This window comes from Cajanus cajan, chromosome 6 (genome assembly GCF_000230855.2).
Source record: "Cajanus cajan strain Asha chromosome 6, NIPB_CcT2T_4, whole genome shotgun sequence".
Lineage (NCBI taxonomy): Eukaryota > Viridiplantae > Streptophyta > Magnoliopsida > Fabales > Fabaceae > Cajanus > Cajanus cajan.
This window is the reverse complement of record NC_138522.1, coordinates 48,314,722-48,366,634: the sequence shown is the minus strand read 5'-3', so window position 1 is coordinate 48,366,634 and position 51,913 is coordinate 48,314,722. Positions and strand designations below refer to the sequence as shown.

General features: G+C 30.6%; 6 protein-coding genes, 1 long non-coding RNA gene and 1 other non-coding gene across 11 annotated transcripts; 5 read left to right on the top strand and 3 right to left on the bottom strand.

The window, feature by feature from the left end:
* The first annotated feature begins 5,809 nt into the window (after positions 1-5,809).
* Positions 5,810-8,170, top strand: LOC145958734 (uncharacterized). The gene is made up of 4 exons (XM_083076254.1): positions 5,810-5,999; positions 6,105-6,512; positions 6,590-7,207; positions 7,338-8,170. The coding sequence occupies exons 1-4, from the start codon at positions 5,810-5,812 to the stop codon at positions 8,168-8,170; spliced, it is 2,049 nt and encodes a 682-aa protein (XP_082932380.1).
* Positions 8,171-21,989: 13,819 nt separating this feature from the next.
* LOC109797873 (heptahelical transmembrane protein 4) lies at positions 21,990-25,054 on the bottom strand. 2 transcript variants are annotated; one of them, XM_020358025.3, is made up of 4 exons: positions 24,879-25,054; positions 24,253-24,523; positions 23,876-24,167; positions 21,990-23,046 (listed from the first exon to the last, which is right to left on the bottom strand). In XM_020358025.3, the coding sequence occupies exons 1-4, from the start codon at positions 24,985-24,987 to the stop codon at positions 22,399-22,401; spliced, it is 1,320 nt and encodes a 439-aa protein (XP_020213614.2). In that variant the 5' UTR covers positions 24,988-25,054; the 3' UTR covers positions 21,990-22,398. The 2 variants fall into 2 exon arrangements, with proteins under 2 accessions (XP_020213614.2, XP_020213615.1); XM_020358026.3 differs by lacking the exon at positions 24,879-25,054 and having other exon boundaries at positions 23,876-24,120; positions 24,253-24,394.
* A 292-nt stretch (positions 25,055-25,346) lies between these two features.
* On the bottom strand, positions 25,347-29,423 carry LOC109797672 (putative nucleobase-ascorbate transporter 10). The gene is made up of 13 exons (XM_020357781.3): positions 29,021-29,423; positions 28,763-28,939; positions 28,563-28,663; positions 28,383-28,458; positions 28,175-28,234; positions 27,756-27,940; positions 27,472-27,571; positions 27,222-27,308; positions 27,064-27,122; positions 26,502-26,593; positions 26,320-26,397; positions 26,094-26,236; positions 25,347-25,681 (listed from the first exon to the last, which is right to left on the bottom strand). The coding sequence occupies exons 1-13, from the start codon at positions 29,201-29,203 to the stop codon at positions 25,463-25,465; spliced, it is 1,560 nt and encodes a 519-aa protein (XP_020213370.2). The 5' UTR covers positions 29,204-29,423; the 3' UTR covers positions 25,347-25,462.
* Positions 29,424-35,398: 5,975 nt separating this feature from the next.
* LOC109797929 (uncharacterized) lies at positions 35,399-36,328 on the top strand. The gene is made up of 3 exons (XR_014434852.1): positions 35,399-35,555; positions 35,694-35,835; positions 36,079-36,328. It is a non-coding gene; the product is annotated as an uncharacterized LOC109797929 (long non-coding RNA).
* Positions 36,329-37,954: 1,626 nt separating this feature from the next.
* Positions 37,955-40,254, bottom strand: LOC109797722 (LIM domain-containing protein WLIM1). The gene is made up of 5 exons (XM_020357841.2): positions 39,945-40,254; positions 39,305-39,401; positions 39,167-39,210; positions 38,832-38,921; positions 37,955-38,639 (listed from the first exon to the last, which is right to left on the bottom strand). Exons 1-5 carry the CDS (start codon positions 40,077-40,079, stop codon positions 38,412-38,414), a joined length of 594 nt encoding a protein of 197 aa, XP_020213430.1. The 5' UTR covers positions 40,080-40,254; the 3' UTR covers positions 37,955-38,411.
* A 1,017-nt stretch (positions 40,255-41,271) lies between these two features.
* Positions 41,272-41,343, top strand: TRNAP-UGG (transfer RNA proline (anticodon UGG)). Its single transcript has one exon. It is a non-coding gene; the product is annotated as a tRNA-Pro (tRNA).
* Positions 41,344-41,363: 20 nt separating this feature from the next.
* On the top strand, positions 41,364-45,742 carry QQT1 (P-loop containing nucleoside triphosphate hydrolases superfamily protein). 3 transcript variants are annotated; one of them, XM_083077414.1, is made up of 12 exons: positions 41,364-41,522; positions 42,252-42,372; positions 42,491-42,535; positions 42,635-42,714; positions 43,009-43,083; positions 43,213-43,316; positions 43,396-43,552; positions 43,658-43,745; positions 44,581-44,653; positions 44,733-44,864; positions 45,180-45,249; positions 45,383-45,742. In XM_083077414.1, exons 2-11 carry the CDS (start codon positions 42,281-42,283, stop codon positions 45,237-45,239), a joined length of 906 nt encoding a protein of 301 aa, XP_082933540.1. In that variant the 5' UTR covers positions 41,364-41,522; positions 42,252-42,280; the 3' UTR covers positions 45,240-45,249; positions 45,383-45,742. The 3 variants fall into 3 exon arrangements, with proteins under 3 accessions (XP_082933540.1, XP_082933538.1, XP_082933539.1); XM_083077412.1 differs by having other exon boundaries at positions 45,180-45,278; XM_083077413.1 differs by having other exon boundaries at positions 41,374-41,525; positions 45,180-45,278.
* Positions 45,743-48,591: 2,849 nt separating this feature from the next.
* On the top strand, positions 48,592-49,774 carry LOC109797747 (uncharacterized). Its single transcript, XM_029270932.2, has one exon. It carries the CDS (start codon positions 48,741-48,743, stop codon positions 49,500-49,502), a length of 762 nt encoding a protein of 253 aa, XP_029126765.1. The 5' UTR covers positions 48,592-48,740; the 3' UTR covers positions 49,503-49,774.
* The last annotated feature ends 2,139 nt before the right edge of the window (positions 49,775-51,913 follow it).

Sequence of the window (51,913 nt, the reverse complement as noted above, 5' to 3'; positions counted from 1 at the left end):
AGAAGCTACTGAATCTCTATTTATTTTATAATAATAAAATATATGTGTTGAGCATGTGGACAATGAAATGTGACTTTATGCAAAGATGTCCCTCTCTTTTAATAGATTGTGTCCTTATGCTACTCTGTTAAGCACTGGGATTATCAAACCGAAATATCTACACGTAGTCAACTAAAGCCTAAACCATCTTAATAAATAAACAACAAACGCATGCAAATTAGCTTTTAGAATTTGGGGTTCCAAGGGTTTAAAGAATCGGAACGAGACAATGAGACAGACTTACTTTATATCACATCCCCTTTTGCAACCTTATTCCTTTTCTGTTTTGATTTTTTTTTTTTTTTTATATGCCCCGTGGTGTTTGTTGTTGTTCATAAGCCTTGATTTTAATCTAGAAATTGTAAGTAAATGTAATTTTTGTGATCCACTTTACAAAACTCTGCCATTAATTTGTAACTTCTATTCACTCTAGTTTTTAATCAGTTGTACAATAATAACTCAAATTTCCTATATTTTTTTTAGTTTAATTATCTTTTTAATCTTCATAGTTTCATCAATTTTATTTTTAATTATATGATTAAAAGTATTTCATTTTAGTCTTTCTTTATACATATCATTTTATTCCTTTCTAATTTTTATATTATCATAAATCTTACTTTTTAGTCTTATAAAATTATTCAATAGAGGTTTAAAAGAAAAAAATGGTATGTATAAAAATTAAAATGAGATGTTTTTATATATAAGGGCGAATAAAGTTAAAGTTGATGTAATTATAAAAATTTTAAAAAATTAAATATTTCTTATAAATCATAAATATCTTATTGAAAGTAATTATATTTGAGTCAAATAAGTTAAATATTTTAAAAAAACTAATATCTAGATTTTAGAAATTCAAACATGGAGTCCACTGATTAAGAAGGAAGAATCATATACTAGTATATTAGTTGATTGAAGTGTTTATCGGTATTTTACTTTTATATACCATATTTTTGCAACTATTATATACATTTTATTTGTCACATCTCTTATTGAGTCTATCTTATCTATGTCTCTTTTCTTTCTTGTTATTTTTATTTCCCTACCCTTATTATGCAAGTATAGTAAAGTGTTACTGTATCTGTAACGGCTAGCATGGCTCTTCCGACCGCACGAGCTTTGCTATAATAGTGACTTTTTTATTCCAAAGTCAAAGATTGCCGATTGCGACGGTGCAAAGCACCGAAATATTTGCTTAAACTCAAAGTCTTTCAAGAGATTCCCTTCCGTTTTCTACCATCAACTTTCTTTACCTTTCACACCCGAGAATTAATGACTATTATTTAGTCCACGTCGTCTCCAGCTTCAATCTCTCTCTACCCGAAAAAATAAATGTGATAAGCATTGATGAATATTCGATTAGAATTATTTATGGCTTCAAAAGTAAAAAAAAATATTAAAAAACCTGCACACACATGACATGATGGTCTCAATTATTTTGTGGATTGACGTTAAAGATTATTGAAAGGAGGCATGAAAATCTAGTGTTGTTCCGTTCACGAGTGATGATATTGGCAATGTGGCATGCGCATATATCTACGAGCGACCTCAAGTGTGACAGAAACACTGCTTCTTCGCCCTCCCGAGAGACGAAAATTAAGCCACGAATGACAAAGTGCCAACTACCCTACCTAGCTATGACCCTAATGAAGCACGTGATTAAGTGTCATGGTTTTGGTTCTATTCCTCCTCTCTCATCACTATTTTTTTTTTCCCTCCACGAATCTCGATCTTTTTTTTATTTTTTTGTTTTTTTTCTGAGAGAATAATGGGTTGGTTTATTTAAGGTTGTGTTTGAAGAAAAATTATCAACGTCAAATGCGGTGTATTGGGACGGAGGGAGAGCAAAAAAAGAAGGTACAGAGAGAAAGTAATCGATGTCATATGTGATATTATTCAAAATACAAAAAGAGATTAAGAGAAAAAATGGGTTACAATGTGAGTTAAAATAAAATGTATAATAAAAATTACTCGTGTTTGAATAGTTGTTTGCGCATCGATCATAAGAGAATTAATAGATTGACCATGAAGACCATTTGTAAAATTCAAACATAAAGTAAGCAATAACTAACAAAACACATTAAATGAGATCAATGATGATCTATAAACACTATACTCTCTTAATTAGTCCATCAAAACACATTTTTATAACAAAATCGTGATAATGCATAGTAAAGTATAGTGATTTTAAGGATATTAGTAGACATGAAATAGAAGGAGCATCTAATTATTCTTAATTTGATATACTATAAAATTTATATTGCTTAAGATTGGAGTCAATGATTGTTTATAAATATTTTCATTTTTTTTTAATGAAAATTGGACCCTTACACTATTTGACATAGTTCAATAAATGGAGGAAAAAAAGATTTATATGCAACTCCCGTTGAAATATAAATTTAAAAGAAAAGGAGAGAATTGAAAGTTGTTAAGACAAATGTTGGCATGAAGTCCTTATGGTTTATTTTTAAAATGAATTGATTTGATAAAAAAATGTTATATGAATAAAAAAATAGAAGAAAATATTTATTTATTTATTTTATATTCAAAGGCAAAAATATTATTATTAATTTATATTACAAATAGTTTCTTGTTTAAGGTACTTATGTTATTTTAGATAAAAAAAAATTCCATTTCTTTTGGTTACATTTAAATTTTATTTTATATTATGTTATGTTAACAAATAGTGAGATTCATAAAACTCAAAATATGTTATGTAAAATGTTTTTGTAATTATAAAAAATGATTAGTTGAGTGAATTTTCTGGGGTAGAATACAAATTGGATGTGTTGATATGAACTGAATCTCTAATGGTGTGACGTGAATAAAAAGATACCGGAAGAGACATGGCAATCTTTAAAGTTTGAAATAGGTTAACATAGGGGAATATCCTCAGGGGGAAAGCAAAAAATATTGGAAATTGTCTTTTATGCAATAATTGTTTAGATTTTTAATTATAAGAAAGTTGAAGCAGAAGCACGTTCGAATTAGAGCTGAAAATTAAAAGAAAAGAGAGGCAATGTAATTGGAGAGATAGGAGCGTGTTAGTGCCTGAAAACGGCGATCCAATTACAGCTGACCATGTTTTCCGGATGAAACACCCGTGTGGATGCTGTTTCTTATTTTATCCACACACTTGATGAGAAGCCACCATGACCCATGTGATAACCCTATCTCTCATTTTTCATCTTCTTACGACCCTTCTCCATCATTGCAATTTGCAAAACACCTGTAATAGGTAATAGGCATTAGGCATTAGGCATTAGCCACTAGCCACTAGCCACTAGCCACTAGCCACTAGCCACTGCCTCCTAATACTATCCACATTTCTGCACCTTTGCATTATTGTACTTACTACTACTTACTACGTTTCAGATCATAACGGAGTACTCACACTACGATACAAGTACCATAGCCCATCATCAATTTCTAACTTTCTTTTGCATCGTTCAACAATTTTCATGATATCGTCAGTTTCCAAAGCAAATCAGATGTACAAATTAGCATAAGACAAATGTGTGTTAGTGTCATATATGATGCCTTTAAATTAAACACAAAATTAACAGTCACTCGTAATAATAAGTTCTTAATTATCTTTTTACGTGTAAATCAATTGATGTAAAATTGTTATAGTTTAATAAACTAATATAGAGTTATATCAAATATTAGGACAAAAAGTTTTATTAGCTATTATATAGTTTTTGGTGTTGGCACTCGACTCATTGCAGCCTAGTCTGCCGCGAGTCACAATAGTTTAGGTTAAAAACGTTTGAATTTGATTCAATTTTTTAAATGACTTTTGATAAGTACACCTCGATTAGTGGCTAAACGACCATTGTGGGGCAGCTTTAGAAACTTATTACCAAAATGGGGCTGTTTTGAAACATTTTACACCTTTGGGGTAGTTTTCATGAGTGTCGCTATAACGACACTCATGACACGTGACTTCTTTTTTTTTTTTTTGCTTGGTTGGGCTAGACAACTGTCGCTATAGGCTGAAGCACCACACCTGATGGGCTAAAAAAAATTATATAGCCCATAGCGACACTAAGCAAAGAAAAAAAAAATACGAAATTAATAATAATGTAGAATAAATATAATAAACTGAAAGTTATTATTATATAATTATAAAAAGAAAACAAATTTTTATAAAAAAAGTAATTTTAAATAAATAATATGTATTTTTTTTAAACTGACGTTGTGGCCCATAGCGCCCTAAAGGAGCTATGGGCCATAGCGCCCCAATTTTTTTTATTTATTCGTTTTTAAATAATTTTTTTACATTATATTTACTTCTTTTTTCAAATTTACATTATTTATTATTTGAATTATTTTATTCCCTTTTATCTGTTAATTTTTTATAAATTTGTAAATAATTTTTGTATTTATAAAATAATATATATATTTTCCTTAACTGGCGCTATGGGCTACAGCGCCTGAGTGGAGTTGTGGCCCATAGCGCCCCAAATTTTAATTTTTTTTTTTTCGTTTTTGAATTATTTTTTTACATTATATTACTTATTTTTTCAAATTTACATTTTATATTATATGAATTAATTTTTTCCCTTTTATCTGTTGATTTTTGATAAATTTGTAAACAATTTTTGTATTTATAAAATAATATATATATTTTCCTTAACTGGCGCTATGGGTTATAGCGCCTGAGTGGAGCTGTGGCCCATAGCGCCCCAAATTTTAATTTTTTTATTCGTTTAGGAATTATTTTTTTACATTATATTACTTTTTTTTTTTAAATTTACATTTTATAATAAATGAATTTTTATTTTCCCTTTTATCTGTTAATTTTTGATAAATTTGTAAACAATTTTTGTATTTATAAAATAATATATATATTTTCCTTAATTGGCGCTGTGGGCTACAGCGCCTGAGTGGAGCTGTGGCCCATAGCGCCCCAAATTTTAATTTTTTTTTTGTTTATGAATTATTTTTTTACATTATATTACTTATTTTTTGAAATTTACATTTTATATTATATGAATTTTTATTTTCCCTTTTATCTGTTAATTTTTTATAAATTTGTAAACAATTTTTGTATTTATAAAATAATATATATATTTTTTAACTGGAGCTATGGCCCATAGCGACTTGAAATTTTTTAAATTTTTATTAAAAAATTTATGCAGATGTCGCTATAGGTGATGGAGACTCTTGTAGTATATATACCCCCCTTTCGTTCTATTTAATCACATCGAAATCTCTACTTCATTTGTTGTTTTTGTTACTGTATTTGTTATTTATCCACTAAATCAGTCTGGTTGGTTCTTTGCTCCTGTTAAGTTGAGTTTTAAAATGTTATTTATGATTGAAATATTTTGTAGTTTAAATAAGTTGTATGTATTTGTACTAATATTTTAATTTTTCTGCAGATATTATGGATCAAATTATCGCTTATATTTACACTGGAAGGATGTATGAAAGTCCAAAATGTGGTGTAACATTTGAGGGACCAAAAAAAGGGATGTATATTAAACGAGGTTTAACTTTGGATATATTAAAGAGAAGGATTCACAACAAATTTCATCTTAAGTCAAATCAAGTTATATTATCTGTAACTTACAGATTTGTTGTTTCACAGCATGGTGAGAGCAGATATTCTTCATTGGAATTGAGTGACGATGATGATGTACAATGCATGATAGAAGCTTTTGTGAGTCAGAATGTGATGCCAATAATGGAATTACATGCTGAAATAGGTAACTTAGAATCTTCAACAATTTCGTTAGAAAATTTGTCAATTCAATGATCACCGGTGATGACAAGAGACGAAGATGAAGATGACGAAGATGATGAAGACTATCATGTTTCATTGTCATATGAAAGCAATGATGAATCAAATGAAGATGAAATCGATAATTGTGAAGTATCTGATAGTGACGTGGAGTCAGATGCTATTGTTGAAAGTCCAATGGTTGAACCAATTTCAATGTATCCATCTACTGAAGGTAACATTTGAAAATTAAATTTGTCAACAATTTGTGTTATTTGTTTAAAAAAATTTGTTTAAATTTACATTATTGAATTTAAAATATTTACTATGATTAAATTAGGTGGAAGTCAATTTTGGGGTAATTTACCTCACTATACTAATATCAATTGGAGTCATCCCGATGAAGAAGAAATCCCAGGGATGGATGTGGCTAATAATTGGTCTATTGGAGAAGATTTATATGTTGGATTGGAGTTTGAGAATAAAGATGCAGTAAAAAATGCAGTAAAGCAAAATGCAATGAGAATGCATCAGAGTTTTTATGTAGTTGAATCGAAAACGACAAAGTGGGTTGTTAGATGTCCAAATGCGCATGATGGATGTCCATGGTACATGAGAGCTATTGAGTCAAAGAAATCTGACAAGTGGAAAGTGACTCAATGGGGTGGACGTCGTACATGTTTGAACATGTCTTTGTCACAAGATCATAATAAGTTGGATTCTGAGCTAATTGCATCATTTATACAAGGTAAGTTCTGCAACTGCAACTTATAATATTATATTAATAATAATATATATCACTGATTTTGAATATTTAATATGTAGGAATGGTTAACCAAGATCCAGCAATCAAGATTAGCCTTATCCAAGAAAGAATAACATCTCAAACTGGGTTTAAGATATCATATAGGAAGGCTTGGATGGCTAAACAAAAAGCAATTGTTAAAATATTTGGTGATTGGGAAGAATCTTATGCTTTTTTACCCCGGTGGCTTAAATACATGAAGGAAATTGCGCCTGGATCTTTTTATGATCTGTGTCATGATGAGTTTTTCATTGGTAATCGTTGTCACCGTGGTTATCGTCAGTTTCACAGGTTATTTTGGACATTTAAGCCGTGTTGTGATGCATTTGATTATTGTAAACCCCTGATACAAGTTGATGGCACTCATCTGTATGGGAAGTATCGAGGCACACTGCTTATTGCCACAACACAGGATGATAATAACAATGTTCTTCCTCTGGCATTTGCTGTGGTGGAAGGAGAAACATTACTTGCGTGGTCGTGGTTTTTGGCTCATTTGCGGCTACATGTTACAAATAAACAAGGAATATGCTTAATTTCTGATCGACATCGTAGCATTAAATCGGCCATTGACAACGAGGCACTTGGTTGGAGACCGCCAAATGCATATCACAAGTACTGCATTAGGCACATTGCAAGTAATTTTAATACTCAATTCAAGGATGGCAAGCTAAAACAAAAACTTGTGAAGTTAGGTAAGGAAAATTATTTTAAAATTATTCGTAATTTCATTATTCTAATTGTGCATCATTCATAATTTGTATGCAGGGTATACACCATGTAAACACATTTTTGATCGTAATCTGGAAAAGTTTTGTCAATCTAGCCCTGATGTTCAAAGGTGGATAGGAGGAGTATCAAAAGAAAAATGGAGCATGGCATACGATGCAGATGGTCGGAGATACGGTCACATGACAACAAATTTGTCTGAATGTGTTAATAAAGTTTTAAAGGACTGTAGAAATCTGCCTATCACTGCATTAGTGCGATCGACTTATACGAGGTGCGCTGAGTATTTCAGTACTCGTGGTAGTCGTGCTTTATCTGAAGTTTCATCAAGGAAAGTTTTCGTTTCTAAATTGGTTGAGGCTTTGCAAAAAAATCAAGAAGAGGCTTGTTCCCACCAAGTTTGTAGATATGACATTCAAGCTTCAAAATTTGAGGTTGAAGAGGCATTTGATCCAGTAAGACAAACAGGGGGAAAGAAATGGGTAGTTAATCTAAACGAACGATACTGTCAATGCGGAAAGTTTACAGCATTTCACTATCCTTGTTCTCATGTTATAGCTGCATGTGGTGTCGTTAGCATTGATTACTACCAGTTTATAGATCCAGTTTATACAACTGATTATGTTTTAAGAGCCTATTCTGGTCTTTGGGAACCAATCGGAAATGAAGACTTAATCCCTCCAAGTGATGAGGACTGGATACTTGTCCCAGATCCAACATCTGTGCGTGGGAAAGGCCGACCAAAATCAACCAGAATTAAAAACGAAATGGACTGGGTTGAAAGCTCAACGCGACGACAAAAATGTGGTATATGTAAACAAGAAGGTCACAACAGGCGCAATTGTTCGAGAATATGTAACTGTGATGAATAGTGTATAATTTTTTTTCGATGATTACAATTTTTTAAAGTTAATAAAATAGTTCATAAATATACAATGTCTAATCATCATCCTCCTCATCCTCCTCATCTTCCTCCTCATGATGACCAACACCTCTAACAGTACCAGGAGTGAGAATGCATCGTCGTCGTCTTTCTCTTGCCGCCCTTTGAGGATTTCTACGAACATGTCGCTCCGATGGTGGATGACTAGTCTCAGCTGAAAACTGTGGTCGCAAATCAACCCCTGTAACATCAAATTTAAAATACAAATTTACATTATTAATAATAAATAAAAGAATAAAATAATAGACAAATTAATTAAATTTTATATTACCTGATGTATAAGCATGAGTGATATAAGCATCATCATACGGAATATGATATGGGGCTTGCTGACTATGCTGCGTGTCATCCTGTGGCCCACTTGGTTGTGGAGTTGCAAAAGGAGATTGCCCAAATATGGCCATCATTTCTGACGAAATGAAGGGCTCGGGTGATGCTGCGGGCCTGTGCTAAGGTGATCCTGTGGGCGACTCTTCTAAACCAAGTGTTTGACAAATATCTGTCGTCATCGGAACCGATGTCTCAAAACCTGGTGGGCGCGGTGGATGGTACCAATATGTGTTCTGGGAGACGGAAGGATAAGTGAAATCCTGTGAAGGAACATAATAAATCCCTTCCGGTCTGTCTGGCACGGCAGGGTATATCTGGTCGACAGCCTCAATTGGTGTTCTTCGTCGTCCTAATCCTGCTGCCTCCTTAGAGGATGGAGGAACATTGAATGTCCCCATCTCATATGTCCCAATTTATATATATTTTTTCCCTTTTTAATTTTATTTCACATTATATTACCTCTTTTTAAAAATTAAAATTTTGAAAAATTTTAATTCTTTTTTACTTTTTTATCAGACATTTTTTAAAATTTTTTTTTCATATTTTATATTTACAAAATATTATACTTTCAAAAAACGCCATGTGAGGCGCTATGAGCCCTAACGCCTTAAAGGCCCCGTAGGCCATAGTGCCCCAAAAATATTATACTCTTCAGAGGTCTCCACCAGCTGTAGCGACTCATGTAATATGGCGTTCATGGCTTATATTCAAACCCAAAAAAGCTACGTGTCATGGGTGTCGCTATGGGCCATAGCGACACCCAGTAAAAGAGCCCCAAAGGTGTAAAATGTTTCAAAACAGCCCCATTTTGGTATTTTGTTTGTAAAACTACACTATAATGGTCGTTTAGCCTCGATTAGTTAATAATATACTTTTTACCCTTCTCTTATGTAATTATTTCCTAAAAGGTTTTTTTTTGGAAAATATTTTTCAAAAGAGAAAGAATATATTTCTAGAAAGTATTTATTTGGAAAAATATCTTTCTTATTCAAGAAAATACTTTTTCATGAGAGAAATAAATTTATACCAATTTATATTTTAAATATATTTATTTACGAAAAAAATTTAAATTAAACAGAAATAAATCAAAGCAATTTCAAATATAAACAAAATATTTTTTTAATTAACATAAATAACACAGAATTAAATTAAATCAATTTTAAATTTATATATATTTAATTATTTAATAAATATAAATTACACAGAAATGAATTAAATCAATTTAAGATTTAAATATAATTATGTTTTAAATAAATATAAATTACACACAAATAAATTAAATCAATTTAAAAGTTAAATATACTTATTTATGAAATAAATATAAGTTACACAGCAATTAATTATATCATTTTATAATTTAATTATAATTATGTTTTAAATAAATAAAAATTACACAGAAATCATTTTATCAATTTAAAATTAAAATATATTAATTATCTCAAATGCAGAAACTTACGAGCACCAGCAATCCAGCAATCCAAATAAATAATTACCTAATTCAAATATATAACTTATTATTAACCAAAACGTAATATAAATACAACAAATTTAATAAAACAAATTTTTAAAAGCTAAAGTAAAAAAAAAAACAAACAAACTTACCCGGAGAAGCAGCAGAAAACGCAAGTGAAAGTGGGGGAGGGGGGGGACCATCAGTATTTTTATAAGTGTAAAAAATGAATTTTTTAACCGCAATGCCACGTGTCAGCCTCTAATTGGGCAAGCTTGCGGTGAATCAAAGAGGCGCTATGAACCCCAACGCTTCAAACGCGCCCATGGCCACGTGTCACTATGTGATTGGTCAAACCTGCGGTCAGTTTATGACGCGCCAAAGGAGGCGTTATGAGCCCTAGTGCCTCCGAGGCGCCCTGGGCCATAGCGCCCCCAATTTATATATATTTTTTTCCCTTTTTAATTTTATTTCACATTATATTACCTCTTTTTAAAAATTAAAATTTTGAAAAATTTTAATTCTTTTTTACTTTTTTATCAGACATTTTTAAAATTTTTTTTTTCATATTTTATATTTACAAAATATTATACTTTCAAAAATCGCCATGTGAGGCGCTATGAGCCCTAAAGCCTTAAAGGCGCCGTAGGCCATAGCGCCCCAATTTATATATATTTTTTTCCCTTTTTAATTTTATTTCACATTATATTACCTCTTTTTAAAAATTAAAATTTTGAAAAATTTCAATTCTTTTTTGCTTTTTTATCAGACATTTTTTTAAATTTTTTTTCTTCATATTTTATATTTACAAAATATTATACTTTCAAAAAACGCCATGTGAGGCGCTATGAGCCCTAACGCCTTAAAGGCCCCGTAGGCCATAGTGCCCCAAAAATATTATACTCTTCAGAGGTCTCCACCAGCTGTAGCGACTCATGTAATATGGCGGTGAAGCCACAGCTATGGCTGTGAGTCTCTGGAGCTTTTATTGGGTCCTGGGTGCTTCTACGGCTTTAGCTGTGAGTCCACAGCTTTAGCTTCAACTCTCTGGAGCTTCAAAGTACATTTCAGATTTCCACAGCTATAGCTGCAGATCCACAGCTATAGCTCCAACTTTCTGAACCTTTATATTCTTCCCAGACTTCCACAGCTCGAGCTCCAGATCCACAGCTATGGCTGTGGATCTCTGCCTTCCTAAAAAAACTGCAAAAATTGAGAAAATTCCTTAAGATTTTGCTACTACTCCTCTACTCTTTTAGTATAACTTGATTCTTTAAATAAAGGGGGTAAAATAACATATATAATATCTATAATTACCAAAAAGAGTACCAAAAGTTGAGTGTAAATCATACATAAAAGACACTCAACAGCGTTCATGGCTTATATTCAAACCCAAAAAAGCTACGTGTCATGGGTGTCGCTATGGGCCATAGCGACACCCAGTAAAAGAGCCCCAAAGGTGTAAAATGTTTCAAAACAGCCCCATTTTGGTATTTTGTTTGTAAAACTACACTATAATGGTCGTTTAGCCTCGATTAGTTAATAATATACTTTTTACCCTTCTCTTATGTAATTATTTCCTAAAAGGTTTTTTTTTGGAAAATATTTTTCAAAAGAGAAAGAATATATTTCTAGAAAGTATTTATTTGGAAAAATATCTTTCTTATTCAAGAAAATACTTTTTCATGAGAGAAATAAATTTATACCAATTTATATTTTAAATATATTTATTTACGAAAAAAATTTAAATTAAACAGAAATAAATTAAAGCAATTTCAAATATAAACAAAATATTTTTTTAATTAACATAAATAACACAGAATTAAATTAAATCAATTTTAAATTTATATATATTTAATTATTTAATAAATATAAATTACACAGAAATGAATTAAATCAATTTAAGATTTAAATATAATTATGTTTTAAATAAATATAAATTACACACAAATAAATTAAATCAATTTAAAAGTTAAATATACTTATTTATGAAATAAATATAAGTTACACAGCAATTAATTATATCATTTTATAATTTAATTATAATTATGTTTTAAATAAATAAAAATTACACAGAAATCATTTTATCAATTTAAAATTAAAATATATTAATTATCTCAAATGCAGAAACTTACGAGCACCAGCAATCCAGCAATCCAAATAAATAATTACCTAATTCAAATATATAACTTATTATTAACCAAAACGTAATATAAATACAACAAATTTAATAAAACAAATTTTTAAAAGCTAAAGTAAAAAAAAAAACAAACAAACTTACCCGGAGAAGCAGCAGAAAACGCAAGTGAAAGTGGGGGAGGGGGGGACCATCAGTATTTTTATAAGTGTAAAAAATGAATTTTTTAACCGCAATGCCACGTGTCAGCCTCTAATTGGGCAAGCTTGCGGTGAATCAAAGAGGCGCTATGAACCCCAACGCTTCAAACGCGCCCATGGCCACGTGTCACTATGTGATTGGTCAAACCTGCGGTCAGTTTATGACGCGCCAAAGGAGGCGCTATGAGCCCTAGTGCCTCCGAGGCGCCCTGGGCCATAGCGCCCCCAATTTATATATATTTTTTTCCCTTTTTAATTTTATTTCACATTATATTACCTCTTTTTAAAAATTAAAATTTTGAAAAATTTTAATTCTTTTTTACTTTTTTATCAGACATTTTTAAAATTTTTTTTTTCATATTTTATATTTACAAAATATTATACTTTCAAAAATCGCCATGTGAGGCGCTATGAGCCCTAAAGCCTTAAAGGCGCCGTAGGCCATAGCGCCCCAATTTATATATATTTTTTTCCCTTTTTAATTTTATTTCACATTATATTACCTCTTTTTAAAAATTAAAATTTTGAAAAATTTCAATTCTTTTTTGCTTTTTTATCAGACATTTTTTTAAATTTTTTTTCTTCATATTTTATATTTACAAAATATTATACTTTCAAAAAACGCCATGTGAGGCGCTATGAGCCCTAACGCCTTAAAGGCGCCGTAGGCCATAGCGCCCCAATTTATATATATTTTTTTCCCTTTTTAATTTTATTTCACATTATATTACCTCTTTTTAAAAATTAAAATTTTGAAAAATTTTAATTCTTTTTTTCTTTTTTATCAGACATTTTTTTAAATTTTTTTTTTCATATTTTATATTTACAAAATATTATATACTTTAAAAAAACGCCATGTGAGGCGCTATGAGCCCTAACGCCTTAAAGGCGCCGTAGGCCATAGCGCCTCAATTTATTAATTTTTTTTTCATTTTTAAATTTATTTCTCATTATATTAGTTCATTTTTTAAGTTTATATTTTTAAAAATTTCATTTGTTTTTTTTCTTTTTTATCAGACATTTTTAAATTTTTTTTTCATTTTTTATATTTATAATAATTTATTTTTTATATTTATAATATTTCATTTTTTAAGCCGAGTTCAGTCGCTATAGGCTATAGCGACTCTTCAGAGGTCTCCACCAGCTGTAGCGACTCATATAATATGGCGTTCATGGCTTATATTCAAACCCAAAAAAGCCACGTGTCATGGGTGTCGCTATGGGCCATAGCGACACCCAGTAAAAAGCCCCAAAGGTGTAAAATGTTTCAAAACAGCCCCCATTTTGGTATTTTGTTTGTAAAACTACACTATAATGGTCGTTTAGCCTCGATTAGTTAATAATATACTTTTTACCCTTCTCTTATGTAATTATTTCCTAAAAGGTTTTTTTTTTTAAAAATATTTTTCAGAAGAGAAAGAATATATTTCTAGAAAGTATTTATTTGGAAAAATATCTTTCTTATTCAAGAAAATACTTTTTCATGAGAGAAATAAATTTATACCAATTTATATTTTCAATATATTTATTTACGAAAAAAATTTAAATTAAACAGAAATAAATTAAAGCAATTTCAAATATAAACAAAATATTTTTTTAATTAACATAAATAACACAGAATTAAATTAAATCAATTTTAAATTTATATATATTTAATTATTTAATAAATATAAATTACACAGAAATGAATTAAATCAATTTAAGATTAAAATATAATTATGTTTTAAATAAATATAAATTACACACAAATAAATTAAATCAATTTAAAAGTTAAATATACTTATTTTTGAAATAAATATAAATTACACAGCAATTAATTATATCATTTTATAATTTAATTATAATTATGTTTTAAATAAATAAAAATTACACAGAAATCATTTTATCAATTTAAAATTAAAATATATTAATTATCTCAAATGCAGAAACTTACGAGCACCAGCAATCCAGCAATCCAAATAAATAATTACCTAATTCAAATATATAAATTATTATTAACCAAAACGTAATATAAATACAACAAATTTAATAAAAGAAATTTTTAAAAGCTAAAGTAAAAAAAAAACAAACAAACTTACCCGGAGAAGCAGCAGAAAACGCAAGTGAAAGTGGGGGAGGGGGGGACCATCAATATTTTTATAAGTGTAAAAAATGAATTTTTTAACCGCAGTGCCACGTGTCAGCCTCTGATTGGGCAAGCCTGCAGTGAATCAATGAGGCGCTATGAACCCCAACGCTTCAAACGCGCCCATGGCCACGTGTCACTATGTGATTGGTCAAACCTGCGGTCAATTTATGACGCGCTAGAGGAGGCGCTATGAGCCCTAGTGCCTCCGAGGCGCCCTGGGCCATAGCGCCCCCAATTTATATATATTTTTTTCCCTTTTTAATTTTATTTCACATTATATTACCTCTTTTTAAAAATGAAAATTTTGAAAAATTTTAATTCTTTTTTACTTTTTTATCAGACATTTTTTTTAAATTTTTTTTTCATATTTTATATTTACAAAATATTATACTTTCAAAAACTGCCATGTGAGGCGCTATGAGCCCTAACGCCTTAAAGGCGCCGTAGGCCATAGCGCCCCAATTTATATATATTTTTTTCCCTTTTTAATTTTATTTCACATTATATTTTCTCTTTTTAAAAATTAAAATTTTGAAAAATTTCAATTCTTTTTTGCTTTTTTATCAGACATTTTTTTTAATTTTTTTTCTTCATATTTTATATTTACAAAATATTATACTTTCAAAAAACGCCATGTGAGGCGCTATGAGCCCTAACGCCTTAAAGGCGCCGTAGGCCATAGCGCCTCAATTTATTAATTTTTTTTTCGATTTTAAATTTATTTCTCATTATATTAGTTCATTTTTTAAGTTTATATTTTTAAAAATTTCGTTTGTTTTTTTTCTTTTTTATCAGACATTTTTAATTTTGTTTTTTCATTTTTTATATTTATAATAATGTATTTTTTATATTTATAATATTTCATTTTTTAAGCCGAGTTCAGTCGCTATAGGCTATAGTGACTCTTCAGAGGTCTCCACCAGCTGTAGCGACTCATATAATGGCGTTCATGGCTTATATTCAAACCCAAAAAAGCCACGTGTCATGGGTGTCGCTATGGGCCATAGCGACACCCAGTAAAAGAGCCCCAAAGGTGTAAAATGTTTCAAAACAGCCCCATTTTGGTATTTTGTTTGTAAGACTACACTATAATGGTCGTTTAGTCTCGATTAGTTAATGATATACTTTTTACCCTTCTCTTATGTAATTATTTCCTAAAAGGATTTTTTTTGGAAAATATTTTTCAGAAGAGAAAGAATATATTTCTAGAAAGTATTTATTTGGAAAAGTATCTTTCTTATTCAAGAAAATACTTTTTCATGAGAGAAATAAATTTATACCAATTTATATTTTAAATATATTTATTTACGAAAAAAATTTAAATTAAACAGAAATAAATTAAAGCAATTTCAAATATAAACCAAATATTTTTTTAATTAACATAAATAACACAGAATTAAATTAAATCAATTTTAAATTTATATATATTTAATTATTTAATAAATATAAATTACACAGAAATGAATTAAATCAATTTAAGATTTAAATATAATTATGTTTTAAATAAATATAAATTACACACAAATAAATTAAATCAATTTAAAAGTTAAATATACTTATTTTTGAAATAAATATAAATTACACAGCAATTAATTATATCATTTTATAATTTAATTATAATTATGTTTTAAATAAATAAAAATTACACAGAAATCATTTTATCAATTTAAAATTAAAATATATTAATTATCTCAAATGCAGAAACTTACGAGCACCAGCAATCCAGCAATCCAAATAAATAATTACCTAATTCAAATATATAAATTATTATTAACCAAAACGTAATATAAATACAACAAATTTAATAAAACAAATTTTTAAAAGCTAAAGTAAAAAAAAAACAAACAAACTTACCCGGAGAAGCAGCAGAAAACGCAAGTGAAAGTGGGGGAGGGGGGGACCATCAATATTTTTATAAGTGTAAAAAATGAATTTTTTAACCGCAGTGCCACGTGTCAGCCTCTGATTGGGCAAGCCTGCGGTGAATCAATGAGGCGCTATGAACCCCAACGCTTCAAACGCGCCCATGGCCACGTGTCACTATGTGATTGGTCAAACCTGCGGTCAATTTATGACGCGCTAGAGGAGGCGCTATGAGCCCTAGTGCCTCCGAGGCTCTCTGGGCCATAGCACCCCCAATTTATATATATTTTTTTCCCCTTTTAATTTTATTTCACATTATATTACCTCTTTTTAAAAATTAAAATTTTGAAAAATTTTAATTCTTTTTTACTTTTTTATCAGACATTTTTTAAATTTTTTTTTTTCATATTTTATATTTACAAAATATTATACTTTCAAAATCTGCCATGTGAGGCGCTATGAGCCCTAACGCCTTAAAGGCGCCGTAGGCCATAGCGCCCCAATTTATATATATTTTTTTCCCTTTTTAATTTTATTTCACATTATATTTTCTCTTTTTAAAAATTAAAATTTTGTAAAATTTCAATTCTTTTTTGTTTTTTTATAAGACATTTTTTTTAATTTTTTTTCTTCATATTTTATATTTACAAAATATTATACTTTCAAAAAACGCCATGTGAGGCGCTATGAGCCCTAACGCCTTAAAGGCGCCGTAGGCCATAGCGCCCCAATTTATATATTTTTTTTCCCTTTTTAATTTTATTTCACATTATATTACCTCTTTTTAAAAATTAAAATTTTGAAAATTTTAATTCTTTTTTGCTTTTTTATCAGACATTTTTTTAAATTTTTTTTTTCATATTTTATATTTACAAAATATTATATACTTTAGAAAAACTCCATGTGAGGCGCTATGAGCCCTAACGCCTTAAAGGCGCCGTAGGCCATAGCGCCTCAATTTATTAATTTTTTTTCGATTTTAAATTTATTTCTCATTATATTAGTTCATTTTTTAAGTTTATATTTTTAAAAATTTCGTTTGTTTTTTTTCTTTTTTATCAGACATTTTTAATTTTGTTTTTTCATTTTTTATATTTATAATAATGTATTTTTTATATTTATAATATTTCATTTTTTAAGCCGAGTTCAGTCGCTATAGGCTATAGTGACTCTTCAGAGGTCTCCACCAGCTGTAGCGACTCATATAATGGCGTTCATGGCTTATATTCAAACCCAAAAAAGCCACGTGTCATGGGTGTCGCTATGGGCCATAGCGACACCCAGTAAAAGAGCCCCAAAGGTGTAAAATGTTTCAAAACAGCCCCATTTTGGTATTTTGTTTGTAAAACTACACTATAATGGTCGTTTAGTCTCGATTAGTTAATAATATACTTTTTACCCTTCTCTTATGTAATTATTTCCTAAAAGGTTTTTTTTTGGAAAATATTTTTCAGAAGAGAAAGAATATATTTCTAGAAAGTATTTATTTGGAAAAATATCTTTCTTATTCAAGAAAATACTTTTTCATGAGAGAAATAAATTTACTTTTTCAAAAAGTATTTTTTAGAGATATATTTTTATAGATCTTTTGAATTTTTTTTTGAAGGTATCGCAAACAATCAGGTTTTCATGTAACAAATAAAAAAAATGAGAGTAAAAAAGAAAGAGAGCTGTCGTTAAGATTCATTTTATTTGAAAACTATTAGAATAAACATTTTTGATAATCAAATTAAACAAGCGCACAAAACAAACATACAATTGATGATTTGATTAAAAAAAATTACTATATAAAATTTTAAGACTTAAAAGTATCAATAAATAAGGCTGTCAATCAACAGCAAAAGTATAAATCATAAAAAAAAAAAAAAATAGGTTTTTTAAGTGTAATTGTTTGACCAAAATTTGAATTTTACACTGGTAATCCTCGCTGATACTAAGTTACTAACCTTTATTGCGCGAGTATCAAGGTGATATTGTAATTTTAATTAAAAAAAAATTAAAGAACACTATATGGGTGATGTTACACTTTAGATTTGTCGATGGTAACCAAGTTCATGTATTATTTGAAAAGAAAATGTTTTACCTTTCATTTGTATATATATTTAAAAAATTAATTAGTTATACGTAAAAAAAGAAGAAAAAAAAGGAATTTATCTCGAATACTGTATTTTATTAAGTATAATTTAAATTTAATTATTTTAACACCTACATTTAACACATTTATATCATTTTATAATGGATAAAGTTTATTTTGACAATTAACTTTTTAAAATAAATTACAGAATTAGTAATTGAAGCTAGGACAATAATATTTGACACATTAACTTCTTAATTTCAATCAAAATGTATTGCAAACATTATTATTGTATGTAATATGAGCATAGATTTACGTTGATACCACTTTAAGGACAAATAACCCTCTCAAACACTAGATAATGAAAAATACATTGAAATGACATTGTTTCATATAACATAATAAGGTAAAATTTTATGGAGGGTTATTTCTTTTTTTAAGTGTGTCCAAAGCTTTGAATGTGATTTTCTAGACGAAAACATAAGTATGAATGGTGGTGATAGTAATGACAATGAAGATGGTGTGAGGATGTGAGTGGTGACTACAATATCAAAGATCTTTCTAATCCAAAAGAGGAGTCGGAGTAGGAGGTGAAGAGTGATGATGGTGTGGCACATGAGTTGGTGGGTGAATATGATGATGCACAGGAGCAGGAGCCGGAGAGTGGCGGTGGTGTTGATCATGGTAATGATGACGATGATGGAGATGGTGAGAAGAGTGAGTTGGTGGATGAATGTGATCTTCAACTATAACCCTCCCAACAGGGGTAGGAGTAGGGGAAAGGTGATGATGGTGATGATGATGGTAGTGGTGTATAGGGTGTGCTGATGGGTGAGTATGATCTTCATGAACTAGAGTTTTCTTATTAGGAGGAAGAGAAGGAGTCAAAGAGTGGTGGTGATGGTGGTGGTGATTATGATGTGGAGCGTGGGCTGGTTGGTGGGGAAGTGTCTTTGTTGAAGGAATAAGATCATGATGAACTGGAGAATGATTAATGTGATGTGGAGGCTGAACTGGTTTATGGGTGGGAAGGTGGAATGGTGCCCTTGTTAAAGGAATAGGAGCATGAGATGGAGAATGGTGACGATGATGATTATGTGTTAGAGGCTCAATTGGGGAAACATTAGTAGTGTGTAGAAAAGTTTCAGACTCTTGGGCAAATACAACAAAAGAGCTCACAAAAAGAAAGAATAATATCAGGACTTTGACCATTACTCTATTCAAGTGTTTTCGAGATAGAGTTAAAAATGTTGGTATAATGTTTGAACTTTGTTTATGACTCTAATTTATAGGATCGAAAATAAGCCTTTAATTTAAGTGTATTTTTTGGTCAATTGAGATTATAAAAAAAATTATATCCGCTTTTTTTTTAAATGAAAAAATCAATAGTAATTAAAAAATGACTGTTTGAGATTATTGAAATTTAAAAAAGATGAATTAGGAAAAAGAAATAAATATACTATAATAACAAGTGATGTCAATTAATTTGGTAAAAGAAACAAAATAAATTTTTTTGAATACCTTAATATGCTAACAAAGTAGATTTTTGGTTGACGGATTGATTAGTTTGGTAAGAAAATCTCTTACAAATCCTCCAAAATTTATATTTGAATCTCAAATTTTGACCATGGAAAAGAAGTCAAAAATAAAGTTTAATGAAATAATTTTATTTTTTTAAATCAACCTTTATATATTAAATAAGAATTACTGTTTTACACGAAAATATTTTTAAAATTATTTTTTGATAAAAATGTGTGTAGGAATTTTTATAACTTTTTTATCTAATTCAAATTTTTTATCTATCATATTTATTTATAAGTTAAATTTTAATATTTTAAATAAATCATTGATGATTAAAAATAATTTGCACCACATTATAAATTATTCATCTTAAATCTATAATATAATATATATTTAAAAATATTTTTATATAAAATTTAAATATAATTTAATATTCAAATATAATATTTATTTGTTTTTACATTTTTATAAGTATCTAGCCTGTGAAATGTTTTTTTTCTTCATGTGTAAAGATTGAGGTCTGATAGCATGAATAATTAACGTATGCGTGAGTGATAGAGTAATTGGAAATGGTGGAAGTGGTTATCCATTAGCATCCCACACAATGTATTGGATTTGGTGGTCTGATAGTATCTTGTTTCACGCCTATGGTGAGCGAGTTCTTGGCTTCTTGCGACTTATATTTATCAATGAAAGGGAAGAAGGTAAGGGCTATGGAAAATAAGCCTATTGATAGGATCTCTACGTTCTTCTTTGCAAGGTTTCCGAAGGTATACAAAGAACTGGATCTGTGGGTAAGGTATGGGAGGTCTTCATTGTGAATACAAGGAATAAATGGGGTCAAAGATACGAATTTGTTAAGTTATTTAACATACAGGATGACTAGGCTTTGGAGCAACACCTTGACAAAATACACTTTGGCACAATTAAGATGCATGTCAATATTTCCAAGTATAAGAGGAATTAATGTATGGAAACTTGTGCTAAAAGATTGAAAAACGTAAATGTCCTTTACACAATGTTGACCCCTTTCCTGAGAAGTTGAGAGAATATGTAATTCTATAAGACTATGAAATTGTAAAGTAAAAAATATGTAAAATTTAATAAAAAATAATATAGGTAAAATTGATATAAAAAAAAATACACGTTACGTCACAATTAATTGTAACAAAGTGACATTTAAAATTAAGGTGTATGAGGCAGTACATAATAACAATAAGAATGTAACATCCGCATGAATTTCTAATAAATGACAACTCAATTCATAGTAGTTAACTTCCAAGCTTAATTTTGAACTGACCAATAACTTATGATGTCTATTTTTACTTTGTATTTAGAATTCAAATGTATCGTATTGCAAAGATCTTTATTATAGTACATGTACTTTTTGCGTCGGAGAGTTGCAAGTTAAATGACTTGCAAGACTTAGTTTATTACGGCTCGAACTTATCAGAAAAATAATAATTGTAGCAAGCTTATTAATACCAAAGACTCAATAACAAATTGTCTAAGATCAATAATTTAATTTTAATTTTTTTTTAGTTTATCACGTAATTAAAATTTCCTAAGAATTTTAAGGACTTCATGATATATTTAACTTTTTTATTTATTATTATTGTCGTAATATATTTTGAACAAAACATTTTTTATTTATTATGATACATAAGTTTTGAACTCCACCTTCTTTTAGTTGTCAAGTATGAGATTTTTGTTTTTTAATAGTCTAATGTGAGGTGTTTTATTTCTCATCTCAAGGATTCATATAACGCACTGATAAGCATAGTAAGCACAAATGACACAACAAAGGACATATATAAATTAATTTCTTTCCTAAAGACGTGTCAGCGCTCAACGCGATTGCTATATTATATACATCAACACGCAATAGTTGTTCATCATGCAAACCCGACACTAATTAGTTAACAACATTAATCAGTTAATCTAGTTCGAACCCATCGCGCGATCCAACGAAATACAAAGTGAATCTCTGTTGAAAAAAATGAGAAGTGGCTAGATCAAACACATGCATCATGAAAGGAGAAAGATCATCAAAAAATCAACTAACCTGATTATGGGAAAATTTAGTGTGTGATTGGATCAGTAGTGAATTAAACTCACCACAATTTTGGAAGCAACAAATACTTGGTGGTTTTGTACCACCAAACCAAACACACTGATATTCTGCGAGTTCCACCAATATTAATAACATGCATGAATGGGTATACGTAAAATGTCACAAACTTGGGCTTCCATAATGACATAAACGTGACACCACCCCTTGGCTGTACCTTGGCTTGTATGTTCAAACATCCAACACAACAAAAAACAATGTAGTAGGGTATCATTTGCTTGAGTTGATTCATTTTTCATCCATTTGACGCCTAAGTTAATATTGATGGCCAACAGAAAGAAAGACTAGAAGCTTAGCTATGCAGAAGATTCAGTAGTATCAACCTAACAACCTTGAGAATCTCTCCATCTTAAGTAGATTAACCCATCACGATAGTGTGTGTATGCTCCTGCCACAACCAAGACATGAAAAAGTTGGTGACTGTGGCCAGCAATATCAAACTTCCCAGGCATCCACCTCTCTGGTATCCTTGTAACATAGATTATAGCTCCCAAAGCATAAAGAACTCCCATTAATATCTCATACCCTGTAGTCTGCAATGCCTCAGGTTGATTCTTGTGCAGTATCAGCTTATGTATTATGGGTGCCACGCCCGAAAATCCCATTAAAAAGAAGAGGGAAGCACGGTACTTCCTGAACTCAGACTTTTGGAAGAATGGGAGAAGGGAGAAAATAATAGTGGCTATCCCCATTAGTGTTATGAAGCCTAAGTAGAGGAAGCAGAAAAAAGGGTTGCACATGAATGAGTAATACACAGGAGGGTAAAATGAAGTTGCAATCAATGCAGCGATTCCAGCATAGTCAATTCTGAGCATGATGTAGGAAAGGCGTTGTGAGTGGCATGCGAGTAGGTGGCATGTGCTGCTGGCTAGCAAGCAGAACATGGCTCCACCTAAGAAGGCATAGAAAGGCCACCTTGTAATCGGTTGTACTACTAAGGGGGATACCATGGTGACATCTTTCAGACCATTCTGTAACAAAGTAACAACTGTCATAAGTTAAATTGTCCCAACCTACATACATGAATATATCAATATTGAGGTATTGTAACACGTGTTTACTCTTAAACTTTCTTAAATACAACGTATTTAACTTGGGTTATTAATTATAAGAGTTAGTCATCTATACACTGCCAGTATAAAGTTTTTTTTACATTAGTAACTAATTAGATCTTTTAATTGTGCCATGTCATTATAAACACATTTACTTTTAACAGTGACATGCCACAATTAAAAGATCTAATTGGTTGCTAGTGTAAATTTTTTTTACACTAGCAGTGTATAAGTGATTAACTCTAATTATAATATGTTTGTCTCTTTATGATTCATTGTGATTTTTATGAATAAATAGTTGGTGTACAAATGTGAAATCTCCAACATCTTAACATTAAGAATTGGTCATTTGCAGATGATTCAATAACGGTAATATAATAGGTTCAACAACAATCGATAATAACTAATATAAACTCTAATATCATCTTAAAATATATGTTTGAATCTAATTCAAACTTACAAGACTGATTTGTAAAATGAAAATAGTTACTTATTTATATATTACTTATCACTAGTTGATGTGATGTAAGGATTTCCAATTGATTATATAAAAAGTTTTTATACTCTAATTCAATCACAAATTGTGGAAACACCATAAGTTTATTGAATTTTAGGTCAACTATATATCTTAAAAGTTATACCTTCAATACTTTATTGCCATTTTCAAAAATTACTTAAATGTGATGTTTTAAAATGCATCAGCTTAAGAAGAGATGAAAGGAATCCATGAAGAGGAAGAGGGACTTACCAGGGAAAACTGCTCAGGCAAGCAATTGGTGAGAAGTTCCACAAAAGTCCAACCTGATAATGAGGAGAAATCCAAAGAATGAAGAGATGTAGTCAAGTCATTTAGTTTGAGAAGATCATGCATGTTGGGCAGTGAAGGCACGCATTTCAAGAGCTCTAAACGAATCTTATTCAAATCAGCTTTCCCTATCATTTCTGACAAATGTTGAACGGAATTGAAATCCGCGACCATTGGAGCTCTCATAGCTGTGTATATGGTGAGAAAGAGAAAAAGGAAGAACCCAATCAAATGCCTGAAATAATGGCATTAGCGTTAACTCACTCTTACAATTCCATAACTAAAAAAGGCACATCAAGTGGAAAAAAACAGGTACTTACGTCCAGACATTAAGTGTCTCATTATGAATTGAGAAAATGCTAAGGAAGATCTGCTTCAATGGCCACTCTGATCGATAATAACCCAATATGAATTCATTGTCTTTCAAGTACGCTGGCAGTGAATTGTACTCTACAAGCTGATATTTTAATTTTCTCCATAGTCTCACTCCCTTCCTTAACTTTGAACTTACTCTTTCATCTTCACCATCGATGAAATCGTTAAACTTTTCGGGTGTAGCAATCAACCCTTCATATGCACCACGAATCATCTCTGCAATGTGGGTACAAGGGAACATTTCGAAATGCCAACTTGATATCAATAAACCGGATCAGATTTAGAAACCAATGTTATATCAAAAGAAACAATGCCTTGGCCAATGATGAAACACAAGTGATGGTGAAGTTAGTATTAATTAAATTAGTAGATAAAGATACGATTCGGGTGAAGTTATTAGTATATAAAGGTTCAAGAAATTCTTGCTTAGTAACAAGAAATTAAAACACGGGCCTTCTTGCATCATATGCATATGGTAAGAGATTGCTGACATTGATCAAAGTCCTCGCGTAAATAAAATATGCATCTAATTAAAATCAGAAGAAACAAATTGTATGAAACTTGAACTTGCCTAAAATTTGAGTATTAGCCGAGGGAAAAAGAAAGAGACAAAATTGGAGGGAAGAATCTCTGAAGAAGATGATAAGGTGGTACCGGAAGATGGTGTCCCTGTCCGGCATGGGACATTACAGCATAACATCGGGTATTAAGAATGACATTACAGAAAGCTCAGTGTGACACATCATACCTATTTCTTAGTTTCGCCAAGTTGCAACCTCAAATAGAGACAACTCAGAACCCCTTAAAAAACAATGCGGTATTTGCCATTCATTACATACGTGATCCCATATTCTCTGACAGAAAAGGTCAATCCTTTTTCTCTCTCTTGGATTCATCTATTCTCTCCCATTTTTAATTTTCCATCATCTAAAATCAGCACTTGCCTCTGATCCATGCGATCTGATGCGACCACTTTCTTTTCTTCTTTAATTAAATTACCTTTCTTCAACAAATACTACTACTACTACTAAGGATATAGTAACAAACAAATTATTCACATTGTCCATCATTATTCCAATTAATACAATTAATGTCATGGGAAACTACAAATAAATTTTGTGGAAATAAACAAACGTATATAACTAAAGAAACCGCTTAAAGGGCGGGGAAGAGCTCATTCAATTTGCATGGTAATTTATAGAACTCATCGTTCCGATGATCAGCACTATATACACTGAACTTCTCCCACCATGGCAAACCACAGTCCTTGCGAGCTTCTTCATCATCACGTGAGAGTGTGATGTCCAAAACGAATGCAACAAATGCTGCCACCGTCGTGTGCGACATGAAGATCACACAAATCATATCATTGAGCTGCAAATTCATTGAAATGACAATCACTCACAGAGTCATGTGTGCCACAATTAAATTTCAACAAAACCTGTACAATTCTTTTCTGGACGAAACTTATATTGTTGGTGATGGAGTTCCACCTCGGTAATATGTATATAATAAAAGATTCTATTAAATATCAATATGTATTATCAAACTAAAACTCTAATTCTTATAGGAAAATAACATCAATAACTCCTATTATACTTCTTTATATGCTTTTGACTCTAGCTTTTAATCAAAATTAGAGTTTTGACTTACTCATAATTGACTTTAAAAGTCGATCTACCTTTGGAATTCTAATTTTAATGAGTGAACAACAATAAAACTACCTAAGCAACTGCCTCATTGTGAATTAAATTTTCAATGATTGGTTTACGTTCAGAGATCTCACCCATCCAACTTGATGCTTTACATGATAGTATTCTGTGAAATATTGTGGAATGGAGATGCCAAGGAAGAATGAGAAGCCCAACACGAATTTGGTTCTGAAACTGTTGAGGTTACAGAACTGGAGAAAATCAAGACCCGCAGAAACTGCATATCCCAAGTTATAGCAAACTCTTGTCAAGTTCTATGATTGGCATAGCTACAAAGAGATGTGGTTAGAGAGAACTTACTGACATATCCGAAGAATACACAGTTTAGTGCTGCTATGATTGGCAAAGGTATGGAAGCAAAAATTGCTCCAAATTTTCCTGGTTTAAGGGAAAGTAAGTGTGCATCATGAGATATCATATCACTAAAGAGAATAACTACATTACGTAGGCCACAGATTACCAAAGATGTTAGTCTATCATACCAAATACAGAGAAGAAAATCATAAAGCCAGCTGATATTTGGATGATTCTTCGGCTTCCCGCTCTTGTCAATGCCATTAATCCAGCGTTTTCTCTGAAACAAGAGCAATGCATATGCAGAAGATGCAGATGTCTTTAGTTCACGATATCATGTCTAAGTACTAACAGGAATTAGGAGAAATTATTATGTAGTACAGAACAAACAAGTGGCAATAATCACAATCAATCTCCATATAACACGGTCGAAGTTCTTAGTTTACAAGAAAGTAGAGATTGATCAGGACTATGGTAGTCCGAGACCATATAATAATTTCTCCAAGAACTATACACACATAGAAAACTCTCTTACTTCTTATTATTTTCTACCAACATATTTTACTTTCTATTTTAAATATTTGTGAAATAAATGTTTATAACAACTGCACAAATTTTAAAAAGCTAAGAAATGAATCTTCAAACCAAACAAGCATGCCCTTAGATTGGTTGAACTTGAAATCATGAGTGATTTGTAAAGGTTCATCTACAAATACAATTCAAGGGGGTTTAAAGTTGAGCTAAACTTACACTGATGCCGTACACCCAGTTACAGAACCAGTAATGCCACTGAGAAAAGTAGCCACTCCCTAAAAGAACAACAAGAATGACACGAACAACATCAACTTTAAGTTTCCTGTTTATGATTCCGTAAATAATTGCAAAATATTTTGCTTTGTAAATCTTACCACCCAGCCAGTTCCACGGCTGATAACATGTGGTGGCACTGGTGTTCCACTTGCATATCTTGCCGCAGCATAAAATGTACCAGTGGACTGCATGTAAACATGAAAAATGTTGAAATTCGAAGCAAACATAAGATGGAAACTGGATGCATTTTTAAGTGCTTTTTCAGTTTTGAGTTTTCCATTTATGAAAGGCTAGTGAAGCTGCATAATGATTAAAACATTTGTAGCTATTAAGGGACCTAGTGCCTACCTCAAAAAGAGAAACAAAGGAAGCGGCTATCATAGCTAAAGCTTCTCCGAGGTCGAAGGTAGGCCTCCCCCATTGAAAGGGCATAAAAGGTAGATATATCCTGTATAAATGTAGACAATTTTTTTTAATCAATTTGTGAACATATATGAAAAACCCCAAAGTGATATAGCTTTTTTACTCACAGTAGTTCTCTAGTATAAACACTAAAACTTAAAATGAAGACTACTATAAAAATTAAACGAATAGTTTAACTTGGGAAAAACTTAATGTGTCCACAATCTTACCACGGGGAACCACTAATAAGACCTGAGCGATCAGTGCGGCAACTATTCTGAGTACTTTCTGACTTGTTATTATATACACCGGTTGAAGTCAGAAGCTGTGCAAATAACCATACAATTGCAGTGGTAAACAGAACCGCAAATCGGTCATATATTGGCCTCTTGGGGCTAATAATGGGATTAAGATACTGCACGAGCATACAAGTTAATTAACACATTATGGACCCAAAATAAAATATATAAAAAACAGTGGATTTAAAATTTTGCCTTTTCATATTTTACACATTATAACTCTACCTTTCATACTTTATATTACTATCACATAAATATTGATATCTAGCCTACTTTATTCAAAGTTTAATTGTTCATAATAATTTATGTTATCACATATTCTACAGACATGAACATGATTAACCACTTGCCTGTGAGATGAAAACCATAACAATTAGTGCTGGAAGCCCCACTTCAACACAGTTCGTCAGCTGCAACAGTATGGGCAATGTCAGTCATATAATCCTATTATCAAGTCATGGACTTATAGAAAGCTAAAGTGCATAAAACTTGAGAATTAAGATTCAAGCGCGTAACCTAATCACTGAAAATTTGTGAGACTAGAATAGAAATTCTTACCATTGGGAATCCAAGATGATAGAGACCGATGCCAGTGTAAGTTACATAAGGGACTACAGAAAGTGGGCTAAGGAACCTAAAGCAGCATAATAAGAAGCAATTAACTAGAAGTGATTAAAGGATTTTATAAGCTCTAACAAGCCAAAATAAGTTGCATGCCATGCCATGCACTTTACTAACCTGACAGCACCCCTCCAAAGTCCCAAGAATCCCATAACTACATGGAAACATCCACTTGCGATCAAGGCACCTTGTATCCCTCTAATTGTGTGAGTGAACCTCTGTTATCAGCAACATAATAACAAGGAATGAACATCCCCAACCCAAGTAGAACCAAAGCGAATGAACATAATAAAAGCATAAAAGATATTCCCCTAGACCTCATAAGGATCAGTATATGTTCTGTATCTCTTGGCATGCACAATTGACATGATGGGTATTATGTAACTGAATGAACCAACAACTACTGTTGGCAATCGTGTTCCGAACCAGGTTTGCAGAAATGTACTTGCTCCAGAAACAAACAATAGACACTGTATCACCTTGGCCTTCTCAGCCTGCGTTTCAGTTGATTCATACCATTGTAAGATTTGGAAAAGAAAAGAGAAAAAAAATAATAAAATGGAAAAAGTGCCAACATCGCCTCCACCCATTTCAGGAACAAGCACAGTTGGAATCAGAACGGTCATGCCAAGAGTCATAATATAATGCTGGAATCCTAGTACCACTGATTCACCTGCATGCATGGCGATAACAAATCCATTTATAAAGGTGAAACAAACAAGGTAAATTTGATGAATATTTTGGTTAATGAAAAGCATATTTTTATGTTTCAATCAAAATATTTCAAAGGAAACACCGTTAGTTATGTGTTTCCAGTTAGATTTTGCCATAAAAAGAAGTTCTTGCTAACTAGTATTCTTATGGAATTTTCTTTAAAATCTACAATAACATTATAGGAAAGAATGTACATATACATTTTTTAATAATATTTTTTATTCCTTAGCCAATTTCTAAAGACTCTAGTTAGTATTTTCCTAAAAGGAATGTCTACAAGTAATGAACAGAATATACTCACGCCAAGGTGGAGGACATCTCATGCAATAATCAACGTTTAATTGCTCTTTTACTGGATGTGGTTGAATCTGACCCTCTTGAGACTGCTTTGTCTTTTTGTTGGCACCACCACACTCAGCCATGTTACATGTACAGAAAATTACAAGCAAGTAAGCATAAAGAAAACTACACGTAAGTGAAACAAGACAATAGTTGAATATATTTTTGTATTTGAAAGAAACTTATTGCAAATGACAGTTACAAGGTCATAATGAGCACATAATACTAATTATGTAGAAATTTTCCGTTACATAATTTGAGATTATAGACTATCAATATTTTGAAACAGTTATTTATCATTATTTTTTTATCAAAGCAAAAAATTATATATATATATATATATATATATAATTGTAATAGGTTATATTTAATAAAAACTATGTTTTTTAATTATATATATATATATATATATATATTATAACAATGACGTGTTAATAAGGGGAGAGGATTCAAATTTGAATATAATTTAAAATCCTATAACTGACAAAAACCAAAATAATTTAATTATTTGACCAAAATAAAAGGTCTTAAGCAAGGTCAGGGGTTCGAATCCTGCCTTGTGTATGCAGCCGCGTTAAATCTTGGGGCCAGCTATCCTACCCTTTGAGGTGCCTCCAACGTAGCGAGGAGACTAGTCACTACTGTCGGCGGTGGATACTCCAGGAACGAACCTAAAAAAAACTATAAAACATTAATTACAACACCAAAAAAAAAAAACTAAAACATTAATTAGTTAAAATCTACATAAATTAACTGAAACTTTTTCTAATCATATATAATGCTAAAATGAAAAAAAAATAACGATATTTGTTATAAAAAAAGGTTTAAGGAATTAAAAAGAAAAAATAAATGGTATCACTAAACTTTCACTCACTTGCCAATAATTCCAATGAGATATTAAATCTTTCTATAATATCTTGAAACTTGTATTTCACAAGAAAAAAGTTATTAGATAACTCAGAAATTAGTATTACAAACATTATATAACATATTTTAAAGACTAAATAAGATATGGTGACATTTTCTTACCAATGACATGATATGGTAAGAGTCTTTAGAACTTATATATTAATTAGGGGTGGATATATAAATTGGTCCATTTAAGTTTTAGCCTATAAAATTCATATTTTATATGGATTGGACAAATTTAATCTACAAAACAAATGGATTTATTTTTCAAATTTGTATTTGTCCCGTCAAAATCTACAAATAAATAGACTAATCAATGGGTTTAAATAATAATTAAAAAATATATTCTTAAAAAATAAAAATACATAAAATTAGAAGAAGAAAAATATTTTCTATTTATAAGCTTAAATAATAAATATTAAAATATTAAAATATTAAAATAAAAAATATTATCAATACTTATATATATAGTAGTATTAAACTTTTAATAATAAAAACATCAAAATATCATAAAAATAATTCAAATGATAAATACATATCAATTAAACATAATTTTTAATGTCATAATAATTTAAAAGATTAAATACACAACTAAATATTAAGTTCACCAAGTTCGAGAATTTCACGGATCAGACTCAAAAATTAAACATAATTATACATATTTTTTTTAAAAAATGGGTTCATTATTCATGAAGTTCACAGGCTTACAAACCGATCTATGAATTTGAATCCATCTATCCACCCCTAAAGACAATCAATACATTGAGAAGAAAAGAATGAGGTACTTGTGTAGAGATCTTAAATTCGGTTTATATGAACCCTAGTCGATTTACTCGTGTAATATATAGAGTCTCAGATAATTTATTTTTATCAACAATAAGTTAATTTCTATCTAACAAACTAAATTTATTTTATATTTCATATCATTTTAAAAGATGATGCAATTATAAAAAAAAATATATAAAACATTGTACCTTTGTTTTATATCTAAACTAGACATGGCAATCTAACCTGTTCCGTGGGTACTCGCCCCGATTTGGACGGGAAAAACCTGTGTTTATTGAGTTCGGGTTCGGGTTCGATTTTTCCCTGATTGATAAAATCGGGGACGGGGCAGGGGACGGGGATGTTAATACCCACCCTGCCCCCGCCCCCATACCTGCCCCCGCCCCTGTCCCGCTTAATAATATAATTAAAAAATTATTTTTTATATATATATAAACCAAAATTAAAAATATTTATATGTAAAAATTTATATTATTAAACTTTTCTTTTATTTTTTTTAAATTGTTCATATTTATTTAAAAGAAAAAAAAAGAAGAAGAAAAATAGGAACGGGAACGGGGGCGGGGCGGGGAAACCCGACAGGGACCAAGATTTTATCCTCAGTGGGTATTAGGGGCGGGGGCGATTTAAATTTGTAAGGGCGGGAGCGGGAAACGGAAAACCTGCCCGTTGTCATGCCTAATCTAAACCACAAGCAAAGAGTTTGTTTCAAAATTGTCAAATAAATAACAAAAAAAAAGTATATTAGGTTTGATGTTTTTATTATAATAATAATAATAATAATAAAGTATGAAAAAATTATCATATAGTTATTTTTAAAAAATTGAATTTATAACAATGAGAAAGCATTTAAAAAAAATGTACACATGTTCCAACAGAGGTAAAAAAAAACGAAAAATGAAAAAGCTTTCATTCCTAAATAAAAAACATATTTTGTGCGAAAATATGTTGATTAAATTAATAATAAGAATTTTTTTAGGATAAGTGTAAAATTTTTAAGTTTTATGTTTTAAAATTAATAAAATGTTTATATTTGAGTTTTTCTCATTATTAATATTATATTGTATAATTTTTAAAATAATTATAAAATATAAGTATCATTCAATTAGTCTAATTTTAAATATTATTATTTTATATAGTCAAAAAATATTGTTATTTTCTTTTGACAACAATCTTAATTATTAATTTAACTTTAAGAAATTTATCCTTTAAAATGTATATTTGTAATTTTATAATATATACTAGTATATTTACTTTTATGATGCACGATATTTGATTTAATATATATTTATATTTTTGTCTAATTTACTACTATCTCTGACAATTAATATATTTATCAAATTTGTATTAGTTAGCAACTTTTGGTATATATATATACTTTTGATAATAAATATATTAAAAAATAAATTATTTTTATTAATTTTATATTTTAAAGTATATTTTATTCATATTTTAAAATTATTATTATCTTTATTTTATAAGAATAAAGGTTTATTATATAACAATCTCTATTTAACTTTGTTTTCTTCTCCTTCACCAACTATTTATATATATTATTAAAAGTGGAATAGTCCTAACGAAAAACTACATTACCCTAGATTCAATTATTTTCTAATTTTTTTTCTTTTATAATTCAAATAGTTCCTATTAGTTATAAAATTAAATTATTTGATTTTATTAAAATTTAATGATGCCAATTAAAAATGCTACATTTTTAATATGAGATATGAATTTTTTTAATGATTTTTAATTGATTTTTTTTTTATGGATTTTATGAGTCGGTTGTTAATTCACAAGTAATTTCTATTTAACTTTGTGTTTTCCTCATTCATCTATTACTTCCATAAATAGTTTCCTTGAAAATTATTCTATTCAAACCTACATTGTCCTGGACCCACTTATATTTTAAAACTTATGATTTTTAGAGTTCAAACTTATTTTCTGAAACTCTCATGTCATTTAGAGTTCAAACATTTTCTATTAGTTATAAAACTAAATTATTAGCTTTTAATAATTTAATGACATGAATTAAAGATATTACTTAATGAATTTTAATGTCAATTATATGTTTTTAATGACTTTTTATGAATTTTATGACATTTTTGTTTGTTTACGAGTAATTTTTATTTTACATGCTCTCATCCTTCACCTAGTACTATTCTATAGTATGTTCTTTGTTAATTTTTTTATTTTTATTTTTTCTTTTGTAGTATCAAATTTTTTATTTAATTTTTTTGTGTGTTATTTATAGATGGTGGATTGATAATGATGAAGCTTAGTAGTGACTTTAAATGACGTGTATGAATGAAAAGATTTGAGTATTCTCTTTTTTTACATCTTTTATCTTTCCATAAAAGTTTATGAAGACTATTTTATTACTCTCATAATTCAATATATTTATCATATATTATCATCCTATACATTGGATTCGTTGTCAAAAAGAAGATGGAATGTACATTTTCTCCTTTAATTTACATTCTTCTCATTATTTTCTCACACATGTTTTAAAATTTAATAATTTCTTTTACATGAGAAGGATAATTGAAGTATGAGAAGTTGATAAAAATTATATAAAACGATATAAAGGTAATTATTATTTATCATTCAATGTGTTGAATATAAATTATAATCTATACGTCTATATATTATTAAAGGTATAATACTCTCTTTAAAAATTATATTGTCATGGATTCACTTATTTTCTAAATATCTTTTATCTTTTAGAATTCAAACATTTCCTATTATAAAACTAAATTATTAACTTTTAATAAATTTAATGATGCAATTAAGAACATAAGATTTTAAATAATTTTTAATGTCAATTATATGTTTTCAATAATTTTTTTATGGGTTTTATGAATCTTTCTTTTGTTAGTCTATAATGATTTCTATTTTACTTTGTATTTTCCTCCTTCACCTATTACTTTAGTTTTGTATGTTCTTTTAGTTTTTTTTTTTTTTTTTATTTTTGTATCTGTACTCTGTAGTATCAAATTTTTTGAAAACTTAAGATGCTTAATTCTTATTTAGATACAAATTATAAGTATTTTTGAAAATTTTTCTATTAAAAATAAAAAGTATTTCAATGGTCTCTCTTAATATATAAATTATTCCTAATGGATAATCTATTGTTCAGAATTGTATATATATTAAAGATTCGATTACTTGAGCGCGTTGATTTTTGTCAACCCCTTTACTTACTACCTTACAACTTGAAGCAATATATTGAGTAAAAGCAGTCTGGTATTGATATGTGAATTGAACCTCAAATTCAATAAGAATCATTTCCTTTAAGGATGAATTTATACAATTAATCAATGCACTTCAGGACCATGAAATAAGTGTATTTCAGAGGGTTATGTTTCAAAAGTTCTAAAAGCAGATAATGACTTGTAACTTTTAAAAAGAAAAAAAAAACAAATTAGGTTGGAAATTATTTTGTTTAGAAACTAAATCAAGCCATTTCTATTCCTAAAAACAACTGGATATTCCCCTTAAACGAAGGAATTTAAAAAAATGTTTCTAATTCTATCATAGAAAATTGAAATTATAAAATGTTATTAAAATTCTTAACATGTATCTACAAGTCGTTGATTCAAGTAAAAATTACCTTAATATTTTGAAATACGGTCTCAAGTTTAGTAAAGTTGATAAATTTTTTGTACTGATTATACAAAATGATTAAAGTGTTTTACAAAAATATTCGGTAACTTTGAAAGAAGAAAAAAATTGGCTGACTGATTTCCTCGATGAATAATTTAAGTCTTTACTAAAAAAATTATAAAACTTTTTCCAAACACAGTAAAAAAGAAAGAAAAAAATCCGATTCATTTGTCGTATTAAGGAAACCACAAATACGCGTAGACACGTTTTTGACTGTGCACTAATCAAAAGATTATTACATCTAAACTCATGAATTCCATATAGATCGTATACCAAAAAAGATGAATTCCATATATTCAAAACTCCTTAAGCATACCAGAGATTCCTTTTTCGCTGATTGGTCACAAAATCTGATTTCAAATTTTCTTTTCCTGTTTTGGCCACAGTGTCAAGTCCACTGCTGGTGATCGAACAAACACCGTACGATCACATATATTAACAACAACCAACGGGTGTGATTAAAACTTCTTAGACCATTACAAGGTAAGTAAATTAAATGAAAGCGTGTTTCCCATAAAGCACAATTTGCTTCATTTGAATCAACTTTGACACATCAATCCACCAACAAAAATATATATACACCATAACATAGTAGGAGACAATGCAATTTATTCCGAAATCCAAAGGGTGAAGAAAGTGAAAGTGAGATGAGTTACTACAATCAAAACGCTCCTATGTCCGGGCCTCCTCCTCCTCAAGGTTCTCAAACAAATACATCAAAACATTGTTAAATTGTTTATTTATTTATTTTTTTAATCTATAGATTTTAATTTACTGTGACATGTCTCAATGTTGATTATGTTATTAATTTGCTATTGTTGGGTCCAAATACTATAGGGTATCCTCAACCAGGTTATCAAGGTCCTCCTCCTCCATACCAAGGAGCTCCTCAACCCCCACCTCAAGTTTTTGTCTCTCAAGCTCCACCTGTGGCACAAGGACAAGGTTCAGCAGCTGCCGCCGGTGGAATGGCCGGATGGTACATACTCTTTTCAAACTTCAAACTTTATACATATATATATTACTCTCATTTCATCATCACACTTGTTTTAGTGATTGATGTGCTAGTTTAATTTATTTATCAACATTGATTCAATTTAAAATCTTCATAATGTTATAGACTTGGAAAAAAGTAAAATTGAAGTTTGATAATATTGTATTACTTTTTTCATGTCATGAGAAATTAAAAAATGTTTAATTATTTGTTATTTTTGTGTTGTAGTCTTGGTGCAATGGGATGCCTCTGCTGCCTAGAGCTGTGCTGTTGTCTCGAAATATGTTGTTGACCTTGATCAGATTAGACAAAAAAAATTGGCATGTCTTACTACGGCAACCACCACCGAACGATATGTGAAAATTTATTTCATGATTGCATAAATTTTAGAGAGCTATTAGTATTATTATTTAGAAGTGGTCGATGTTCAATGACGAATTATTAAACAAATAAAGTATTATATATTATATATATTAAATATGTCCAGTAAATTTACGTAAATTCAATATGAGCCTCTATGTGGATTTAAATTCAATATCGCGTAATCTTGATTGAATTTTGTAGCAAGATTACAAGAAGAGATGAATACCATGTAAAAAAAAACACTAATTTTATGTCAGTAAAAATTTAACCAAAATAACGGTATGTAATAGATGTTCATCTAATTATATTTATACTTGGTTGAGATGATCTAGATTTCATGACAAAAGGCTTAAAATTTCCTATTGGGTAGACTATTTTCTCTAGGGGTAGGAACAAAGTAACTTAACTCTAAACAAGACATTACATGTAGTTATGGACTGAACCAACACTAAGAATAAAAAAAAAATCTATTATACATATTAAACTTCGAGCCTAGTCCAAATCAGCACCTTTAGTGATGAATTTTACAATTACAGTCAATGTCAATACATACAAAGGACGATGAAATAAGTGTGTTTTAGAGGAGTTATGGTCTGAAAATTCCAAAATCGATTCATGACGAAATTTGTAACTTTTTAAAAAACAAACCAGGTTGGATGTTTTTTTTTAAGAACTATATTGGGTCCTTTTTTTGTAAATGAAAGAGATTTTAAAAAACATCTTGTATGGTAAAAAACCTAAAATATTGTTATCTCAAATTGTTAATGTGTGACGTTGCCACTTTCATTAGTTTAACAAAACTCTATCGACATAATTATTAATGCGCTTCATTAAAAAAAAAAACTTAAGAGAATATTTGGTAACTTTTTTTTTATTAAGTTCAAATCTAGGTGAGTGATTTTCTTAATGAGTAATTTAAATATTTGCCCAACAAATTATAAAACCTTTTCTAAACACCATAGAAAAGAAGAAAAAAAAACATTTAATTTATCCAATTAAAAAAACGACTACGCATAGGCACTTTTTTGGTACACTAATCAAATGATTATTACATCTAATATTTTTTGAGAAATTATTACGTATAATCTAATGAAATGTGTATTCAAAATGCATCGGTAGACTTTGGGCTTTTGCCCTCTTTAATGTCAAAAAAAATAAAACATCGGGTAATAGCGTGTTTGAGATATTAAAGTGTCCATATAATTACAATTTTTTCCAACGTTATTGTAATCTACAACCACGAGTCATGAGTGTAAAAAATGATTTTATAGACCATTATTTTGTAAATCTTGTCCCTATATTTTTTTTCTTCAGTTTTTGTCACTAAGTTAAATTTTATTATTTTGTTAGTTGACTATTCATGGCCGTTACTGTTGATAATAACTGAAGATAATTCACCTTATTGCCGCCATTAAACAAACCAAGAAACTTATAACTGAAGTTTAGTAAAGAACTCAATTTAACACGAGGCTGAATATTTAGAATAAATTAGAGAAAGAATGCGAATAAGCAAGAATCTAGAACAAAATAAGCGAAACACGATAATATGACATGTAAGTTGAAAAGCTGGTCCAAGTTTTACCAATACCATCTAGAATCCACCGGATTTTGCATATTTTCAACAGAGTTGAATTGAAATAGAAAGTTGGTTGCACTTGCATTCATATTTCATTGTATATTATTTGGGTGATCAAATTAGTAAGTGGGAAACGAAATTTGGAGATTACGATGTAGGTATATGTAGCAATATGAATACAAAAGAGACTTTTAAGAAATTCAGTAGCACTGTCTTGTGAATCACATATTCAGAATCGAATGCCATTGAGTCTCACTTAAGTATCAACAACCTCACAACAACGGAAAACAAATGATGGATTTCCACATTACAGAAAAAGAGAAAAATACAGTTTCTCTGGTGTTTTGGTGTTCTTATCTGATCAGAATTTGAAGTTTCACTTTAGAAACTTATGTTGACATTTAATAAAATCATTTATTATGTGGATTGTGGAGGTGAAACTTCCATTCTAAATAGAAAACAACACATAAAACACCGTAGGAATTGCATCTATGTTTTGTTAAAAAGAAAAAGGCAATACCATATTTTTCAAGACTGTAATGGTAAAGCAGGAGAGATAGCAAAAACACATGATACAAAAATATGGAACATTCTGAGACTCTTATGTCATAACTCATGCTTTTCATGTCTCAGCTGCAACTACTTCACCGTTGATTTTCTCATGCATTGCAGTCTTCTCATGGTCACCTTCAAGTTGGCTTAAATTTCCCTTCTCCTTGATCAGTTGGATGTGGTGGTGTTTGCAGTAGAGTTTGCCATCGTGTGCAATGTAATTAGAAGGACTAATAACACACCCTCCATGAGTGCATTTGAAACAACTCTTGTGATAAGGTGTTCCATTCACACTAACCTACACCATTTCAAAATACTCATTTCATTCATGTAGCATATAAAACTTAATACCCCTTTATGCAGCAGAATGAAAATTTTAGCACTTAGCATCAAGGTTTTAGATTAGAGAGGAGGGTGAGATGGATGCTTAGCAATTGTGAATGGTGACACTAAAATGCATTAATGGATGAAATTATGGTTGTGTTGTTACCTTTTCAGTAGGATACACTGTTTTCTGACAACCGGCACATTTATCTCTGGTTCCACCAAACATACTTAAAACTTTGGTTGCTGCAGGTCTCTGATTAAAAACAGCTCAAAAATTAGATAAATGCAGCAAAACTCTCTCAACACTCTTTTTAAAGCATTCTCTGTAATTAGCTAAAATTTATTTTTGGTTACAAAGTAATGAATAAAACTCATTAATAAAAAAAATAAAATTTTGTAATTTTCAACAAATTTGAATCGATGATGAAATGTGTCACTGACATCTCCCCTAACTTGCTTTGTCGCACATTAACAAGTATCTAGGTTAGTAGATAATACCTCATTATCACCTGTTTTTTCTGGTTTGGCAATTTTTGGTGTCCCTGATCAGCCAAAAGGAAATAACATTTAGTGACCCAGAAGAAAAATATAGTGAAGCTTAATTTGAATTATTGGATTTTTTGGATCCTTCGTTACCTTCGAAGCTTTTGTCAAGGCTACCAGTTCTTTTGAAAAGTTGGTCAAAGTGTGGCTTGCAGTATAGAACTCCCTCAAAAGAGTTATAGTTGCTAAGCTGCAAATACATTACTCTGTCACTAAACTTTATAAAAATTAAATCCAGTTGCACACCTTAAAACACTAGAAGGCAAAGAGGATCCAATATTTTTTGCCATTGCCAGCTGTTGAACATTAAAAGAAACATCTAGGGAATCATATAGACCATAAACAAGAGATTGCCAAATCAATTTCAGTTTAAGTGGAAAAACAGTGAAAGGGAGGAAGCAGAATTAGATCCATCCACCACACCTTAAATTTGGATGGATTCTTGTGTATATTATGAGGTTTGATACATTTTTTTTCTTTCCCTTTTGAATGTTACAAGCAGGCTTACAAGTAAGCAACAGGAAATCCTGGTAAGGTTTTGGAAAGAAAATTAAGAGAAATGCGAAAACTAAGGAAGTTATAATTTCACTTTTAGTGACACTAGTTTGTTCTGATGATCAACAACAGACACCAGATCTAGGGACATAAAGACCTCAACTAGAGTGAAACCCTACATGACCATGAAGAATTGTTATCCGTAGATACAAATCCAAAGAGGTTAGAAGAGAAAGACCTTGAGTGTTCCTTTGCAGTGGTGGCATCTGAAGCAAGCCTTATGGTACACTCGGTTATCCGCAGTCAACTTATCAACGAGATAAACCGTTTTGTCACAAGCCATGCACTTCTGGGTTGTTCCTGCAAATGCCATAATTTTCTTATTCTCTCACCTTACCAAGGTGTGCGTGTTTTTTTGAAGAGCAAAACGATGAAGAAGAGGAGATAAGGATAAAGGGGTGGTGAAATGTGAGAGGCAGCAGACAAAAGCAGACGCCTCAACAAATATACTGTCATTGACAATGATTTTGTCCAAGATTTTAACCACCAAACTAACGTGTTCTCCTACTACATAATTTTAATGTCTTCAACTGTGTTGTTAAATGCGTACAAACTAAAAGACATGAAACAAACACAATAACATGTAGTACGCAACAAAAATATCAAGTTTAACTTTTGAGCCAAGTAGGAGTACAGTAACTTCCAATTACGGTGGCATAGCGAAAACTAAAAAAAAAAAAAACATTACAAGCCCTTTGTTTTTTTCTAACTGCCTTGTACCATCATTATTAAATTTGTATTTATTAGGATGGGAAGATGAAGAATCATAATGTCACATATACTGTAAGATGGGTGGATACCATGACCCTACACAGTACAGACCATAACTCACTGGCGTTTGACCTAAATCTTTAGCAATTCCTTAGTGTTACTTGAATTAAATTATAGAATCACGAAAGTCTCCAACTAAGTCCTTAATTAATTAATACTAATATAAAATACAGTCACTTTGTAACGTGGGCTTCCATGGCACTGCATCGTTCAACATCCAGTTGTCGAATCTCACTTTTCAAATAGTATCTCTCATATTTTTCTTGAGTTACAAGGGATGGATTGCAAATTTGCAAGGTTACCAATAACTGTATAGAGATCTGAATTTTGATATGTGGCACTACTTTTACGTTTTCCATTTTGAGTCGAACGTAGAAAGAGGAGATAAAATATCATATAATATTTTTGTATATGGAAAAGTTTAGAGATCAACGTCAGGCACAGAGTACCTACAATGATGGGTTTGGTGTGTGTTTCAATAGTCATTGCAATTTTCAGTAGCACTCCAATTATGATAAGAGTTAATCATTTATACACTATTCATCATATCTTTTAAAATTACTTATTTTATTAAATAAGCAACTGATATGATACTATTAAAAGATATGATTGATCGTCGGTGTAAAATTTTTTTACACTTATGATAACAGCTCGCGCTTATTCTGTTATTGCCCCACATTGTAAAGCCTAATAAATAATATTTATTTAAAAACTTACACTAATGAGACAACATTGGGCATTTGGTCTAGTGGTATGATTCTCGCTTTGGGTGCGAGAGGTCCCGAGTTCGATTCTCGGAATGCCCCAATTTAAATTTTATTTGAGTTATTGGGCTTTTTATTAGGGACCCAGACCCAGTATGGTAGAAGTGTAGCACCAGAACTCTAGAAGCGCATTTTTGTTTTTGATTTGCTTTTGCTACCCTAATTGTCGTTGGCTCGTAAACGCGAGTCCATTGCTGTTCCTCGTTTGTCTAGTAGGCAAGGTTGTTGTTAACATTTGCGAATTTTGAAATTGGATATGCAGTCACGTAGTTTATGTTTTCCGTTGATCAATTGGAGCCAAATCCCACTCTTATCCATAATTTCTGTTTTAATTATTTTTTTCCTCTTTATGTTGTATGAACTATTTTCAGTGATTGCCTTAATATAAACTCGATTTAACACGATTCCGTAGTTGAAATGTGAAAAAATAAATGGCTGAGGAATGGGGATTTAGCTTTGGCATTAGCATTAAACACCGATAGGTATAGGTACAGGTGCTTTATCAAATAACGTGTCGGGAGTGCAGCACGCACCACTTCGTTTTGTTCATTTTAATCTATTATTATCATGGGTTGTGAAGGTTCTATCGAAATATAGTTGTTTGAGTCATAGGTGGTGCTGTCTTAGTCCACAATTTTTTTTTTGATTAAGATGAACAATTTGGATAGCTTATTACTGCCATAGGATAATTTTTTAAAGAGTTGTTGGTTTTTACATCTGTTGTCTGTAGGAGGTTTGCAGATAGAGATAGATATCCATATTAGTGCTTACGATTTCTGCTACTGGTTTTCTGGTGTAATTATGCTGATTTATTATTTTAGTTGCATCCTGTAGTTTTTACTTGGTTGCACATGGATTGTCTGATAAAATGCCGAGCTGTTGGTTTAAATTAGTTGATCAAATTTTGTTTTGTCATTTCATAAGGTTTAATTTTACTGATTATCATGTAGGGAAACAGTACGCAAAGGAAGGAAGGAAAATGGTGTTTGGGCAAGTAGTAGTTGGTCCTCCTGGCTCTGGCAAAACAACTTATTGCAATGGCATGTCTCAGTTTCTCAGTCTAATTGGAAGGTGAGCTTCACTCTCTAAAGGGAGATAAAATAGAATATGTTTTTATTCTGTCAATTGTAGGTTTTCTACTAATTTGGGTATTGTAATTGCCTTACATATGTTGTTTTTGGAAATGTAGGAAGGTTGCTGTTATCAATTTGGATCCTGCTAATGATTCATTACCGTATCCTTCCCTCTACTTCTTTTAGACACTCGTTTTCAAAACTTTAACGTTTTATTTGTATAGTTCAACTGGTATGATTTCCCCTAACAAATAATATAGCTATGAATGTGCTGTGAACATTGAGGATCTTGTGAAACTAAGTGATGTAATGGTGGAACATTCGCTTGGTCCAAATGGGGGTAAGCTGTTCCTTTTTTTTTTTTTTTTTTTAAAAAAGTTTTTATTTATTTTATGAATTTTGTGTTTTAACTTCACTGTTCACATATAGTACAGTGGTACTGGGCTGCTGAAAGTGTAGGCATGGGGTGATGGTTTTCTAGATTTCAATGTGTATGACTAGAAATATAACAAATTACACTGTATGCAAATCAATGGTTGTAAAAGGGGCCATGAATGTGCTACACCAGCTTTTATAAGGTATCTGTGCCTTAACGTGTACATACTCTCAAGCTTCTCCTGTATTGTACAAGCAGGTCTTGTGTATTGTATGGATTATCTAGAGAAAAATATTGACTGGTTGCAAGCAAAACTGGAACCTCTTTTGAAAGGTCAGTGCATTATTATGCCATAATTTGTAGATGTACAGGCTAAATAATCAAACTATAAGTTCCAAATTATCTTTATATTAGTTATATAAAGTACAAACTAGTAACCTGACAATTGTATTAACATTACAGATCACTACCTACTCTTTGATTTTCCTGGCCAAGTGGAACTATTTTTTCTTCATTCAAATGCCAAGAATGTCATCTTGAAACTCATAAAGAAATTGAACCTAAGGGTATAGTTCTGTTCTTTACATCTTGCTGATGTCAAACCATGTTATTTTAAAAACTCATGAATATTTTCATTATATGCAGTTAACTGCGATGCATTTGATTGATGCCCATCTTTGCAGTGACCCTGGGAAGTATATTAGTGCATTGCTTTTATCCTTGTCCACAATGCTACATCTGGAGCTCCCTCACATAAATGTCTTGTCAAAAATTGATTTAATTGAGAGCTATGGAAGGCTAGGTATGGTAATTACTTATTTTTAGATGTCAGGGGTTAGATGTATTTTAGTTTATGCTGGTTAGAGTGACAGACTTTTATGCTGACTTTATGATTGGATTGTTGCAGCATTTAACCTTGATTTCTATACAGACGTGCAAGATTTGAAATATTTACAATACCATCTTGATCAGGATCCTCGCTCTGCTAAGTACAGGTGTGATGTTCTATATGGTGATTCCTGCCTGCTAACCATGCTTTTGATTCTAAGAGTATTTTAATGTTTTGTACTTCTGTTAATACTTTTTAACTGTTTTACTTTCTTAAGATGTGAATTCCACATTGTATTTTGCTATTTATCTTGTCTACCCTGGTCATTAATGCCATATTGAATTGTTGCGAAGTTGCATTGTTTTTAATAGGTTCTTTATACCCATCAGACTAAGGAATAAAGATAACATTGATTGTAACTTTTAGTGCTGTCAACAGCTTCCTCCTCGATGGGGAGATGCTAGTCTAAAATATGAAATGAATATTCACACACATAAAGTTGGATTTTATGATTTCTCGTGAGGGTGCACCATCGGTTGTAGCTATTATAACAACAAATGTGCAGCAATTTTGTTTATAAAAAAAAGAAAAAAAATGTAGAGTGATTTGATCAGTTGTTAATTTGCCTCACTTGAACTGTTTATAGTGCTATTATCTAATCTGTCCAGATGTTGAAATATGCCTATGTGGGTGGATGATCAAATTCTATGGTTGATGTTTAGGGTGAAGTAAAATGTTGTGGATGGGGATCAGATGGAAATTGTTTTGTTATGATATGTATATATATATATATATATATATAATAGTGCTATACTTCTAGATGCTTTCTCACTAGCTTTTTGGGGGCTTGCCACTATGCAGGATTTAAAACATTGGTTTTGTTGGTATACATCATGGTTATTAACTCTTTCTGGTTGATTACTTCATCTGTTCTCCAATTCATCCTTATGATAGACATTTGTTATTATTCTCAGAAGTATTTTTCATAATTATATTTGCAGAAAGCTCACAAAGGAACTTTGTGAAGTTATTGAAAACTTCAGTCTTGTGAGTTTTACAACCTTGGATATTCAGGTACACCAAATATGCCCAGTTTTTTTTCATGTGCCTGTGTCAAATGTTTGGAATCCTAAGTTGGAATTTCTTTTTCCAGGACAAAGAAAGTGTAGGGAATTTAGTGAAGCTTATAGACAAAAGCAATGGGTATATATTTGCTGGCATGGATGCAAGTGCAGTTGAATTTAGCAAGATTGCAATTGGTCCTGTTGATTGGGATTATTATAGATATCCTTTTTTCTTTTCTCATGTGACTATTCTGATATCTTGGGATGATTTACTATAGAACGTAATCAATGTCTCATTACTTGCACTATTGCATTGCATAACAATCATTGTTCATTGCTTTACATGCATATAGTGTTTCATTGCTTTACAATAGTTTTTAAGTATTAATTTGATTTTTGAGCTTGCTAATGCTGTAGTCTTAAATAGTGTTCTGATAATCATGCATGTACCAATTATTTTGCATGATTTCCTTTTAACATTTTCCTGGTCAAAGGCTTGATTGAATTCTGAGCTTCCCTTAACTCAGGAATCTACAGTTGCAGCAGTGCAAGAGAAGTACATGAAGGATGATGAAAATATTGATGATAATGAATAATGGGTAAAAGGTAAATAATTGAAAGAGAATGACACCTTGGTGAGTAATTTTACTTTCTTCATTCACTGTTAAATTGATTTCGTTTTATTGTGATTTGTGAAACCATGGTGAAGTCTACTTATAGCTTGTGACTCCCGTTGCAGATATTGCACAGGTCATTTATTGTGAGAGTTTGGATTTTCGTCCTTATAGTAGTGAAGATCATGAAAACATAATTGAAGCAGGGGATCTACTAGTTAGTTTCATGATATTAGCTAATTCAGGCTTCTCCAACAGCCAAAAAGTCAATTTCCAGTTTTGGGCTGACTTTGTACTATATTATAATTACAATCCTACATCTTGGAGTTCCGAATGAGATCTTTGTTTGTTCGTTGAAGTTGATTCATGTTAAGTTAAGCATCAAGCGGAGATGTTTTCGCTTTGATAGAGAGTTGTGTTTGGGAACCAAGTAATATCTATTTATTCGATTAAAGTGAATGGCATTTTGTAAAGTTTGTGACCAATGATACGTTTGGTTTAGGAAAGAAAAACGAAAGAAGAAATAAAACGAATTTAGGTTGTTTTGTAATGAAAGGAAAGAAAGATGAAAATTTATATTTACTCATTTAGTTGGGTAGAAAGTGAAAGGAAACAAAAAACATATAGTTAAGGATATTTTGATAATTCTATTAAAATTGTATAGAGGAATGTTCCGTTGAAATTTCTTTTGTTCCCTTCGTTTTCTTTGAAAACAATGAGGCTTAGAGTAATTTCTTATAATTTTAAGAATAAAATGCAAGTTTATTAGCATCTTTTCACTTTTGAAATGGCAGCATATAGTTGAAATGCCGCGTGAATTTATTGTGCTATATTATGCACACGTCTTCCATCAGAAGTCGTGAATAGAAGTTAATAAGAACATATGTTAAAAACTTAAAATTATGCAGTTGACTGTCATGAAAATGCTGAGATGCTTCAGAGCACCTTGTTTCTTTAAGCATGTAAAATAAGAAAATGTTTGGTGTTCTGACATTGAACATGTCAAATGATTAGCGTGTTAGTTTTCAACCTATATAAGAGAAAATTTCAATTCATTGAATTTTCTAAGGGTTTGAGAATTTTTTTTCCAACTATACCAGTTTTCAACCCCCTGTATATATAATTTACTTCGAATTTTTATCCGAAAAAATTGATGAAAACACAACTTTTTTTCTTTTAATCACCCAGTCTCTCTTTAGATTAAAGTTCAGTTTATATCAGTTTTTAATTTATGATTGTTATTCAAGAGTGTGTTTGATAATATATTTTAAAAAAAGTTTATAACCTCTTTTTACTAGTTTATAAATTAATTTGACCAAAATAATTTTATTTGCTACGCGGGCTTATTTTTATAAATTAATTGAGATACTTAATAAATTCTTTTTTCTTATTCTTTTTTTAATTAATTTACTTGAAATTATTTTTTTACTCTTTAATTTAAAGATCATTTTATTTGCATCCGATTATCTAACTCACATTATTAAATAAATAAATATGTTATTTTAATTGATTTTATAAGTTAATTTGAAGACACTTTCAATTTTAATTTTTTATTTTACATAAAATGTTTTTCTTACATAAAAGAGAAGGAAGACTTCGCTATCGTCAAACCCACAGTCCAACACCGAAGACACGTGTATGCACGTGAACTACTGAAATTAATATATATATATATATATATATATATCAATTTTTAATTCATCCTTAAAAAGATAAAAACATATTGTCCATACATGAAAGGTTGTATCCACGCTTAAGCAAGGTCAGGGGATTTGAATCCTGCCTTGTGTATGCAGTCGCGTTAAATCTTGGGGCCAGCTATCCCATCCTTTGAGGTGCCTCCAACGTAGCAAGGAGATTAGTCACTGCTGTCGGCGGTGAATACTCCAGGGACGAACAAAAAAAATACATGAAAAGTTGTTCTTTTTTGTCCATGCTAAGAGAAATATTACTTTGTTTTCCGCCAATTTCACTTCCACTCCAGATTTTAGGAAATACATTTCTACGAAACACAATACACGAAAAACGTATTTTTTTAATTGTTTACAAAATTTAAATAATTGATGTACTTGATTTTGATGCTTTACCATTAAAAAGTTTGACTGTCATAACTATAACTTTAAAAAGTTTAACTCTATGGTATTTCCGTTAAAAAAATTCAGTCCATAATTAAAATTTAATTCCTTTTAAATTCAAGAGTTCACTGAAATGTGATTGTATTTATTTATTATATACACGTGTGTAAACTAGACTTGATGTAACATTAGTTATTGATTGAAACTTAAATTAATTTTTTTTATCAGTAAGAATTATAATAACGACTATCCAATTTAGAATCATCTGTATATTTTTTTTCATTAGCAATCCTTACAATTGGACCAAACTAGTGGTTCTTGAAATAATTGTTGGTTTTAATCAAATTCAATAGACTTAATTGTAATGAATAACGAATTAAGTTGCTTAGATTAGTGGTATATTACATGGATATTAGTCAGGGATTTAGCGGTAGGGGTTAATCCACGCTTAAGTAAGGTCAATGATTCAAATCATACTTTGTGTATGTTGCTACCGGTCCTATTACTTCATTCTTTTTTAATTGTTGAATTTTTAGAAGAATTTTATTTTTATTTATTTGTCATTTTCAAAATTTAAAAAATATTAATTACATTATTTTTGTCATTATAACATTACTTTCTACCTAAATTTTAATTAGTTCACAGATTTACAACTAATATGTATCTATAATGGAGTAAAAATAAAAAGGGTATATAATATGGGACTTCAAAACCATGTTATAAAACACAGAAATATTTATTACATTTCAATTTGTGTATTAAAAAAGAACTAAAGTAGTATTAATGTAGAATTTTATAAATATATATATATATATATATATATATATATATAGAAGACTAAAGCAGTTTGTTTTTGTTCCATTTTTCCATGAAAAATAGTTTTATTTTGAAATTACAACAAAATTTATGAAATTCCATGAAAAATAGTTTTATTTTCTAGAAGATACGCTTAATATAGTACTGACAGCACCGTAGAATTTATTATTTATAAATAATGAATGACGCAGACCTGTTCAACTTAATGGATTAATGAATGAAAACCCTCGTCCCCAAGCAACAAGTTGTCTATAATTTATAACCCACACACTTATTTTTCCACGCATCCTCATCTTAAAATATTTGGTGACATGGTCCGAAAAGAATCATCTAAGCAGTGATGTAACTCTTTCTCTCGAAAAAGTCAAAGATATAAACATAGCCACATTGGAAACTCTTGCATGATTAAATTTCAAACATTAATTTGTTTTGACCCTAAGGCGTGCCCGGTTTGATTATTTGATTGGATCTAGTCAAGTTATCTTTTCCCTCAACGAATAAATATATATTTGTGCTCAAGTCACACCTTGTGTTTCACTATAATCTTAAACCAAAACCAAAACCCATCTTAGTTGTTCTAACTTGTTTCCATATGCTGAAGCCTTTTGTTTGTGGCACTTTTCGTCACCATGAAGAAGATGGTGTACCATGTTCAAGCCCCAAGAAGTCAAAAAGAAAAGATAACAAAAACCCTTACTCCAATCGAGGGTTGGACAAGTTTTCTGCACTTTTGGCTGATCTTGACGAGAGAAGGCAAAAGGTTTACTCACAGATGAGTCCTCACGAGATATCTTTGGTTCGGTTTGCGTATTCTAGCAACGATGATTTCGTTCCCATCGTGGTGAAGGTGAAAAACAAGGATCAGAAGAAACACAAGAGCGAAGAACTCGGGGTGAGACACTTGCAATCTTTCTCGGAGCAGTTGGAGAAATCTGCTGAAGAAGCAACCGTTGAAGAAAGGAAGCAACAACCAAGGTCGTTGGAATCACATCATCATAAGAAGGATTTTATTTTTGGCTTTTCTTGGAACATGTTCAAGTGGCCATCTTTCTACGTGCCTGTGGTTGTGATACTGATTTTGGTTTTCTTGACCGTGTTTGGGAGATCCGTTGCAACACTTTGCACATGTGTCGTGTGGTATTTGGTCCCCATGTTGAGTGAATATAAATATAATAGCTCAAAAGCAAGGAAATCGATTATGAATTCGAAGAAGAAGGATTATGTGAGGGGGTGGTTGAATGAAATGAAGAATCCTCGTGAAGAGTTAGCTTCTCCAACAAGTGGTGATTCCAAGGCTTATAATAATAATATTGGCAAGAGATCAGGGAAGCATGGCCACCAGAAAAGCTGGTGACGATCCATTATTTTATATAATTCGTTCTTTTATTTTTTGGGTTTCTTCTTCTATTTCCAATTTATGGGTTGGGAATAGGGTTTTTCCTTGTGTAAATATGCATGTCTACTTTTTTCTTGGTCATGTTCTTGAGACAGGTTGAAACTTCAATCCTTCTCTTGTTGGCATTTTGCCAGTGTAAATTGTGGAATAGTTAGGAGAAACTATAGATGCACATTATGTTTTTGTAAGGTTCTTTAAAGTCAAAGATCCATCCAATCTCAACTAAACAATGCCGTACTCAGAAGCGCTAATAGTTTATTAAAATTTTAAAATTATATAGAACTATGTATCTCAATAACATATTTTTATATAGTTTTAGTTGATGAGCAGTTTGAACCATTAAAGATAATCTAGTTATAAAAAAAATTATATAAGATTTTAAGTTCAGACTATATTGTATTATTGTGATTTTAAAAAAATGATGAGAAGTTTTTGCTCTATTGAACTAGTTAAACACCATTTTTTTTTTTTTGGATTAGAAGTTCATATGCATGTAAATTTAACAGAGCCTACGCATTTTGTACAACCTAGGTTAAAATCCACGAGTTCCCATAGTTTCGTTAGTTTTTATTTTTTATAAATTAAATTCTTACGATTTTAGAAAGATTTAAGATAATCCTTATAGTTCTTAATTTTCAATTAAATTTCTGGATTCTTCACTCCGCTATATATATTCCGTGAAATCATTCTTGGCTATGACGTGTGATGTTGATTATTTTCCATATCATCTATGAAGGTAACAGCTAGTATGACGTTTTTCACTGGAAAAATTTGGGGATGATCGAACATCATTCGAGAAAGCCATGTTTGACGTCGCTGATGAATTGCATCTTCCTCCAACTCTTCCCCATCAAACCCAATCAAATTAATGAAACACAACAATTTCACTCTTCATAATGCCTCAATAAATGTCAAGATATGAATAAAAATTTTAGTGAAGAAAACGATTTTCTGTATTTTTGTATGTTATTATAGACAGTTATTGTCCCTCCATTATATATAAAAAAGAATTAAGTTAATTAGTAAACTTAATTATATTGTTATGAAAGCTAACTACAAATTAGAAAAATAATTAGACCGTAAATCAACAAACTAATCAAGAAGTTATACATAACAAATATCCTAAATATATGTCAAAAGATATTAACCGTCTAAATATAATTTATGCATATTAAAAGATATTAACAACTAAAATATCTTATATGTATATTACTCTGTCACTAATACTCCTCTTTAAGTTAGAGTATGAAGATTTTAAATGTCTAACTTGTAAAATAATAACTGAAATTGTGATTTACAAAGGATTTTGGTAAAAATGTCAACCAATTGATGATCTATACAGATATAAGATGTGACTATGTTTCTTACTTGAATTTCATTCCAAACAAAATGACAATTTATCTCGATATATGTTTTGTTCGTTTTTGGAATAAGGGATTCACTGCGATATGCAGAGTTACTATATAATTGGATGAACATATCATACATCAAGGCAAAAGAAGATAGACTTTAACCATTTCAGTTCACACGTAAGATGAATTTTAAAAAAGAACACGATAAAATGAATTTTAAAAAGATTTAAGATAATCCTTATAGTTCTTAATTTTCAATTAAATTTCTGGATTCTTTCACTCCGCTATATTCCGTTAAATCATTCTTGGCTATGACGTTGATGTTGATTATTTTCCATATCATCTATGAAGGTGTTTACGATGGATTTCGTTTTATGGATCCTTTTTATTCGAACTAGCACGATTTCACGTTTTAATTTATGCGTGTTCGTGACATGACAGAATTGAAGACTTTCAGTGAAAAAAATAAAATCGTACAAGTAAGAAATAGAGTTTTCATTAAATGGTAATAGAATTACAATTCGTAAGGATAACGAAACGTGTTTAGAATGACTACACTACACTAGACTAGATTATGCTATGCTACGCTATGCTATTCTACTCCTAAAAAAGGAAAAAGAAAGGTGGTCGAGAAATCGTACCCAAAGCTGTCTCGTACGCACAGTATGCCTTATGCACAGGCTGCGGAGTGCATGTGAGGTATTGTGGGAATTAGATTTTCGACCTCCTGCTACGAGCATGGCTCGTTTAATTTATAGACAACGATTTGGGAAAGGTAACTGTTTCTGACGTGCTCCGGAAGTGCATAACCGTTCTAAACTTCCACCTCGACCTCGTGGCTTATTCCCGGGCACGTCTTTGGATAACTCTTGGAACTGCTCATTAACTTCCCCAAACCGTTCTGCAGCCTTTGACACTTATCCCATGATTTACTTCAACCGCTCTTAAATCGTGTCTCCTTTAAGTTCTTCATTCCGAGAGGTTGCGAAGTGTGTTCGTGTATGTTCGGATTCTTGG

Bases quoted from the DNA above. Each gene is read 5' to 3' on its own strand.
- LOC145958734 (XM_083076254.1), top strand. From the start codon at position 5,810: ATGACAAGAGACGAAGATGAAGATGACGAAGATGATGAAGACTATCAT. The intron at 6,000-6,104 runs GTAACATTTGAA...TGATTAAATTAG, and splicing joins AATGTATCCATCTACTGAAG to GTGGAAGTCAATTTTGGGGT. The intron at 6,513-6,589 runs GTAAGTTCTGCA...TTTAATATGTAG, and splicing joins AATTGCATCATTTATACAAG to GAATGGTTAACCAAGATCCA.
- LOC109797873 (XM_020358025.3), bottom strand. From the start codon at position 24,987: ATGCCGGACAGGGACACCATCTTCCGGTACCACCTTATCATCTTCTTC. The intron at 24,524-24,878 runs GCAAGTTCAAGT...CCCACATTGCAG, and splicing joins GGCTAATACTCAAATTTTAG to AGATGATTCGTGGTGCATAT. The intron at 23,047-23,875 runs GTAAGTCCCTCT...ACTTTGTTACAG, and splicing joins TGCCTGAGCAGTTTTCCCTG to AATGGTCTGAAAGATGTCAC.
- LOC109797672 (XM_020357781.3), bottom strand. From the start codon at position 29,203: ATGCTTTTCATTAACCAAAATATTCATCAAATTTACCTTGTTTGTTTC. The intron at 27,123-27,221 runs GTAAGATTTACA...TTGTTCTTTTAG, and splicing joins GCCGTGGAACTGGCTGGGTG to GGAGTGGCTACTTTTCTCAG. The intron at 26,594-27,063 runs GTAAGTTTAGCT...CTCTTGTTTCAG, and splicing joins ACTGGGTGTACGGCATCAGT to AGAAAACGCTGGATTAATGG.
- LOC109797722 (XM_020357841.2), bottom strand. From the start codon at position 40,079: ATGGCATTTGCAGGAACAACCCAGAAGTGCATGGCTTGTGACAAAACG. The intron at 39,211-39,304 runs GTAACGAAGGAT...TTGGCTGATCAG, and splicing joins CCTTGACAAAAGCTTCGAAG to GGACACCAAAAATTGCCAAA. The intron at 38,922-39,166 runs GTATTATCTACT...GTTTTTAATCAG, and splicing joins AAAAAACAGGTGATAATGAG to AGACCTGCAGCAACCAAAGT.
- QQT1 (XM_083077414.1), top strand. From the start codon at position 42,281: ATGGTGTTTGGGCAAGTAGTAGTTGGTCCTCCTGGCTCTGGCAAAACA. The intron at 43,553-43,657 runs GTATGGTAATTA...GGATTGTTGCAG, and splicing joins TGAGAGCTATGGAAGGCTAG to CATTTAACCTTGATTTCTAT. The intron at 43,746-44,580 runs GTGTGATGTTCT...TTATATTTGCAG, and splicing joins CCTCGCTCTGCTAAGTACAG to AAAGCTCACAAAGGAACTTT.
- LOC109797747 (XM_029270932.2), top strand. From the start codon at position 48,741: ATGCTGAAGCCTTTTGTTTGTGGCACTTTTCGTCACCATGAAGAAGAT.